At 40.9% G+C, this 72089-nt stretch overlaps 1 protein-coding gene across 1 annotated transcript; it reads right to left on the bottom strand.

The window, feature by feature from the left end:
• Positions 1 to 17741: 17741 nt before the first annotated feature.
• On the bottom strand, positions 17742 to 56097 carry SNCA (synuclein alpha). The gene is made up of 6 exons (XM_070756692.1): positions 55483 to 56097; positions 52360 to 52505; positions 50790 to 50831; positions 44529 to 44674; positions 21199 to 21273; positions 17742 to 18365 (listed from the first exon to the last, which is right to left on the bottom strand). Exons 2-6 carry the CDS (start codon positions 52478 to 52480, stop codon positions 18333 to 18335), a joined length of 417 nt encoding a protein of 138 aa, XP_070612793.1. The 5' UTR covers positions 52481 to 52505; positions 55483 to 56097; the 3' UTR covers positions 17742 to 18332.
• Between the last annotated feature and the right edge of the window lie 15992 nt (positions 56098 to 72089).

Genomic DNA, 72089 nt, shown 5'->3' with positions numbered 1-72089 from the left:
GCTCTGGTTTAGTTTCAAAGCGGGAAAAATCAGCACACAAAAGGTCAAAATCAGTAAAGCAGTCACGAAACATGAGGACCAGATAATCCTCCTCAATGGCCAAACCCACAGGCTGCTCTTTATAGCAGCCTCACTAATGACCACAGCCCCACCCAACCACAGGTGGCCTCATTTTCTTTGATAATAATATCTCAGTTGTTGTTGCCTATGTATCACTCTCCGCATGCGTGGCTGTATCATTAACTCTTGTTCTGAATCCAAGGAGGAGCTAGAGAATTGATCTCCTTCTGAGCTGTCTGCCCCACTCTCCTCCTCCCTGTCACTCATGTCTTCTTGGTCAGAGGAGCCTTCATCAGCAGATTCTACCAGGGGCAAAACAGGCCTGCAGCATGTGGATGTCTCCCCCACATCCACAGTCCTTGGGGCAGGAGCTGGGCCAGAGCTAACCACAACAAAATGTAATAAATTAAAAATTAAATTAAATTAAATTAATTAAGAACCTGGTCACGGAACAAATTAAGTTCGTAAGTAGGGGTACCACTGTATAATGTAGGAGTTATCCAATACAACCAAGTTCTGAATGTGTTTGAAATAATATGCATTATCAAGTATGGATTATCCAATACAACCATGTGCTGAATGTGTTCGAAATAATCCATAGTCTAGCTCAGTATGACCTTGAGGGCAATCCATTCAAAACACACACCCTTTTGGAGCTGCGATGATATATATACACACACACGGTCGTTTTGCTGTACAGATTTGTTTCAATCAATAGCTATCTCACAGAACTCGTGGAAATGAATGGTGCCCCGATTTTGCTTCAATGAAACATGCCCACCCCATTCTACATAGAAACATAGAAACATAGAAGACTGACGGCAGAAAAAGACCTCATGGCCCATCTAGTCTGCCCTTATACTATTTCCTGTATTTTATCTTACAATGGATCTATGTTTATCCCAGGCATGTTTAAATTCAGTTACTGTGGATTTATCAACCACGTCTGCTGGAAGTTTGTTCCAAGGATCTACTACTCTTTCGGTGAAATAATATTTTCTCACGTTGCTTTTGATCTTTCCCCCAACTAACTTCAGATTGTGTCCCCTTTGTTCTTGTGTTCACTTTCCTATTAAAAACACTTCCCTCCTGAACCTGATTTAACCCTTTCACATATTTAAATGTTTCGATCATGTCCCCCCTTTCCCTTCTGTCCTCCAGACTAGACAGATGGAGTTCATGAAATCTTTCCTGATATGTTTTATGCTTAAGACCTTCCACCATTCTTGTAGCCTGTCTTTGGTCCCGTTCAATTTCATCAATATCTTTTTGTAGGTGAGGTCTCCAGAACTGAACACAGTGATTGGAAGAATTTAAAAACTGTTTTCTACTGCAACAAGCAGAGAGATACTGACGCTAGCCCTGAGCAACAGTAAGATAGAAAACCCCCTTCCCCGTTACGTCACTTGCTTCTGAGTTATTATTGCATCTTGTATTATCATGAGGACTAGCCATATAATAAATCACTGAGCTCTGCTCAGCGCTAATACTCTATTTATTAGGCAGTTAAATTGAGACTTTCTTTGCTCATCGCATAATAGATGTACGCCTTGCTGGAGAACGAAACACCCACAATTCATTGTGGAGAATATTTCCCCTGGCGTCGGAGATAATGGCAATTCTAAAACTACATGATTTACATTACTTGAAATTAGGCTGTAATTTGCCAGGCATTAAGCGAGTTCAGGGCCTCAATATCCAGGCTTAATAGGAATCCTTTCCATTAAAAGCAGTTGGCTTCTGTGACCATGAGCAGTGCATCGCCTCTCCTGGGCTGTTCTCTAAAGGGGACATTTGCATAATTAGCTGCAGAAAATTATGGGAAAAGAATTAGTTTCCATATTGATGATTCGAGTCACAATGGAATTGGGATTCCAAGTTGTACAGTGTAAGATTTCGCAAAATCTCACCTTGTTTTTTATTTATTTGCTTATATATTTGTCAAACAATTATAGGACGGTGATTTGTACGAATGAAACATTACATAAGTAGATAAAAAGGAATGATAGAAGACAGTAGGACAGGGACGGTAGGCTAAAGTGACCAGATTTTTACATTGTTAAAAACAGGCGCTTCGGCTGGCAACGGAAGTCCGGAGGTGGGGCATCCCAGCGGCGGCGGCGGTGGGTTCGTAAAGTGAAAATAGTTCGGAAGAAGAGGCAAAAAAAAATCTTAAACCCTGGGTTCATATCTCGAAAAGATTGTATGACGAGGGGTTCGTAAGACAAGGTATCACTGTATACATTCTGTGGTTCATTTGCTTAACATAAAACCCAAAGTAGGTAAACGATTACTTTAAAAAACACACCCATTTCTTCTTTTGATAGCTGATTTTTTTCAATAATGTGTACTTTTTTATACAAAGGCAAAGAGAGATACTGCCATAATTAAGTCTCTCAAGATTTATCATACTCTTTGGAATTCTGTCTAATTAGTTATTGCGAACTATGCAGATTTGAGTTTTCGAGCCCTTTTCAGCTGGAAAGAAGACGTCTATCCCCAATTTGGCATCTGCCAGATGTTCTGGGAATATAATTCCCACATCTCCCAGCCCAATACATAGAAAGGAGACTAGTTTAGGGAAAGCTGATGTATGAAATAAACAGCAGGGCTGGGACAGAAGTGTAGCATGATGCTCTCTTGGTGTAATAGGGCTAATCATGATCTCTCCGCTTGACCTACTTCATGGTGTATTATTAGAGTGACATGGAGATAGAGAGAGAGAGGAAAAAAATTATTCCCAAGACATTATTGGAACAGAATGGAATAAAAATGTAACAAATGCAGATAATAACAATAACAACAACAACAATAACAATAATAATGAAAAATCAACAGACGATCCAAAGTGCAGACTCTGTAAAGAAACAGATGAAACAATCGATCACATACTCAGCTGCTGCAAAAAGATCGCACAGACTGACTACAAGCATAGACACGATGCTGTGGCACAGATGATCCACTGGAACTTGTGCCGGAACTACCATTTCCCAGTGGCAAAGAACTGGTGGGATCATAAGCCCGAAAAAGTGGTCGAAAATGAGCAAGCAAAACTAGTGTGGGACTTCCGACTTCGGACTGGCCGAATTCTGAAGCATAACACACCAGACATTGTGATCGTGGAGAAAAAGAAAGTATGGATCATCGACATCGCAATCCCAGGAGACAGCAGAATTGAGGAGAAGCAGCTAGAGAAATTAGTGAAATACGAAGATCTAAAAATCGAGCTGCAACGACTCTGGCATAAGCCAGTGAAAGTGGTCCCAGTGGTACTTGGCATACTGGGCGCAGAACCAAAGGATCTCAGCGGACATTTGAAAACCATCGGAATTGACAAAATCTCCATCGGTCAATTGCAAAAGGCCGCTTTACTGGGATCGGCAAACATAATTCGCCGCTACATCATGCAGTCTTAGGTGCTTAGGTTTTCCACCTCTAAAATCTAGGTGCGTCTTATACGCGTGTTTTATAATCCAGTGTGTTTTATACTCCAAAAATTATGGTAATGTAAGACTGAAATCATAATATTTTCAAACCTTTGTGGACCCCCTACAACAATGTAATGGCGCTCCAGCAGTCCATGGTTGAGAACCATTGGTTTCTGATTAAGATCTGACTATCCAAGCATCAGATTTTTAGGACTAAGGAAGAAAATAAAACCAACAAATATTTTTATATTCCATCATTAGGAAAGAGACACTTTGTACTTGGCATTCCAGAACTGACTTTGGGTATTTTACCTCTCAAAGAACATTTTTTTATGGTCCTGACACAGCTATGATTGCAAAACAGGCATATTTTTATTGACAAAATCGTCAGCTAAAAGAACCTGTGTTGAACTGGGCGATTATTTCCTGTATTCAGTTTTATAACTGCTATGGTTTGGTTTGGTTTGGTTTGATTTAAAGGAAAAAATATATACACTGCTTTTAAAAAAATAAAGGGAACACTTAAAAAACAGAATATAACTTCAAGTAAATCAAACTTCTGTGAAATCAAACTGTCCCCTTAGGAAGCAACACTGATTGACAATCGATTTTACACGCTGTTGTGCAAATGGAATAGTTGTGCAAATGAAATATTCAATGAGAATATTTTATTCATTCAGATCTAGGATGTGTTAGAGTATTCTCTGTATTTTTTGAGCAGTATATAAGTTAAGGGGCGTGCATAAGTGCACCAGTGTGCCTTCCGTCCCCTGTCCAATTGTCTCTCCTTATCTCCTTTATCTTTTCTTCCTTTCAAATATGTTCACCTATACTTTTATATCTTTTCTTCTATTCTTTTCTTTATTTATATTATTAATCTATTTTTTTCAATGTGTATTATGTATTAGACAAAATAAATAAATAAAATAAATAAAATAAATAAATAAATATATAGGTCTAAGTCATTATAGGTTTTCGCCACTTGGTGTCCTTCAAGGGTAATTTTTATTTATACAACAAAGTGTAGTTTTATTTCAGCCTAGTCCAGCTTTCTTGTTTCTTTCTGTAATCATGATTGCTCCACTATTGCAATTGAGCATTTGCACAAAAATACAGGGAAAAAAATAGCACAGGATTTTAAATTAGCGGTAGTAAATAATCTAATAATGATAACATAGCAACGGGGAATCACAGCTCACAATGAATGTCTCCCGCTTGCTATTCTGTTTGCAATCTGAGAATGTTTTCAATGTATAGACTCTTAAACCGAAAGTAGGCTGTGTTTGATGGGACATAACTCGGGTGTGTTTCATGTGGTAGGGGCAGCAATTAATATAAAGTGGTCAAAAACAGGCCATCCCCATAGTTGGTGTTTTATATACTGTATATTTTAGTGATTATGGTGACTTTGGAAGACTTTCGTTGGTATAGCTCATTGGCCTCAGGCCTCAAGTTTTCACAACCTTCCGGAAGGCCAGGAGGGTGGGGATAGTATGGATTTCCGGAGGCAGTGGGTTCCAGAGAGATGGAGCCACCACAGAAAAGGCCCTCCCACATAGCCCCACCAACTAACATGGTCTAGTCGACGGGACCCTGAGACGGCCGACACTGTGGCCCCTAATCAGAAGATGGTCAAATATTGAAGTAATATTGTAAGTGGGCTCCTATGGATATGGTCAGGTACGCAGAACCAGTAGAAAAATTTTGGTCAGGTACACAGAACTGGTAGAAAAATTTTGATTTTTTTTTCTTTTTCCCCCTTCTGGGCTCTGGGTATAATAATTAATAATAATAATAATAATAATAATTTATTAGATTTGTATGCCGCCCCTCTCCGCAGACTTGGGGCGGCTCACAACAATAATAATAACAATGTTACAATGTAAACAAATCTAATATTAAAAAAAATCTAAAAAACCCATCATTTAAAACCATGCAACACAAGCATACCATACATAAAACTATATAAGCCTGGTGATAACCCCATGCCTGGCGATACAGGTGGGTCTTAAGCTATTTATAAAAGACAAGGAGGGTGGGGGCAGTTCTGATCTCTGGTGGGAATTGATTCCAGAGGGCTGGGGCCACCACAGAGAAGGTTCTTCCCCTGGGGCCCGCCAGATGACATTGTTTAGTCGACCGGACCCGGAGAAGGCCAACTCTGTGGAACCTTATCGGCCGCTGGGATTCATGCAGCAGAATATAGCATGGTATGTTTTTCCTATTGCAGTAAATGAGGTTGAATGTGTATAATTTTAGAAGAGCTGTGCCTGCATGTGTGTGTGTGTGTATACATAAACATGTAATTTATATAGTAGATAATGTATATTTTTGTGTACCTGTGTGTAATATGTATGTACACCTATGACATATATACATAGAATTAAATAGTATATTTTGGATGCTCAGTAGTAGTAAATAGATAGGGAAATTGTATCTCTTTGAGGCGAGGAGAGGCCAGGCACCCTAACCCAAACCCTTGATGTGAGTGACATCAAGTTGGCCACCTTTAAGCCAGTCACATGACCTTTAAGCCACCTCCCAGTCACATGATCGTCAAGCCACGCCCACCCGGTCTCATGGCCACCAAGCCACACCCACAAAATAAGCCACGCCCACAGTGAGGTAGTAAAATTTTTTGTAGCCCTTCACTGTGCGTGATGTGTGCACATCGCACAGGTAGCGGCAGTAAGTAGGAACCCCTGACTGTTTATCTTCCCTGCAAGTTTGCATTGCGATGGAAGTGCGCGCATTATGTCCCTTCCTGGGAATGACCCTCTGCGCATGCATAGAAGACTTTGTGCATGTGCAGAGGGGTTTTCAGCGATCCACAGCAACCGGAGGACCAGTTCTGGAACGTGGATTTTTGGTCATTGCTGCTGGTTCACCGAGAGGCGGGAAATTTCCGCTACCAGTTCTATAGAACCGGTCCGAATTGTCAGCAATGCACCCCTGGTTCACTCCACCTTCCATCCTCCCGAGCTCCATCAAATGAGGACTCAAATTATTTGGGGCAGTATGCTGACTCAGTAAATTGCTTAGAGAGGGCTATAAAGCACTATGAAGCGGTATATAAGTACTATTGCTATTATACAGCAAACATCATGGAAATGGAGCCCCTCCCTTACGAAACCAGGTTGCAACGCCTTGGTCTCTTCAGCCTTGAAAGACAGCATTGAAGAGATGACTTGATCAAAGTGGATAAAATCATGCACGGGATAGAAAAGGTGGATAGAGAAAAATTCTTTTCTCTGTCACACAATTCTAGGACAAGGGGGCCCTCCCTAAAGCTCATAGGTAAGAAAGTGAGGACAAATCAAGGGAAATATTTCTTCACCCAGAGGGTCTTTGGTTTATGGAATTCACTTCCAGAAGAGGTCGTGACAGCTGTCAGCCTGGATACACTCAAGGCAGGATTAGACAGATTCATGGATGCCAAGTGTATCGGTGGTTATTGAAACGGATGTCCAAGTGCCGCCTCTATGTTGCTTGAGGCAGGCAGGATTCCCTTGGGTACCATTTGTTGGGGGTCAATGGAAGGGGAGGGTTATTTATTTATTTATTTATTTATTTGATTGGTTGATTGATTGATTGATTTGTATGCCGCCCCTCTCCATAGACTCGGGGCGGCTCACAACACAATAAAACAATTCATAACAAATCTAATAATTTACAATTTAAAATATTTAAAAAACCCCATTATTAAGCAGACATACATACAAACAAACATACCATACATAAATTGTATAGGCCCAGGGGAGATGTCTCAACTCCCCCATGCCTGCCAACAAAGGTGGGTTTTGAGGAGTTTACGAAAGGCAAGGAGGGTAGGGGCAGTTCTAATCTCTCCCATAGAGTCGGGGCCGCCACAGAGAAGGCTCTTCCCCTGGGGCCCGCCAACCGGCATTGTTTAGTTGACGGGACCCAGAGAAGGCCAACTCTGTTGGACCTAATCGGTCACTGGGATTCGTGCAGCAGAAGGCGGTCCCGGACATATTCTGGTCCGATGCCATGAAGGGCTTGCCTTCTCTTTCTGTTCAAGATCCCCATGGACAATTGGTGGGCCACTGTGTGACACAGAATGCTGGACTCGATGGGCTTTGGCCTGATTCAGCAGGGCTCTTCTTATGTTCTTATCACAGCTATCACTCTGTTATCAAATACAGTACTCTCCTCTTCAATGTGCAATGTATAAAAAAGGCATCTTGATTTTTATTTTCCTAATGCCTCCAGGTCTATAGCAAAAGGGACTGAATATTTTGAGATCTCTGAAAATCAAATTCTTCTTCTTTACATATCTCCACACTGGGGTGACATCACAGCACATGTTCAGATACAGAAAGCACATCTTGTTCCTTGCATGCTAGCAAAAATTAAAAAAAAAAAATCCCTGGGAGATTTTTTCTTCTTCTGTAGTTAATTACAGTCACAAACAAAGAGTCGATCCACCACAGCTTGTTTCTGCTCCTGGTCTGGTTTTTTTTTACGGCAAAAAAATAATCGTGGCAATATTTCTTTCTTTTTTTTTTTGCCACATGGTGCTTTGATTTTTTTAAAAAAATCTGGGAATCAAATTATGTCCATTGAGTTTATCCACTTTAATGCAGGATGCCCTGGTGGCAATGTTTTCTATGTAGGCTGCAACATTTTTGCAGGGGGTAACACATATCCTTTATGAGGGCAAGAGACCAAAATAGTGAAAATGCTGGGGAGGAAATGTTAAAAGCCTACTGTGCGTCATGAAGAGGAATCTAAACCCAAGGAGAATTGCCACTATGCTTTCCTTCTTTCCTTCAAATATAAACATTACCGCAGCGAGCGGACGCCAGATTTGTAACATAACACATAGAAACAAAGAAACATAGAAGATTGACGGCAGAAAAAGACCTCATGGTCCATCTAGTCTGCCCTTATACTATTTCCTGTATTTTATCTTAGGATGGATCTATGTGTTATCCCAGGCATGTTTCAATTCAGTTACTGTGGATTTATCAACCACGTCTGCTGGGAGTTTGTTCCAAGGATCTACTACTCTTTCAGTAAAATAGATCCTTGGAACAAACTTCCAGCAGTAATATATTCCAATATAGAGTTAAATGTGCATTGTTAACTAGCTTCAGAAACAGATTGCCTGTTTTATTTTCCATCTCAGCAGATGCTGTTTTCCATCTGACTCCAGACTCAGCGTGATGGAGTGACAGCATCTCCTAACGAAGTAAAATTTGAAAAATCCTTTCTCCACTGTGCAGATTAATTCAGAAATAATTCTGTCCAAAAGGAACTGTTGGCTATCCCAGTATTGCATCAAATATTTGCACTGCGATGTTGAATTTATTTTTTAAGTTAAGTTTTTTGCATTTATTATTTTTGATAATTGCTCCTTTCATTTATTACCCATTTGTTTAGGTTATTTTTTGGTTTTCTTGTAAACCTATGAGCTTTACTTTTTTCTGAATTTTCGCCAGATTTTCCTGTGTTTGGATGGCTTCTCTTCCATTGCTTGAGAAAAGGCCCTTCCGCCCTTCCCCCGGGTTAATACTGACTTTTATCTCTTCGCCTGCAGCACAGCTGATCAGGTCCTCAGCTGTGTTTCGGGCTGAATCTGTCTTCTGAGTGTTCTGTCTGGGTCACTCCGGAAGCCAAGACCAACCCAAAAAGAGAATCCAGGCACACTGGTAAAAGGCAAAGGCAGTTTATAAAATTCAAGAAAAACACAGGTAACAGAAAATGTCCTTACAAACAGGAAAACGCTGTATCTTCAGATATATCCACGAAGGCAAAAGTCCATGCAGCAATACAGGATTCTTGCTGCCAAGACGAGGCTGTAGATAGCAGACCTACACCCCCCACGGGTCTTCCAAACTGCTGGGCCACAAGCCAGGAACAGAGACATCGAGAACAAAGCAGGACACCGTAACTCCAAACTGATAACACTCCACATGGCTTCAAGGGCTTGCCTGCCTTTTAAACCCTGCTAAGGAGGACCACACCCAAGCCCAGCTGTTCCTAATTCAGTGCTGATAATACTTCTTTAATTGCTCCTTTCTTTGATCTGAACGTCTCTGTCGCATGTCAATGTCGGCTTGTGCTTCATCACCTAATGACTCCAAGCTACTGGCTGGGGAGAGCCCCCCCCCCCAGGGGCTCTCATGTTGTTCTCCTTCGTCCCATTCCTGACTTTCCTCTCCCCCGTCCGACTGTTCAGCCCCCTCCTCTTTGCTGTCATCCTCCTCCGGGCATGGAGCCAGCAGAGACACAGCCGGTCCCTGAGCAGCCTCAGGCTGAACCACAACACCGAGTATGTGTGGAAGTGAAATTGCGCAAGCGGACACGCGAGCAGAGCAAGTCGAGTTTGGAGTGGTTTACTTTGAGTTTGTATCTGTTGTGTCCTCGTGTGTTGTTGTGGTGGAAGCTGAAGTAGTCATTGGCAGGAAGGATGTTGTAGCAGATGATTTTATTGGGCTCTGCTTAGGTTGTGTTTAAGGCAACGTAGTTCTAAGCTTTCTAAGCCTAGGATTGTAAGTCTAGTTGCGTAGGGGGTTCTGTTGCGAGTGGAGGAGTGGGGGGCTCTTTTAGTAAAGGATCTCTGGATATTTTCTAGAGTGTTTATCTCCCAAATCTGGTGTGGGTTCCAGACAGATGAGCTGCTTTCAAGGATTGGTCTGGCAAAAGTTTTGTATGCTCTGGTTAGTAGTGTGAGATTGCCGGAACAGACGCTATGTGGCGATGTTGTTGCAGTGGACTTTGGTACTTAGATCATTTCATATGTGTATTCCAAGGTCTTATTTACAGAGTGAGGGTTTATTTATTTATTTGTTTGTTTGTTTATTTATTTAGTTAGTTAGTTAGCTAGTTAGTCCAATACACAATGAGGATTTTAGTGGGTGTATGTGTGTGTGTGTGTGTGTGTGTGTGTGTGTATATATATATATATATATATATATATATATATATATATATATATATATATATATAAACACACACACACACACACACACACAGTAAAATACATGATGAAGGTTATAGAGGAGATACTCATAGTAAAATATATCTAAGAAAGAATAGAAAAGAAGATATAGGAATAGAACATATCAATTGGACTGCCATTTGGCTAGGATGCTATAGGGTTCCTGCTTAGGCAGGGGGTTGGACTTGATGACCCGCATGGTCCCTTCCAACTCTAACAATAAATAAAATAAAATACAAACAAACAAACAAACCCAGCAATAGTCAATCCACAATCAACATGAAATGGTGGTGAAGATTCTAACCTTAGCAACTTTTCAAGTGTATGGACTTCAACTCCCAGAAACACACAGGCTGGCTGGGAAAAACTGGGAATTGAATTAGGCACCCATCTTTAAAAATGCTCAGTTGTTAGAAACATAGAAACATAGAAGACTGACGGCAGAAAAAGACCTCCTGGTCCATCTAGTCTGCCCTTATACTATTTCCTGCATTTTATCTTACAATGGATATATGTTTATCCCAGGCAGGTTTAAATTCAGTTACTGTGGATTTACCAACCACGTCTGCTGGAAGTTTGTTCCAAGGATCTACTACTCTTTCAGTAAAATAACATTTTCTCATGTTGCTTTTGATCTTTCCCCCAACTAACTTCAGATTGTGTCCCCTTGTTCTTGTGTTCACTTTCCTATTAAAAACACTTGCCTCCTGGACCTTATTTAACCCTTTAACATATTTAAATGTTTCGATCATGTCCCCCCTTTTCCTTCTCTCCTCCAGACTATACAGATTGAGTTCATGAAGTCTTTCCTGATACGTTTTATGCTTAAGACCTTCCACCATTCTTGTAGCCCCTCTTTGGATCCGTTCAATTTTATCCATATCTTTTTGTAGGTGAGGTCTCCAGAACTGGACACAGTATTATTCCAAATGGGGTCTCACCAGCGTTCTATATAAGGGGATCACGTAGAAACCCTGTTCTAACCTGTTGTGCTACTTTTGGGGATATATCTGGAGAGCTGTTATTTTAAAAATGTACAGTCAATCATATGAGCCCAAAGTTTGAGGTTTTCCATCTCATTGTGCTCAAGTTGTAAAGGGCAACCATTATTTTTTTTGTCTTCAGTTTAATATTTCCTTTCCACTCCCTGGCAATCTTTTTAAAGGATGGCTCTCATGTGACCTACTTTTCTGGCTCTCTCGTTTGTTCTTCCCACCTACAGTTTTTCCATCTGCTAGGCATTTTTAGATCAGAAGAGCTTCTTAAATATTTTTAAATGCCAGGTAGTTTTGCCCAAATAGCCTGGATCTACTTTTAAGTGGATGTGTTTTTCTGAATTTTAAAGAAAGGACATCATTCACAAAGAGCTTCTTTTCTCCTTAAAGAAGTGCCAATAATAATAATAATAATAATAATAATAATAATAATAATAATAATAATAATAATAATAATAATGATGATGCTGTCAAAGCCAGAATTGAAAAATCAACAGACGATCCAAAGTGCAGACTCTGTAAAGAAACAGATGAAACAATCGATCACATACTCAGCTGCTGCAAAACGATTGCACACACTGACTACAAGCATAGACACAATGCTGGGGCACAAATGATCCACTGGAACTTGTGCCGGAACTACCATCTACCAGTGGCAAAGAACTGGTGGGATCATAAGCCCGTAAAAGTGGTCTAAAATGAGCAAGCAAAACTACTGTGGGACTTCCGACTTCAGACTGACCGAATTCTGAAGCATAACACACCAGACATCCTGATTGTGGAGAAAAAGAAAGTATGGATCACCGACATCGCAATCCCAGGGGACAGCAGAATTGAGGAGAAGCAGCTAGAGAAATTAGTGAAATATGAAGATCTAAAAATTGAGCTGCAACGACTCTGGCATAAGCCCGTGAAAGTGGTCCCAGTGGTCCTTGGCACCAAGGGATCGCAGCGGACATTTGAAAACCATCGGAATACATCACAATGTACTCCCTGTTAGCAACTACTTCACCTTTAACAACAACAACACAAGAGCATGCAATAGATACAAACTAAATGTAAATCGCTCCAAACTAGACTGCAGAAAATACGATTTCAGCAATAGAGGGGTCACCGCCTGGAATTAATTACCGGACTTTGTTGTTGCTTCCCCCAACCCCAAAATCTTCAACCTTACATTATCTACAATAGACCTCTCCCCTTTTCTAAGAGGTGTGTAAGGGGCGTGCATATGTGCACCTTTGTGCCTACCATCCCTGTGCTAATGTCTTTTTATCTTTTCCATCTCTACTTTATACTTATATTATGTTAAACATGCTACAATACAATACTACAATACAAGACTGTAAAAAATGAGACTTCAACAATCGAGTTATCGAAGCGTGGAACTCACTACTGGACTCAATTGTGCCAACCCCTAACCCCCAACACTTCTCCCTTAGACTCTCCACGATTGACCTCTCCAGGTTCCTAAGAGGCCAGTAAGGGGCGTACATAAGTGCACTGGTGTGCCTTTCGTCCCCTGTCCAATTATCTTTCCTTTCCTTCACCTATCTTATATATTCTCTTCCTTTCATATATCCTTTCCTCTAAGTTCACTTTCACCCTCTTTTATATTATCACATGTCTATTTTTCTTCCTATGTATCTGTGTATTGGACAAATGAATAAATAAATAAAAATTAATAAACTATATTTGTATGACAAAATAAATAAATTTCTGCGTCTCATTCATCGCCCAGCCAACCTCATGTATTATTCTGTAGGCAGCATGGCCTGATACTCCAAGTCTATGTTGCAGAAGTGTACAGACAAGGTATCTTTTGGTTTTCATGCTCATCAGATCATTGTATGGGTTTCATTTGCTGGAGTCATATCCAGCTGGTCTTTGTAGATGTGCAGGTAATGAGAAAAAGAGACATTTCTTTTATCTGGGAAAGGAGCTTTGCCAACTCTACAAGAATTTCATTAAAATGCAGTATGCTATTCATGTGCTTCATGCACGCATCCACACACACACTTGCATAGAGGGTTACCTTGGCAACCATAAAACCTATGGGAAGCAAACTTTTCAGCCATGGGAGGGCAGGTTTTCAAGAAGGCACATGAACTCAATAGTATGGCTGCTACCTTCCATTGAGGACCTGTAGACTGCATTAGTCAAAAAGAGGGCGGGGAAAATATATACTGACCCCTCGCGTCCTGGACACAAACTGTTTCAACTCCTACCCTCAAAGCATCACTACAGAGCACTGCACACCAAGACAACTAGACACAAGAACAGTTTCCCCCCCGAACGCCGTCACTCTGCTAAACAAATAATTCCCTCAACACTGTCAGACTTTTTACTAAATCTGCCCTTCTATTTGTACTAGTTTTTTCTCATTATTCCTTTCACCCATTTCCTCCCACTTAGGACTGTGTGACTGTACCTTCTTGCTTGTATCCTAAGATTTTTATTAATATTGTTTCTTCATTGTTTATTTGACCCCTATGACAATCATTAAGTGTTGTACCACATGATTCTTGGCAAATGTCTCTTTTCTTTTATGTACGCTGAGAGCATCTGCACCAAGACAAATTCCTTGTGTGTCCAATCACACATGGCCAATAAAATTCTATTCTATTCTGTTCTGTTCTATTCTATTCTATTCTATTGATGATGACGATGATGATGATAAGATAGATAGGTAGATAGATGGATGGATGGATGGATAGATAGACAGATATATAGATAGTCAGATAGATAGATAGATAGATAAATAGATAGATAGATAGATAGATAGAGAGATAGAGAGATAGAGAGATAGAGAGATAGAGAGATAGAGAGATAGAGAGATCAGCGTTTCTCAACCGGTGTGCCGCGGCACACTAGTGTGCCGCGAGACACAGCCAGGTGTGCCGCCAAGCTCCTAGGGAAAAAGGAGAGCTTAAGGAGAGCCCTGCCCAGCTGGAGATTCCCTGGCAGCACCAGGTAGAAGCCGGCAATGCAGCACCCTTTTCCAGTGCCGCGCAAGGAGCTGGGTGTTGGAGTTTGGGGTGGGGAGCGATGACAGTGCGGAGGCCGGCGCCGCGGCTGCCCCCACCCCCCAGTGCCTCCGTTCCCCTCACGCCCCTGGCTTCTCGCCGCTGACGCCCGCCTGCCTGCCCTCCCGCTCGATCTGCCCCTTTTTCCAGCTCCTCCGGCGAGCGCTTGGAGAAAACCTTCTCACAGTGGAGGTCGGAGAAGGTTCTTTGGAACGTCGGGGGTGCGTGCGCGCGCGCGCCCGCCCTATCCCCCAGCCAGCCTACCCGGAAAAGCTTTGCCGGCCTCCGCAGAGAAGGAAGAGAGAGAACAAGAGAGAGAAAGAAAGGAAGAGAGAGAAAGAGAAAGAGATACAGAATGAGAGAGAGAAAGAGAAAGAAAGAAAGAGACAGCAAGAGGGGGGAAGGAGGGAGAGAGAAAGAGAGCCAAAGAGAGAGGAAGGAAGGAAGAGAGAAAGAAAGAGATAGCAAGAGAGACAGAATGAGAGAGAGAGAGAAAGAGAAAGAAAGAAAGAAAGAGACAGCAAGAGGGGGGAAGGAGGGAGAGAGAAAGAGCAAAAGAGAGAGGAAGGAAGAGAGAAAGAAAGAGATAGCAAGAGAGACAGAATGAGAGAGAGAAAGAAAGAAAGAAAGACAGCAAGAGGGGGGAAGGAGGGAGAGAGAAAGAGCAAAAGAGAGAGGAAGGAAGGGAGAAAGAAAGGGATGGAGAGAGAGAAAGAGGGAGGGAGAGAAAGAGGGAGGGAGAGAGAAATAGAGCGAAAGGGAGAAAGAGAGATTTTTTTTGTCCAAACTTTTTTGCGCCCCCCCCCTCAATGTTCCCCAGGATTTTGAAAATGTGAATAATGTGCCACGGCTCAAAAAAGGTTGGGAAACACTGAGATAGATAGATAGATAGATAGATAGATAGTCAGATAGATAGATAGATAGATAGATAGATAGAGCATCTGCACCAAGATGAGCTGGGGTGGCGCAGCAGGTAGAGTGCTGTACTGCAGGCCACTGAAGCTGACTTGTAGATCTGTAGGTCAGCGGTTCAAATCTCATCACCGGCTCAAGGTTAACTCAGCCTTCCATCCTTCCGAGGTGGGTAAAATGAGGACCCGGATTGTGGGGGCAATAGCCTAGCTCTGTTAAAAAAAGTGCTATTGCTAACGTGTTGTAAGCCGCCCTAAGTCTAAGGAGAAGGGCGTCATAAAAATTGAATAAATAAATAAATAAATAAATAAGACAAATTCCTTGTGTGTCCAATCACACTTGGCCAATGAAATTCTATTCTATTCTATTCTATTCTATTCTATTCTATGATCTTCTTGAACCATGAATAGTTTGGGTGACGTTTGGGGATAAAGGGAAGATTCTTGTAACAAAATAATAGCATTGCTCTCGTGTCACGGATAAATGTTTCATATTGGCTGAAAAGAAAAGGCAATAGAATGACAACTCAACAGCCCCACATAGTAAATAATTGATTGACAAGATCTTCCAACATGTCGGTGGCAAAATGCATTTTATTTTCTGCATATGCTTTGCCTAAGGGAATGTTCGCTGGCTGGTTATTAACTTCGCCAATTCTTGTGTCCAGAAAATGTGTTAAAGTAGAACGTGGCTAAGGCTGAATATACTTCTATTCTGCTTTATAAAATATTTAAATGATATTTCCTAACAATGAAACTTTTATGCTCAGTTAAGTTGCACTTGCGTAAATCATGTTAACTAAGCACACATTTAAGAAGAACCCTTGTGGATCCGCCTGATGGGTCATTAACATCATGATTTGTGATTTCTGCTCTAATCAGCCAGACGTTTCCAAACTTACGGGTTACAAACAGTGGGAAAGGCAGTAATGGTTCTCAATTCTCCACCAACTGATAGCCGTGTATATTTTCCCTTTGAAGGAGATTAATGCTACAGAGTTGGCCTTCTCCGGGTCTCGTCGACTAAGCAATGTCGTTTGGCGGGACCCAGGAGAAGAGCCTTCTCTGTGGCGGCCCCGACCCTCTGGAACCAGCTCCCTTCAGATATCAGAGTTGCCCCCACCGTCCTTGCCTTTTGTAAGCTCCTTAAAACCCACCTCTGTCATCAGGCATGGGGGAATTGAGACTTTCCCTCCCCCTAGGCTTATAGAATTTATACATGGTATGCTTGTATGTATGAGTGGTTCTTTAAATTGGGGTTTTTTAGATTATTTTTAACATTAGATTTGTTTACATTGTCTTTTTATATTGTTAAATAAATAAAAAATAAATAAATAAATAAATAAAATAAATAAAAAAATAAATAAAATTATGAACGCCCTGTTGGGCTACCAATGATTAAAAACTATTGATAAATTTATCTACCAACATTTATCTTATATTACAAAAGCTATTAAAACATCCAGTACACATTGTCATTTTACCTGCTGTCATGCTGTTTTTCAGCTAAGGGCTTTTAAAACTCTGCTAAGCCCTCAGAATACTGTTTGGAAGAGAAGTGGAGTTAAGAAGGGCTGATTGTAGACCCGAAGGCAAACTGGTGTCCTGATGTATTCCAACAGTAGTTAGGTAGGCAATCCTTGATTTACTTGGTCACTTTGAAATTCTGACATCCAGGCCTCCCCTGGGATCGTGTGACCACATTTTGGGTGGTTAGCAACCATTACTATTTACGACCCTTTCAGCATCCTATAAATTGTGCTTTATGTTTGTTTCCCCCCCCCTAGAAATTGATCTTCACTCTTAAATTCTGGGAGAAAAACACTATTAGGTCCCACAGAGTTGGCCTTCTCCGGGTCCCTTCGACTAAACAATGCCATTTGGCGGGACCCAGGGGAAGAGCCTTCTCTGTGGTGGCCCTGGCCCTCTGGAACCAACTCCCCCCAGAGATCAGAATTGCCCCCACCCTCCTTGCCTTTCGTAAACTTCTCAAAACCGACCTCTGCCGTGTACGGAGAGGGGTGGTATACAAATCCGATAGATAGATAGATAGATAGATAGATAGATAGATAGATAGATAGATAGAAATAAATAAATAAATAAATATCTTCCCCAGGCCTATATAATTTATGTATGGCGTGTTGTGTGCATGTTTTTTAAATTATGGGTTTTTAACTTCATATTATTAGATTTGTATTGTACACTGTTTCTATCACTGCTGTGAGCCGCCCCGAGTCTACCGAGAGGGGCGGCATCCAAATTTAATAAATAAATAAATAATATGTGTGGGAAGTTCCCCTAGGAAGAACACTTTGGGATGGGAAGGACGAATTATTCCGAGCCAATTTAGCAGCTCCTCTTTAAACAGTCAATGCATTTTATTTATTCCAGTTGGCCGCCTTTATTTACAGATACAGGTTAGTAAAACCTATCACAAAACAATAATATTCCACAGGTAATATTTATAGGTGCATAGTTCATGCTCAGGGTACTTTATATATATGTATATATGTATAGAAATATATTAACAACTTCCACAATGAGCCCCTTCTCAGACAGCGAAGAACGACCATAGAAAACATTTAGAAAAACTTCCATACCATAAACGATACTGAATTACCAATGACCTATCAACAAAACATTTACAGCTTTCTAAATAAGGAGTAGACACTTAGGTGTTCTTTAAATTGTTTTCGGTGTGTAGAACTTGAAGCCACAATATCCAAACAACAACAATGGCTCTTGGACCCAGGCTCCATTTCAGGCGGAGTTTGGTCACAGACATGAAAACCGAACACAGTTATAGATGCTCCATTCATTGCGGATGGAAAACTTCAAGACACTATAAAAACTATAAAAAGTAGTTTACACATTGGAACTCAGCACTTGTACAGGACAAGATGTTTTCGTTGACAGGGAGCAAGAGAGAGAGGGAGAGAGACGATTCAAGCTTCTGGTTCGTAATCCTGGTATTCTTCCTGTTGGAACAGAAAGAAGAAGGAGGAATTCAAATCTCAGCTCAGAGTAAAATGTAGTTGTCACTAAATGGTAGATTGTCTGAGGACTGTAAAAATAGACCTTTTCTTGGTAGAAACATAGAAGATTGACGGCAGAAAAAGACCTCCTGGTCCATCTAGTCTGCCCTTATACTATTTCCTGTATTTCATCTTAGGGTGGATATATGTTTATCCCAGGCATGTTTAAATTCAGTTTCTGTTGGGAGAAAGATCAAAAGCAACGTGAGAAAATATTATTTTACTGAAAGTGTAGTAGTTCCTTGGAACAAACTTCCAGCAGACGTGGTTGGTAAATCCACAGGAACTGAATTTAAACCTGCCTGGGATAAACATATATCCATTGTAAGATAAAATACAGGAAATAGTATAAGGGCAGACTAGATGGACCATGAGGTCTTTTTCTGCCGTCAGTCTTCTATGTTTCTGTGGATTTACCAACCACGTCTGCTGGAAGTTTGTTCCAAGCATCTGCTACTCTTTCAGTCAAATAAAATTTTCTCATTTTGCTTCTGATCTTTACTCCAACTAACCTCAGATTGTGCCCCCTTGTTGTTGTGTTCACTTTCCTATTAAAACACTTCCCTCCTGAACCTTATTTGACCCTTTAACATATTTAAATGTTTCGATCATGTCCCCCCTTTTCCTTCTGTCCTCCAGACTCTACAGATTGAGTTCATGAAGTCTTTCCTGATACGTTTTATGCTTAAGACCTTCCACCATTCTTGTAGCCCGTCTTTGGACCCGTTCAATTGTCAATATCTTTTTGTAGGTGAGGTCTCCAGAACTGGACACAGTATTCCATCGTGTTGTTGTGGAGTTGGGGTTTTTTGTTTTTGGAAAATGTGATCAAAGGGATTGGGGGGCATTTTGTATAAAGCATAATAAAGCTGTGACAAGATTCTCAAACTGTTATTGGATTTCAATTTCCTGCCAGCCCCAACCAGAATAGTCAATGACTCCAATGAAGGGATTGTAATTCAAGAACGTCTAAAGTATTTTGCCTACAGGCTCTACCATAGTTGTGTTTTTCACACAGCTGCATAATTTCTGTTGTCGCCAGAGTGATTGTAGCAAAGATGTCTACAAATGCTTAGCTTATATTTTTTTTCCCTTTTTTTTTTTTGGCTGAAAGCCCACTTGCATTCCTAAAATAGAAGCTTGGAATAATAATGCACTGGCAATACGCTGATGACACCCAGTTATGTATCTCCACCGCGTGTCAGTTCAGTTTAGCGGTGGATGTGATGTGCCAGTGCCTGGAGGCTGTGAGAATTTGGATGAGAGTTAACAGGCTGAAACTTAAGCCAGACACGACCGAGTGGTTGTGGATAGTGATGGGCGAACCGAACCTGCACAATTCGGGTCTGTACCGAATTTTGCGGTGTTTGGTATGCTGAACACGAACCTGAAATTTTTTCAAACTTCCGGCAAAGTTCGGGGTCGTGTTTGGCATTCGGAGCTTTGACGTCACCGGCAGGTTGCTAAGGACGCCAAGGTGATCACTTCCTGGATTCCATGGAATCCAGGAAGTGATCACCTTGGCATCCTTAGCAACCTGCCAGTGCCGTCAAAGCTCTGCCAACGGAATCTCTTCGTGGGAGGGATTCCTTGTTTGGGTTGGAGTTCGGGTTCAGTTCGGGTTCGGCCGAATTTTGCGTAAACTTCGTCCAAACTTGCCGAACCCGAACACCGTTGGGTTCGCCCATCATTAGTTGTGGATATTGCCTCTGAAAGATTATCTCGACGGTCCATCCTTGGTTCTGGGGGAGGGGGAAATTACTCCCCTCAGAATGGGCTCACAATTTGGGCATCCTCCTAGACTCACAGCTTAGATTAGACCAACCATCTTAGATTAGACCAATTCAAAGTGTTGGTCACGACCTATGAAGCCCTTCATGGCATCGGACCAGAATATCTCCGGGACCACCTTCTGCCGCACGAATCCCAGCGACCGGTTAGGTCCCACAGAGTTGGCCTTCTCCGGGTCCCATCGAGCACACAATGTCGTCTGGCAGGACCTAGGGGAAGAGCCTTCTCTGTGGCGGCCCCGACCCTCTGGAACCAGCTCCCCCTAGAGATTAGGATTGCCCCGACCCTCCTTGCCTTTCCTAAACTCCTTAAAACCCACCTCTGCCGTCAGGCATGTGGGAATTGAGGCATGTCCCCTGGCCTATGTAGTTTTATGTATGGTATGTTTGTGTGTATGCTTTTTAAATAATGGGGCTTTTAGACTTTTAATATTAGATTTGTTACTGTATATTGTTTTATCACTGCTGTGAGCCGCCGCAAGTCTGTGGAGAGGGGCGGCATACAAATCTAATAAATAATAATAATAATAATAATAATAATAATAATAATAATAATCTGGTGGGACCCAGGGGAAGAGTCTTCTCTGTGGCGGCCCCAGCCATCTGGAATCAACTTCCCCCAGAGATCAGGACTGCCCCCACCCTCCTCGCCTTTCGCAAATTCCTTAAAACCCACCTCTGCTGTCAGGCATGGGGGAACTGAGACGTCTCTCCTGGCCTATATAGTTTATGCAAGGTATGTTTGTGTGTATGTCTGTGATTAATTAACAACTGTGTTACTAATTTAACAACTGCAATGATTCATTGAACTGTGGCAAGAAAGGTGGTAAAACGGAACAAAATTCATGTCTTACTTAGCAACAAAACCTTTGGCCATACGTGGAGGACCACCTGTATTTCAAACAGAAATGGATGGGGCCACATCCTCTAGTTAGGCAACAGTTACTGGACTACTATGTGTGGGAAGATGTGAGGAACAGATTTACCTCGGGTGGCATTTCATAGGCCTCGTTTTCTGGATCACCTGGATCTTTTCCTTCCTGTGTAAGACCTTCTTCATTCTATAATTAAAATAAAACAGATGTATGTGAAAACACATACAGTATTTCTTCCAGCTGCCCCATTTTCAGTATAATGTTTTGCCATTTAGCATAACAAATGGTACACCGAATATAAGAGTTAGGTATTTGTCACATAGAATAGGAAAAGCCCTTCATGGCATCGGACCAGAATATCTCAGGGACCGCCTTCTGCTGCATGAATCCCAGCGACCAGTTAGGTCCCACAGAGTGGGCCTTCTTCGGGTCCCGTCAACCAAACAATGTTGCTTGGCGAGACCCAGGGGAAGAGCCTTCTCTGTGGCAGCCCCGACCCTCTGGAACCAACTCCCCCCAGAGATTAGAATTGCCCCCACCCTCCTTGCCTTTCGTAAGCTGCTTAAAACCCACCTCTTCCGCCAGGCATGGGGGAACTGAGATATACTTTCCCCCTAGGCCTTTACAATTTTATGCATGGTATGTGTGTATGTATGTTTGGTTTTTATATAATGGGTTTTAACTGTTTTTAGTATTGGATTATACTGTTTTGTTACTGTTGTTAGCCTCCCCAAGTCTGCGGAGAGGGGCGGCATACAAATCCAATTAAATAAATAAATAAATAAATAAATAAATATATATATCCTCTCCTCTAAGTTCACTTTTACCCTTATATATATTACCACATGTCTATTTTCTTCCTATGTATTTGTGTATTGGATGAATGAATGAATGAATGAATACATACATACATACATACATACATACATACATACATACATAAACAAACAAACAAACAAACAAACAAACAAACACAAAACATCCCAGAATAGAACAGAATAGAATTCTGAAAAGAATAGACCTTCTTCACTCCATAATTAAAATAAAACATATGTACCGTATGTAAAAAAACATATTTCTTCGCGCTGCCCCATTTTCAGTATAATGTTTTGCCATTTAGCATGACAAATGGTACACCAAACATAAGAGTTATGTATTTGTCACATAGAATAGGAAACACAAAACATCCCAGAATAGAGTAGAGTAGAGTAGAGTAAAGTAGAATAGAATAGAATAGAATAGAATTCTTTATTGGCCAAGCGTGATTGGACACACAAGGAATTTGTCTTTGGTGCAGATGCTCTCAGCGTACATAAAAGAAAAAGAGACATTTATTTATATATTTGTTTATTTATTTATTGGATTTATATGCCGCCCCTCTCCGAAGACTCGGGGCGGCTAACAGCAATCATAAGACAGCGTACAATAATAATCCAATACTAAAAATGATTAAAAAACCCCTTAAAATAAAAAACCAAACATACATACAAACATACCATGCATAAAATTGTAAAGGCCTAGGGGGAAAGAATATCTCAGTTCCCCCATGCCTGGTGGCAGAGGTGGGTTTTAAGTAGCTTACGAAAGGCAAGGAGGGTGGGGGCAATTCTAATCTCTGGGGGGAGTTGGTTCCAGAGGGCCGGGGCTGCCACAGAGAAGGCTCTTCCCCTGGGTCCTGCCAAGCGGCATTGTTTAGTTGACGGGACCCGAAGAAGACCCACTCTGTGGGACCTAACTGGTCGCTGGGATTCGTGCAGCAGAAGGTGGTCCCTGAGGTAATCTGGTCCGGTGCCATGAAGGGCTTTATAGGTCATAACCAACACTTTGAATTGTGATCGGAAACTGATCGGCAACCAATGCACACTGCGGAGTGTTGGTGTGACATGGGCATATTTGGGAAAGCCCATGATTGCTCTCGCAGCTGCATTCTGCACGATCTGAAGTTTCCGAACACTTTTCAAATGTAGCCCCATGTAGAGAGCGTTGCAGTAGTCGAACCTCGAGGTGATGAGGGCATGAGTGACTGTGAGCAGTGAGTCCCAGTCCAGATAGGGCCGCAACTGGTGCACCAGGCAAACCTGGGCAAACGCCCCCCTCGCCACAGCTGAAAGATGGTTCTCTAATGTGAGCTGTGGATCAAGGAGGACGCCCAAGTTGCGGACCCTCTCCGAGGGGGTCAATAATTCCCCCCCCAGGGTGATGGACGGACAGATGGAATTGTCCTTGGGAGGCAAAACCCACAGCCACTCCGTCTTATCCGAGTTGAGTTTGAGTCTGTTGAATAGAAGAAAGGTATAGGAGATATAGGAGAGCAATAGGACAGGGGATGGAAGGCACTCTTGTGCACTTGTACTCGCCCCTTACTGACCTCTTAGGAATCTGGATAGGTCAACCGTAGATAATCTAAGGGCAAAGTGTTGGGGGTTTGGGGATGACACAATGGAGTCCGGTAATGAGTTCCACGCTTCGACAACTTAGTTACTGAAGTCATATTTTTTACAGTCAAGTTTGGAGCGGTTAATATTAAGTTTAAATCTGTTGTGTGCTCTTGTGTTGTTGTGGTTGAAGCTGAAGTAGTCGCTGACAGGCAGGACGTTGCAGCATATGATCTTGTGGGCAATACTTAGATCTTGTTTAAGGCGTCTTAGTTCTAAACTTTCTAGGCCCAGGATTGAAAGTCTAGTCTCGTAGGGAATTCTGTTTCGAGTGGAGGAGTGAAGGGCTCTTCTGGTGAAGCATCTTTGGACATTTTCAAGGGTGTTAATGTCTGAGATGCGATATGGGTTCCAAACAGATGAGCTGTATTCGAGGATGGGTCTGGCGAAAGTTTTGTAAGCTCTGGTAAGTAGTGTGAGATTGCCAGAGCAGAAGCTATGTAGGATTAGTTGGTGATTTTCTTGCAAATGTTTCATTATTAAGTACTAATGATATTACCTAGTTTGGTAACGAAGTCAGCCAGAAAAAACACTCAGTGGAGAGAGTACTAAGGACTCCAAAGATTGATATATTTTTTTTGAGGAGCTTTTGAAAGATGACACATACAAGAAACCCGGATGTAGATATTGGGGACAAAGAGCCGTGCAATTTATAATTTATTGTAGATGATTAAAGACATGATCCAAAGGAGAACATCGTTAAAAGCCTACATGAGGTTTTTTCCTACACAGCATTTAGTCACACAATTAGTCAAATCAATATGATTCAGAAATATTACGCATGTTCAATGGTGAGCAATCCAATTTTTTTAAAAAATTGTAAGAAAACTGAAAATGGCTTTAAATCAGAAGTCTGGAAGGACCATTTCTGATTTACATACATTAGCATAAACGTTACTGAGGTGTTATCACAAAAACCAAAATAAGGCCAAAATAGATCTATCCTAGCCTCCCTTAATTTTCAAATTCAGCAAAAAAACATATATATATGTTTTCGTAGATTTTCATGGGTACAGGTATGACGGTCTTGGTATATTCGGGTTTCTTCCCATGTAGGATTTGGAAATTTCTGGTGACGTTTCGACGAGGTCCCACTCGTCATCTTCAGGCTGGTGTTTCTGTCCTTGTTCTAAGGCGAACACTGAAGAAACCCGAATATACCAAGACCGTCATACATGTACCCGTGAAAATCTACGAAAACAAATATATATAACACAGTGTTTGACACATACAGAATATAGTTGTCGGTTATGAATAAAATTAACTGCCTTGAAATGGTTCTGGGTTGGGCCTAGAGGCAAAAAGGAGCTGCGACGTTCCTTCAATATACCAGGGTGATCCGACATAAAAAAACATATATAGCCCCTCCCTGGTACAGAGCTGGAGGGATCAGGTCTGGTGGCTCAGCTGTTAATTCTCTGCCTTACAAGGCAGAAGCTGCCAGATCGAATCCCAGTAAGGAAAGGGTGTGGCTAGCTGATGAGGCCAGAACAAGGCCGAAATGGGACCATCCTAGTCTCCCTTAATTTTAAAAATTCCAGCTAAAAACATTTAATACATACATACATACATACATACATACATACATACATACATACATACATACATTTCCTTTGGATATAGAGGTGAAACATAAAAAATTAGAGTATTGTGCAAAAGTTCATTTATTTCGGTAATGCACCTTAAAAAGTGGAAATGTAATATATGAGAAAGACTCATTACATGCAAGGCAAGATAGTTCAAGCTGTGATTTGTCATAATTGTGATGATTATGGGGTGCAGCTCATGAAAACCACAAATTCACCATCTCAGAAAATTAGGAATCAATGGAAAAGCGATTAATGTGTGCAAGCCCAAAATTCGCCCCTTTTGCCAGCTGAAGCGCCCGTTTTTGCGCTGCTGGGATTTCCCTGAGGCTCCCCTCCATGGGAAACCCCACCTCCGGTCTTCCGTGTTTTTGTGATGCTGTGATTTCGCTGAGGCTCCCCTCGCTGGGAAACCCCACTTCCAGACTTCCGTTGCCAGCAAAGCACCCATTTTTGCACTGCTGGGATTCCCCTGCAGCATCGCAAAAACACGGAAGTCCAGAGGTGGGGTTTCCCATGGAGGGGAGCCTCAGGGGAATCCCAGCAGCGCAAAAACGGGCGCTTCGCTGGCAATAGAAGTCCGGGGGCGGGGCATCCTAGTGGCGGTGGCTTGGGTTTGTAAGGTGAAAATAGTTTGGAAGAAGAGGCAAAAAAATCTTAAACCCCAGGTTTGTATCTCGAAAAGTTTGTATGACGAGGGGTTTGTGAGACTGTATCTGAGCATTGACATGCCAACAGTAAAAGCCTCCTAAAATGTCTAAAACATGCAACTCTTGTTCCAAACGTACAAGGTTGTGAAAACCACATTTCGGTTTCAGGTTTTCTTATCCTTCTATCCAACTTGCTTTCAAATTTCATTTAGTGATGATTTGGCTTCGTGGTTGTGGTGTTAAAGAGTGGGTGTTTTCAATTAGACATTTCTTTTTCACACTGCAGGCTTCCGAGTTCACCCAGTCTTTCTGATCTGTAAAATCCCAATGGGAGGTCTTCCTCCACACTTTTCAGATTTAAATGGAAACATACGACATTATGTTGCAGGGTTGGTGAAATAGAAAAACACAGTCTAGCCCAGAGCCGGAACGCTAAATTGGGCTCGCCACCGTGGCTTGTGAGTGTTTGTAGGGCCAGAGAAACATCTTTCAGCTGTGGCGAGGGGGGCATTTGCCCAGGTTCGCTTGGTGCGCCAGTTGTGGCCCTATTTGGACCGGGAGTCATTGCTCACAGTCACTCATGCTCTCATCACCTCGAGGCTCGACTACTGCAACACTCTCTACATGGGGCTACCTTTGAAAAGTGTTCGGAAACTTCAGATCGTGCAGAATGCAGCTGCGAGAGCAATCATGGGCCTTTCTAAATATGCCCATGTCACACCAACACTCCGCAGTCTGCATTGGTTGCCGATCAGTTTCCGGTCACAATTCAAAGTGTTGGTTATGACCTATAAAGCCCTTCATGGCACCGGACCAGAATATCTCCGGGACCGCCTTCTGCTGCACGAATCCCAGCGACCAGTTAGGTCCCACAGAGTTGGCCTTCTCCGGGTCCCGTTGACTAAACAATGTCGTCTGGCGGGACCCAGGGGAAGAGCCTTCTCTGTGGCGGCTCTGACCATCTGGAACCAGCTCCCCCCTGAGATTAGGACTGCCCCTCCCTCCTTGCCTTTCGCAAACTCCTTAAAGCCCACCTCTGCAGTCAGGCATGGGGAAACTGAAACATCTCCCCCTTGCCCATATTGTTCTGGTGTTAGATTGATTGTGTGCTTGCTTTTTAATATTCTGGGGTTGTTTTTTATGAATTTTTTAGCTTAACATTGTAATTGGATTGGTGGGTATTGGATTTGTTATTATGTATTGTTTTTACCTTGTTGTGAGCCGCCCCGAGTTTGCGGAGAGGGGCAGCATATAAATCCAATAAATCTAATCTCATCTAATCAGTGTGATTTTGCTTCTGGATCTGTGAAGATAGCAAAATCGTGCTTGGAGCCACAGGTGTGACCATGTTTCGGCATGCGCGGAAGCAAAAACAACTCGCCAAAACACGGGCGCACCTGACGCTCCATGCACGATTTTGCTACCTCCCCAGGTGCAGCAGCAAACTCGTGCTGGCCCTGCAAGCACTTATGAGCCACCGCTGCGAGCCCAATTTAGCGTTCTGGCAAGAAGCCCACTACTGGCCTAGTTACACAGATATTCCCTTTCATTACACTGTATGCCTGGTCAATGCATTTGGCATCCTACCAATGAAAGTCCCCAAAAGTGCTTCTTCAAGAGGCTTACATTAGAGAACCATCTTTCAGCTGTGGCGAGGGGGGCGTTTGCCCAGGTTTGCCTAGTGCACCAGTTGCGGCCCTACCTGGACTGGGACTCACTGCTCACAGTCACTCACGCCCTCATCACCTCGAGGTTCGACTACTGTAACGCTCTCTACATGGGGCTACCTTTGAAAAGCGTTCGGAAACTTCAGATCGTGCAGAATGCAGCTGCGAGAGCAGTCATGGGCTTCCCTAAATATGCCCATGTCACACCAACACTCCGCAGTCTGCACTGGTTGACAATCAGTTTCTGGTCACAATTCAAAGTGTTGGTTATGACCTATAAAGCCCTTCATGGCATCAGACCAGAATATCTCCGAGACTGCCTTCTGCCGCACGAATCCCAGCGACCGGTTAAGTCCCACAGAGTTGGCCTTCTCCGGGTCCTGTCAACGAAACAATGTCGTCTGGTGGGACCCAGGGGAAGAGCCTTCTCTGTGGTGGCCCCGGCCCTCTGGAATCAACTCCCCCCCAGAGATTAGGATTGCCCCCATCCTTTTTGTCATTCCCAAATTACTCAAGACCCACCTACATCGCCAGGCATGGGGGAACTGAGATACCTCACCCAGGCTTTTACATTTTATGTTTGGTATGTATGTGTTGTTTGGTTTTAAATGATGGGATTTATGGGATTCCAGCATATAGACAGGAAACATGAGTAATCATTCAGTCACATAAGACAAATAGATGAAAATGTATAAAATAGTGTTTTCTTTAGAAACGGCACAGTCAAGTTAAACAGTCCGGTCATTCACATTCAAATCAGTTGATATCTCTCAATATAATAATAATATTACAAGCCTGTCTTTATCTTACATATCAGACATACATTACAGCTTACAAATGCATTAAACTACCATTGAACATACAGAGTTTAGTACATCAGTCACAGTGAATTGGCAGAAAAATTAGAGCGAACAGAGAAAGAAAATCATGCTTTCTGGCGCCCTCTTATGGCAATTTGCAACACTACCTCTTAAAGCTATAGTACTTCAATACAAACAAACATTTATTGTTAGCTCGTTTATATATTGCCAACCCAAATGTTTGTACATAGTTACTAACAACTACCCCCTCAATTTTTTTCTATATTCTTCCAAAATGAAAGCATCCCTGAACTTTCAGCTCTTTTAAGATTTCAGATGGTGGGATGTTCTAAAACAAGACGTGTCTGAGAAATTCCAGACATGGGATAATCCTTTTTATTACATCCTCACAATGGTGCCGTCTTTCTTACAAAATCTATGGCAGCAAAAAGCTAATACAAAATGGGTTTAAATAAGAAGTTACACAGGGAAAGAGAAGATGTCATTTCTTCAGTCATGAGATCATAAGAACTGTTCTGTCGGGCTCTCCGGTAGACTCCTCCCAAAAATTCACAGGTACAAATTTCAGACACACACACGTTTGAAAATTCAAAGCAATGTTCTTTATAATGAAAATTCACTGAAACCAAGCCCTCTTTTGGTATAGCCAAGAGCCCTCGTCTCCAAACAAACTGGTAATTTGTACAAGTCCCTTATCAGTTCTGTGATACTTAGCTTGCAGCTGTGAGGCAATTCACAGTCCTTCTTCTTTCACAAAGTGAAACACACTTTGCCCTGGTTTAGTTTCAAAGCAGGGAAAAATCAGCACACAAAAAGTCAAAGTCAGTAAAGCAGTCACGAAACACCACGATCAGATAATCCTCCACAATGGCCAAACCCACAGGCTGCTCTTTATAGCAGCCTCACTAATGACCACAGCCCCACCCAACCACAGGTGGCCTCATTTTCTTTGAATAATAATCTCTCAGTTGTTGTTGCCTATGCATCGCTCTCCACATGCGTGGCTGCATCATTAACTCTTGTTCTGAATCCAAGGAGGAGCTAGAGAATTGATCTCCTTCTGAGCTGTCTGCCACACTCTCCTCCTCCCTGTCACTCATGTCTTCTTGGTCAGAGGAGCCTTCATCAGCAAATTCCACCAGGGGGTAAAACAGGCCTGCAGCATGTGGATGTCTCCCCCACATCCACAGTCCTTGGGGCAGGAGCTGGGCCAGAGCTAACCACAACAAGAACTAGCATCATTTCTTTTGAGAACTTTGTCGAAAGCTTTTTTTTTCCCCTTGCAGAGTTTATAATAATGTCCTATCTCCAATGGTGGCTTCCTGGCATGCACTGAAATATTTAACACCTTGATGCAGCGACAAGTTCAGACCTTACTTAATGAGGCCATTTCATTATATCTTCCACTAGGGATAAATTAGATGATCAGTTGTGCTTTGAGTGTCACACATCAGATTCTAACAGCCTCATATTCTAATTTAACTTCCAGCCCAGGTCTAGTTTTAAGAGAGAGAGAGACAGAGAGAGAGATCTGTAAGGCTTATATCCCAGAATCGGCAACACCAAAATGTCTAAAAATGTCCAACACCTTTATCATGTGCTTTCTCTACTGAAATAAATAGGTGAAAATGCCACGGAGCACAAAAAACCATTAAAACTGCATCGCCTGTCACTAGAACAAAACCAAAGAATTTGGAATGGACAGTGTTTATTTTAAACTTTGCTCATTATACAGTGGCACCTCTACCTACAAACGCCTCTACTTACAAACTTTTCTAGATAAGAACCGGGTGTTGAAGATTTTTTTGCTTCTTCTCAAGAACCATTTTCTACTTACAAACCCGAGCCTCCAAAACTAACTGGAAAAGGTAGGGAGAAGCCTCCGTGGGGCCTCTCTAGGTATCTCCTGGGAGGAAACAGGGTTGGAAAAGGCAGGTAGAAGCCTTTGTGTGGCCTCTCTAGGAAACTCCTGGGAGGAAACAGAGTTGGAAAAGGCAGGTAGAAGCCTTTGTGGGGCCTCTCTAGGAATCTCCTGGGAGGAAACAGGGTTGGAAAAGGCAGGTAGAAGCCTTTGTAGGGCCTCTCTAGGAATCTCTTGGGAGGAAACAGGGTTGGAAAAGACAGGTAGAAGCCTCTGTGGGGCCTCTCTAGGAATCTCTTGGGAGGAAACAGGGTTGGAAAAGACAGGTAGAAGCCTCTGTGGGGCCTCTCTAGGAATCTCCTGGGAGGAAACAGGGCCTCCACCCTCCCTGTGGTTTCCCCAGTCGCACGCCTTATTTGCTTTTACATTGATTCCTATGGGAAAAATGGCTTCCTCTTACAAACTTTTCCACTTAAGAACCTGGTCATGGAACGAATTAAGTTCATACGTAGAGGGACCACTGTAAATGTCTATAGAATGTTCAAATTATTAAACTTGTTTTTTAAAGACTGCTTTATTATTGTTCTAGACAACTTAACAAAATGAAGACGCTTTTTAAAATAAATGTTTGCTCTGTAGAGGCCCAGTGCTATTGTATCTTCTTTTAAATAGCAGAAGAATAATGTATATTTCCAGAAAGCCACATCGATTTTCACAGCATCTGTACAAGTATAATCTAAAATGTAACAGTGTCCTGTTTTAGTATTAAGATAAGGCAGTTGAGTTAAACCCTGACTTAGTCATGTTTGGAGTAGATCTGTTTAAATAATTGGGAGGAGTTAGTGTGACTACATTTAAGAAATTTTTCTGGTATTAATTTACTGTCATCATGTACATTTCTCCAATTATTTGCTATTTCAATGGGCCAGGCACACTTGCATAGAAATACACAGTGTATATCATCTGTGCTGTTTGCTGGGAGGCAGAGGCAGAATTTTTTCCGCAAACTAGGAGGTGTATCAGGCGGTAGGGAAAGCAAGTAGGATGCTTGGCTGCATAGCTAGAGGTATAACAAGCAGGAAGAGGGAGATTGTGATCCCGCTATATAGAGCACTGGTGAGACCACATTTGGAATACTGTGTTCGGTTCTGGAGACCTCACCTACAAAAAGATATTGATAAAATTGAACGGCTCCGAAGATTGGCTACAAGAATGGTGGAAGGTCTTAAGCATAAAACGTATCAGGAAAGACTTCATGAACTCAATCTGTAGAGTCTGGAGGACAGAAGGGAAAGGGGGGACATGATCGAAACATTTAAATATGTTAAAGGGTTCAATAAAGTTCAGGAGGGAAGTGTTTTTAATTAGAAAGTGAACACAAGAACAAGGGGACACAATCTGAGGTTAGTTGGGGGAAAGATCAAAAGCAACGTGAGAAAATATTATTTTACTGAAAGAGTAGTAGATGCTTGGAACAAACTTCCAGCACACGTGGTTGGCTAATCCACAGTAACTGAATCGAAATATGCCTGGGATAAACATAGATCCATTCTAAGATAAAATACAGAAAATAGTATAAGGGCAGACTAGATGGACCATGAGGTCTTTTTCTGCCATCAATCTTCTATGTTTCTATGTTTCTATCTTATATTCAGGTGCATCTTATACTCCGAAAAATACGGCAATAATTGACTGCTTTTCTACATCATGTTAAATAGTAAACTACCATTTATAAAATACATACAACACACTAAATCAAGTGCTCAGAGATCAGATTATATTTTAGGGCACAAAATATAATTAGCCTCTGGAATAACCCTGATAAATATTGAATTCAAAATATAAATATAAACTTCTGATCTTTTCTCAGCAGTGTGTGGGAGGCAGGAAGGTGGGAGGAAAACCTACTATACCTGGTGTGAACTAACTTTCACACATGACTGAATTATTACCATAACCTAGAATATACCAGCAGTTTTTCTGTCTGTAATCTCGGACCAAGATCACCGGGCAGTGAAGGGCTACAGAATTTTTTACTACCACACTGTGGGCATGGCTTATTTTGTGAGAGTGGCTAGACGATTATGAGACTGTGGGTGACTTAAAGGTCATGTGACTGGCTTAAAGGTGGCCAACTTGACGTCACTCACATCAAGGGTTTGGGTTAGGGTGCCTGGCCTCTCCTCGCCTCCAAGAGATACAATTTCCCTGTCTATTTACTATTACTGAACATCCAAAATATACTCTTTAATTCTATGTATATATGCCATATGTGTACATACATATTACACACAGGCACACAAAATATACATTACCTACTATATAAACTCTATGTGTATGTATACCGACACCCACAGCTCTTCTAAAATTATACACATTCAACCTCATTTACTGAGATACCATTTACTGGCATACAAATCCAATAAATAAATAAATAAATAATAAATAAATAAATAAAAACATACCCAGAGCCCAGAAGGGAAAAAACAAATCAAATAAAAACCTTCTCTTCTCAGACATAAATAAATAAATAAACTTCTGGGTGAATTGTACAGAATCTATCAGATCCTCAAATTTTTCTCTGACAGCAGAAAACACAACAACTGTGTTCACAACAACTCCTCTAGCATGTACAATTTCCCGACAAGAAGCCGCAACCAACATGAAAATACAATTATTAGCAATGACTTTCAGATAATTTAGAAGAGGGCTTCTATAGCTTTAAATAACCAAACATCCTTCCCTGGGCCCCTATTAATAATGTAACAGCATTACTGAACCAAAAGGACTATTTCACGTTTCATCAATCAAAACTACAGACATGACGGAAGAGTATATCAAACTCTCCAGATCGTAAGTATGATCGGGGCAACCTAAGGATAATAACCGTAGCTTTCTCTCCACCAAGTAACATCTGCGTCTCAGTTAATGAATACTGACAATCTGTCCAGAATTATGCCAGAACACTAGATAATTGGAGCTATTATAGAACTGAAATTAGCTATGTTGCTCCACATATAAAGGAGATTTATCAGCAGCCCGCTATTTATGATTGGTATAAGTACCCTGAAATGTTCAAATTGTTTGAACAAGGATTGGATATGTTTAGTATGGCCTTGTGTGTGTTTACACAAAGGTTTTTGCAAACCTCTTTTGCTAGTCCAGTAAACTCTTCGGAGCAGTTAGGCTTCGTAAGACTAAAAAATAAAAATAACAAAATTGCCATAACGCCTATTTTGGATCACTTATCTTGGCTCGCCTATCTTACCAGTTCTAACCAGTTCTTTAGAACAGTTAGTAAACTGGTAGTGATGTCCCAGAGCCGGTTCTGTCAGCGCCAGTCTGTGGGTGCCGCACATCTTGTTTTGGGCTTCTGCGCATATGTACATGCGTAAAGTGTGCCTGTGCCCATGCGCAGCATTGTCATGCTGGTGCAGAAGTTTGGGGAAAATACATCAGCTCACCACACTATCATGAGAAGGCCTGTTGACTATGAGAATCTTGGAGGGGTGACTTCAGGAAGGAGCAGATGAATCCACAACACATTCTTTCGAGACATTCAAGGTCATCTTTTGTCCAACACCTGCCCGGAAGCTAGGAGGAGGAACTGCCACGTTGGCAAAACCTCAGGGGGGAATGTGACAATTTAGGGGTTGGGATCTATCTATCTACTTATCTATCTATCTACTTATCTATCTATATCTATCTATCTATCTATCTATCTATCTATCTATCTATCTATCTATCTATCTATCTATCATCTATCTATCTATCTATCTATCTATCTATCTATCTATCTATCTATCTATCTAATCTATCTATCTACCTACCTACCTACCTACCTATCTACTTATCTATCTACCTACCTACCTGCCTGCCTGCCTGCCTGCCTGCCTGCCTGCCTATCTATCTATCTATCTATCTATCTATCTATCTATCTATCTATCTATCTATCTATCTATCTATCTATCTATCTATCATCTATCTATCTATCATCTATCTGTCATCTCTCTCTCTTTATCATCCACATCTGTCTGTCTGTCTGTCTTTCTATCTGTCTGTCTTTCTATCTGTCTGTCTGTCTTTCTGTCTGTCTGTCTATCTCTATCTATCTATTTATCATCTCTCTCACTCTCTCTCTCTCTGTTTATTTGACTTCTATGCCAGCCAATCCTGAAGGACTCAGGGCGGTTTACAATACTATAAAAAAAGTACAGTTAATAATAAAAATAATAAAACCTAATAAATAAATAAATAAATAAATAAATAAATAAATAAATAAATAAATAAATAAATAAATAAATAAATAAATAAATAAATAAATAAATAAATAAATAAATAAATAAATAAATAAATAAATAAATAAATAAATAAATAAATAAATAAATAAATAAATAAATAAATAAATAAATAAATAAATAAATAAATAAATAAATAAATAAATAAATAAATAAATAAATAAATAAATAAATAAATAAATAAATAAATAAATAAATAAATGAATGAATGAATGAACCTCTGTATATTAATGGACTTACAGAGGCTCTGTCTAAATGTCAATTTTACCTCCTGTGCTAAATCACGTTTTAACCATTCTTTCTTTGAACTCAGATAGTTTTTGTCATTCCATTCAGGTATCAGGAAAATTAATTTGAGGCCAAGGGACTGAAAATTAAATAACTCCAAAATGAAACTGGTTAAAAAACATAGGCAGCATGAGAGAGAAATTAATGGTTTTCAAACCAAGCAGGTACAGATGTCCAAATACTTAGCTGGTCCCATCCATTCCTCTATTCTCTGGACGCATCAAAATTATGAGATCACAGATTGGGTTCAGAAGGCTGTAAATGCAATTATTACATTTTTGCCATTACACCCTGCAATGGGAACGTTTCGATTTCTGCTGCAATCAAGCCATTTAAAGGAAAAAGTTCTGAGCCTCTTGTTCTTCAGGGCTTAATTTTGCATTGTTTTACTTTGAGCTAGTTAATTCTACTTAGAGCCCTAGTGCAAATCCCATATACTCTTCTTTAAGGTAGAATTAGGGTCCTTCTCTGCTGTAGCCCAAAGGAAAATCTGCCACCTAAAATATTGGCTGACCCAATCCTCTTTCGGTGGTATTGTTATCTATGCGTGGGGGAAAAAAAACCTGATAGCAAAGAACTTTCATAACTTTTCTAGCCTATCCTCCATGTTGCTTGGTCTAGCTATGGATGAAATATAGATATAGGTATAGAACATTCCTTCCTTCCTTCCTTCCTTCCTTCCTTCCTTCCTTCCTTCCTTCCTTCCTTCCTTCCTTCCTTCCTTCCTTCCTTCCTTCCTTTATTAGATTTGTATGACGCCCCTCTCCGCAGACTCGGAGCGGCTCACAACAAAAACAGTACAAATCCAATACCTAAAAACACTTTAAAACCCTTAATGTAAAAACAATCATGCATCTCATACAGACCATACACAAAGCGGAAGCGGCCCAGGAGAATCAATTCCCCCATGCCTGGCGGCAGAGGTGGGTTTTAAGTTGTTTACGAAAGGCAAGGAGGGTGGGGGCCGTTCTAATCTCTGGGGGGAGTTGATTCCAGAGGGTCGGGGCCGACACAGAGAAGGCTCTTCTCCTGGGTCCCGCCAGACGGCATTGTTTCGTCGACGGGACCCGGAGAAGGCCGACTTTGTGGGACCTAACTGGTCGCTGGGATTTGTGCGGCAGAAGGCGGTCTCGGAGATATTCTGGTCTGATGCCATGAAGGGCTTTATAGGTCATAACCAACAGTCTGAATTGTGACCGGAAACCGATCGGCAACCAATGCAGACTGCGGAGTGTTGGTGAAACATGGGTATACCTAGGGAAGCCCATGATTGCTCTCGCAGCTGCATTCTGCATGATCTGAAGTTTCCGAACACTCTTCAAAGGTAGCCCCATGTAGAGAGCGTTACAGTAGTCGAACCTCGAGGTGATGAGGGCATGAGTGACCGTGAGCAGTGACTCCCGGTCCAAGTAGGGCCGCAACTGGTGCACTAGGCAAACCTGAGCAAACATAGTTATATTTCACTCCTTTATTTTCTCCTCCATTCCCCCTTTAATACATTCTACCTGATTATATCCTCTGTAACCCTCATTGTGTATTATTGGGTATTGGACAAAACAAACAAACAAATAAATAAAAATAAACGCCCCACTGGACCTTCTTTTCCTTAAACTAGACATGCCCAGTTTTGTAGTTTAGCAGGGGGAGAAATCAACATATTCTCCTCTTTCTACTAGAAGAAGTGGCTTCTATTCATGACTACTTCAGCTTCAACCACAACAACACAAGAGCGCACAACAGATTTAAACTTAACATTAACCGCTCCAAACTTGACTGTAAAAAATATGACTTCAGTAACTGAACTGTCGAAGCGTGGAACTCATTACCGGACTCCATAGTGTCATCCCCAAACCCCCAACACTTTAGCCTTAGATTATCCACGGTTGACCTCTCCAGACTCCTAAGAGGTCAGTAAGGGGCGAGTACAAGTGCACTAGAGTGCCTTCCATCCCCTGTCCTATTGCTCTCCTATATCTCCTATTCCTTTCTTCTATTCCTATATCTCTTCTTCTATTCTTTCATTGATATGTTCTATTAATATATCTTATTTTCTATTATTTCTTAGATATATTTTACTATGAGTATCTCCTCTATAACCTTCATCATGTATTTTATTATGTATATATAGATATATACCCACTAAAACCCTCATTGTGTATTGGACAAAATAAATAAATAAAATAAATAAATAAATAAATAAATAAATAGAAATGTTTGAATCCAACATATAATAGTTTAATATCTTTTTCTTTGGATCTTCATGGATAGAGGAGAGGGCACAAACCCGAAAAACTTCTTTCTTGACCAACAACCCTTTCTAAAATCGTCCTTTGTGAAGACAAAGTTACAAAATAACTAAATTCTCCAAAGTGAAAAGCTTCTTACATTTTTTTAAAAAATCAATCTTTCCATTGAAATGACAATAATGCGATTGACTCCAGATTTCGAGATCTGGACAATGCTGCATTTAGAAATAGTTCGGTGTTTTTCAGCAACAAACCAGTTCATGTTGTATGAACAAAAGGGACCTTCGCAATGAACTCGCATGGCCTCTAGTCTCTTTTTCTAACAAAGCGATTATATGTGAGACTGCGAATGTGGTTATTTACGGAATTCGACTGTGTAGGATGTAGCATGTAATTTTCTTTTTTTTTTGCAGTGCTGTTCTATACCGAGTAATTTACCAAGTGGTCTTTCAATAGCCTCACTGGAAAACATTACTATTTTAATCATTACAGCCACTTTTAAGAAACTTGACAGCTTTGGAAGTTAAAAGTTTACCTCTTATAACTCTGTTTTACACGAAGGATCACCCATGTTCCCATGAGATGGAGACGTTACAGATTTAATTAAAGCTTGTAGAACACAAAGCCGTAATTCACAAATAGCAGGAATCACTTGCACGGTACTTTCTAGTCTGGTCTCAAACAAGCTAGCCAGTGACTATTTTTGAGTATTCAACCTATTCTCCAAAGAACCTGAGGGCAGGACAAGAAGCAATGGGTGGAAACTAAACAAGGAAAGAAACAACTTAGAACTAAGAAGAAATTTCTTGACAGTCAAAGTGGTTGATCAGTAGTGTTGGGCGAACCGAACCTGCAAAGTTCAGGCTCATACTGAACTTTGCGCGGTTCGGTATACCGAACCCGAATTTTTTCAAATGTTCGGCAAAAGTTTGGGTTCGGGAGAGCGCCAGGGAGCTGTCGGCCAGTCGGGAGGCAAAAAAGGAGGTGGGGAATCCCACAAGGAGATTCCAGGGGTGGAGCTTTGACATCACTGAGACTTACTTCCTGGCTGGCTGAAACAGGGACTCCAGGAAGGACGTCTCAGTGACATCAAAGCTCCGCCCCTGGAATCCCCTGGTGGGATTCCCCACCTCCTTTTGTGCTTCCCGACCGGCCGACAGTTCCCCGGCTGTTCTGGAAAGTGTCGCCACCCAGCTGTCACCTTCAGAAACAGCCGGGGCGCTTCTCGGCGGTCTCCTGAACGCCGAACCCGGAAGTTCGGCAAAAGTTTGGGTTCAGGTTTGGGAGAGTGCCGGGAAGCGCCCCGGCTGTTCCAGAAGGTGACAGCTGGGCGGCAGCACTACCTGGTGCTTTCCAGAGCCCCGAACTTGAAAGTTCGGCAAAAGTTCGGGTTCAGGTTCCGAACCCGAACTTTTTTAAAAAATTGGGTGCCAAACCCGAACCCGAACTTTGTTGGGTTTGCCCAACACTATTTATCAGTGGAACTGCTTGCCTCCAGAAGTTGTGAATGCTCCAACACTGGACGTTTTTAAGCAGAGGTTGCATAACCATCTGTCTGAAGTAGTGTAGGGTTTCCTGCCTAAGCAGGGGGTTGGACTAGAAGACCTCCAAGGCCCCTCCTCCTCCTCCTCCTCGTCGTCATCATTATTATTATTATCTCAAAAGGTCCCAAATTCTAGGTAGCAATCTGAGAGATGTTATGGAAAACCTTCTGGCCCATTGGATTTTTCTTCACATATATTTCATGCTCATATACCTGGGCTTAAAGTTTCCATTTATTCTGCTCTAGAGTCTTTGATTTTGTCTATTACCACCCACCACCTATCTATTACTGCAGTGGTCTAATGAGACATTCCCTTTGCCCAAGCATAATGAATATCACTGAAAGTTAATGGTAGGAGGGAAAAAGGAGTGTGAATACTACTGAAACTCACAGAATTTCTGGATAGTTAAGTTAATAGACCTTTGTGCTGTTCGAAAACACAATAGGAAGACACACACATTTGAATGGCATTTGAAGCTGAAAGGAGAGGTCTTTCAAAATGGTACCAGGAAATGTACTGCATTGTGAAAATTAATGGATTGACTTCCTGGCTTTGATATCTACCAGTAATCCCATTCCCTTGAGCCCACTTCATCATTTTCGTCAAACAAAGAAACAACCGTTCTGAAACGGAGCCATTCGAAGGGCTCAGCAACACACCAAGAATTCAACAGACACCCTGATGAAAGCAACCTTGGTAGGAAATCATGAAGTGACGGCATCTATTAACAGCTCTCATCAACTACGGAGAGGAAATAAGGAGGACAATAAAAGTTCACCAAACAGGAAGACAGGGGTCGGGCATTAAGAATGGTAAACCTAGTCTTTCGTAGCTTCTTCTCTAGAAACACTGATTTATTAACCAGAGCATACAAAACATTCGTCATTCTTCTTCTATTCTTTCATGATATACTCTATTCCTATATATATATGTGTATGTATATGTATGTGCATATGTATGTATGTATGTATATGTATATGTATGTGTATATGTATGTATATATATATTCTATTCCTATATATTCTATTCCTATACCTTCTTTTCTATTCTTTCTTAGATATATTTTACTATGAGTATCTCCTCTATAACCTTCATCATGTATTTTACTATGTGTATATTGATATATACTCACTAAAACCCTCATTGTGTATTGGACAAAATAAATAAATAAATAAATAAAAATAAACTATTCTAGAATACAGCTGACCTGTATGGAATTCACACATACAAATTTTCAAAATTGGTAGCGCCATCTCCACCCCCGCCCCTGTCATAAGCGGTGTTCCCCAGGGAAGCGTACTAGGTCCTACTCTCTTCATTCTCTACATCAATGACCTCTGTGACCATATCGAAAGCAACTGTGTTCTTTTTGCCGACGATGTGAAACTTTTCAACACCACTGAAAACACACTCACTCTCCAAAAAGACCTGGACTTTGTCTCAGACGGGTCTAACACTGGCAACTTCAAATATCAACCAACAAATGCTCTACCCTCCACATTGGCAAAAAGAATCCTAACCGCACATACGAACTGAATAAACAATCTCTCACTGCCAACCCACATTCTGTAAAGGACCTTGGAATACTAATATCGAATGACCTAAGTGCTAAAGCCCACTGCAACAATATCACCAAAAAAGCCTCTAGAGTTGTTAACCTGATCCTACGCAGCTTCTGCTCAGGCAACCTCACTCTACTCACAAGAGCCTACAAAACTTTTGCCAAACCCATCCTAGACTACTGCTCATCTGTCTGGAACCCATACCACATCTCGGACATCAACACCCTTGAAAATGTCCAAAGATATTTCACCAGAAGAGCCCTTCACTCCTCCCCTCGAAACAGAATACCCTACGAAAATAGACTAACATGCATTTTTGAATAAGATACATTAAAGACAATGGGACTGTTTGTGTGCAAAATCTTAAGGCTGGGGTCCAAATGCTTCATCTTCAAATATAAATTAAGACACAGATAGACTGTGGGTTGTAATATCATGTGTTATTTCTTGGAAGTGAGTTTATTCTGAAATGAATGTTCAGAATTACAAATGTGATTCAGTCTTGTAGAGACTTACAATAGTCTTTGTAAGGCTATTTCCATAACAACAACCAACATAATTTCAAAAGAGAAAACATCAGATTTTGATCGGGTGAAAATAAACTAAATTGGCAATAATTTTGTTGTATCCACTAAAAATTAAAAAAACAGCGCAGAGCGTTTTAAGAACTGGAGTCATGATACAGAAATAGGGCTATTCATGGAAGCCATGATTTTATCAAGTTATAGATCGAGACAATGTTGAAATATAGAATAACTGAGCGGTATCAAATACAGAGTCCTATTAAAGTCCAAGTTTTGACTTTTAATAGTTGGATTTTCCTTCCCCCACCCATATAGTGTCTCAACCGCCCGTAATTACAGGGTAATTAGTCCATAAAGACACACACCACATGATAGAAGGAAAACCCAAAAGTCTTTATCAACAGAAAAACAGAAGCAGCTCCCTTTTTAAATGTCAAAGGGATTTTCTGGTACACACAAGGCACAGGTTAAATGGAGTCCAATTGCTCACCCAATAACTGGGAAATTGAGTCCAATTCTAAAGTCTAGAGAGTCCACACACAATCCTGAACAGCACAAAAACCACGATCTTGACGAAACAATGAATCAGATAAACTGCCATGACGCTAAAACACCAGGCTGCTCTTTTATCTGTAGCACTAATTACTGGAGCCCCACCCAACCACAGGTGGCCTCATTTTCTCTTGTAATAATCCTTCAGTTGTTGTCTCCTATGCATCACTCTACACATGCGTGGATGTGTCACTAATTCTTGTTCAGAATCCAAGGATGATACAGATGATTGATCTCCTTCTGGGCTGTCTGCCAAACTCCCCTCTTCCCTGTCACTCACGCTTCCTTGATCAGAGGAGGCTTCGTCAACAGATTCCATCGGGAGCAAAACAGGCCTGCGGCACGTGGATGTTTCCCCCACCTCCACCTCCACATTCCTTGGGGCAGGAGCTGGGCCAGAGCTAACCATAACATATAGGGGGCAGTTATTTTTGTGTTTCTTCTGCCTGCAAGTTTCAGAAAGCTTTCGCTGCGACTTGACCTCCCATTTTTAAAACGAAAGGTTTTTCTGTAAAGTCGATGTGCAGCATCCTTGAAAAATTTCATCAATCATTTTCGCTTCAGCCCAGAGCAAATCACATGTCCGACAAATAAACTGCACAACAATCTCCTCAGAGAACACTAGCAACCTGAAGAGCTCATTGTGTAGGAGGTGGAAGGAAAAGTGCTAAATATGCATTAAATCTTGTGAATGCTCTTCGCACAACTTGCCCTAAAAATATATGCTAATTTGATTGAATTTGCTGAATGTTGCCTTACTGAAGGGCATGTGACTCTCTATATTTACTTACTGATGTCCAACTGAAATTAGTAGGGCTTACTTTTGAGTAGACAGACAAGGGGTGTCAATCTCGTGGCATCATGTTGTTGTCACGTGATGTATCATGACTTTTTTCCGTTTCGCTAAATTGGCGGTGGCCAGTGTGTGAAACACTTTGTAGGTTTGCAGCCGGCGCCTTTCCTTCACTGTGGTGACTCCTCGGTTTGGCTGAAACCGAGTTGATCCAGCCGGGGCTAAGCGCCCACTTTTGCCTTTCCACAACCAGATGCTCCAGGATACAACCTCACGCCGGGTGTATGGGAGGCAGCGCGAGGGAGTCACCACAGTGACCAGAGAAAGGGATACACTCCATTCACTTTGGGCTTCCCAGAGCAAAGGGAGCATTTCACCGAAACATAGAAACATAGAAGACTGACGGCAGAAAAAGACCTCCTGGTCCATCTAGTCTGCCCTTATACTATTTCCTGTATTTTATCTTAGGGTGGATCTGTGTTTATCCCAGGCATGTTTAAATTCAGTTACTGTGGAAGTTTGTTCCAAGGATCTACTACTCTTTCGGTAAAATAATATTTTCTCACGTTGCTTCTGATCTTTCCCCCAACTAACCTCAGATTGTGTCCCCTTGTTCTTGTGTTCACTTTCCTATTGAAAACACTTCCCTCCTGAACCTTATTTAACCCTTTAACATATTTAAATGTTTCGCTCGTGTCCCCCCTTTTCCTTCTGTCCTCCAGACTATACATTAAGTCTTTCCTGATACGTTTTATGCTTAAGACCTTCCACCATTCTGGTAGCCCGTCTTTGGACCCCTTCAATTTTGTCAATATCTTTTTGTAGGTGAGGTCTCCAGAACTGGACACAGTATTCCAGATGGGATCTCACCAACACTCTATATAAGGGGATCACAATCTCCCTCTTCCTGCTTGTTATACCTCTAGCTATGCAGCCAAGCATCCTACTTGCTTTTCCTACCGCCCGACCACTCCTACCGCCCGACTTTTCTCTGGCCGCTGGCAGAGGTTTATTTTCTCTCCAAGCACCCAGAGAAAGGTATAAAATAAAAATGGAAAAGCATGGAAATGGAATTAAAGGGTCAAGTCACTTAAAAGATCTGTGGTGTGAAGTGGTAAAAATCCCAATATCAATTTCCATCAATAGTAAGAACTAAGCCCCAGAAACAAGCAGTGCACAAGTTTGACAGTATTGTGTTTTTCTCTATTTTTGCTAAGCGGCTAATGTGCTTTCAAAAACCTTTGGAGGACAAGTGAATAAATCCTCCTGTCTGATGGATACAGAAAGAGATCTCCAAGCAATAAAACATGGTGGTTTCTGCCTAACAGCTTTTCATCACAATCTCCAGCGATTTGCGACATGTTAGTTGTAAATGCTTCTAAGTGGTTTATATACCAAAGCACCTTTTTCCATGTAGTCTTTAATCAATATTTGCTTTAAAAAAAACCAACAACATGACAGGGAAGTGCAAAAGCAACCCTCTTAAGACAAATGATTTACTATAAAATTCTTCTTTAAATAAAATAGTATATATTTACTGTAGGTTAAAACAGAAACACTGCTTTTTAATTATCAACCCTGCTTTTCCACTTTCATTGTAAACCCTAGACTTTCAATTTAATTGTAAACCAAGGTTGAGAAACACTGTACTAGGCTAAGGCGGTGTCCTCAACACGTGGTTTGTGGACCCCTGGGGGCCACAAGAGTCTAGAGGAAGGCTTGTGGAAATGTTATGATTTGAATCTTGAGTTAAGTCTTGGGAGCATGTGGCCACAATGCTGGGGGTCCATGGTAAAGAAAAAATTGAGAACCACTGGGCTAGGTTTGGAAACTTCCGTTAGTCCAGAATACACCTGTGCGAGCTGTTATGGGTTTGGTCTCCAAACACAATTTAAAGTGTTGGTTATTACCTATAAAGCCCAACATGGCATAGGACTAGACTACTTACGAGACTGTATTCTGCCTCTGTGTCCCAGCAGCCGGTCACATCCCACAAGTTCGGCCTCCTCCAGGTCCTGTTGGCTAAGCAGTGCCGGCTGGCGGGACCACGGGGAAGGGCCTTCTCTGCGGTGGCCCCGGCCCTCTGGAATCAACTCCCCCCGGAGATTATATTTGGATCCATAGGCCAAATGTTAGTTGAAAACAAGAATTGTTGTTCCCCAGTGTATTGGTTTGATGCATCTACTGTGTCATCCTGAGGTTTTGCATTGTGCTTATCCCTCCAGTGAGTAATGAGTAACTGAGTCAAGTAGGATGAAATGGTAGGAAATTAGCAAGTAACCAATATAAACAGTGATTGTCGGCAGTGGGTTTACCTACACCAGTGTTTCCCAACCTTGGCAACTTGATGATATCTGGACTTCAACTCCCAGAATTCCCCAGCCAGCGAATGCCCTGTCTCCATAGCGAATGCTGGCTGGGGAATTCTGGGAGTTGAAGTCCAGATGTCTTCAAGAGGCCAAGGTTGGGAAACACTGACCTACAATATAGTTAGCACAGAAAAATAGGTAAGCATTTAGGCAAAGCCTTTCCGAAACCAACACCAACCCTTACACAAAGAGAAAATACGCCATTTGGAATCCACATTTTTGCAAATATCTATAGCTCCACCCACCTGTTTGGCCAACTGATCCTTCTTGACAAAGCCGGTGGCTGCCGCAATATTTCCAGCCCCTTCCACCGTCTTGTGGGCTACGGCTGTCACTCCGGTGACAACGGCTCCTCCTACATTTGATACTTGCTCTTTGGTTTTCTCAGCCACTGTAGGGGAGGAAAAGGTCAAAGGTGAGAGAGGGGAGGAAATTTCCCAAGTGTCTTTTTCCAAAATCAACAATTCAGCGATGGGGTGTTTCCGGTTTGGCCCGGTTCTGCGAACTGGTAGTGCTCGGAGGCTCCGCCCACCTGCCTGGGATGCTTCTGAGCATGTGCAGAAGCGTTGTGTGCGCGAGTGCATATGTGAACCAGTAGCAAAGGGTCTTGGAAGCCACTACTGGCCAACATGACGATTCACCAATTTTTAATTTTTTTTAATATATTTTATTTTATTTTATTTTATTTTATTTTATTTTATTTTATTTTATTTTATTTTATTTTATTTTATTTTATTTTATTTTATTTTATTATTTTATTTCTATGTTGCCCAATACCTAGGTACTCAGGGCGGTTTATAACAAGTAAAATACAATATAACAGCAATAATAAGAACTCAATATAAATAACAAATTATAAAAAAAAAACCATTGTAAAACCATTATAAAACCCCATTATAAACCCACTATAAATCCTATCACACACACGCACACCAGTCAACCTATTAGGGCCGTGGCTGATATTAATGTTCATAGATGGCATAAGATGCCATTTTATTAGGCATGCAAATGACAGAAAGAAAAAAAATTGCAAAAGCATATCTCAGTGAAATCCAACTTGCTCTACAGGCATACTTTTGCCGGTAGTATACAATTAAACATACAATTTAAAATTTTAATTAAATTTTTTTTTTAAAACAAATATATTTATTTAAGCTACAGTGGAAATTCCAAAATAGCCTTCCATCTGGAGCTTCTGGCAGGACAAAGCTTGCTTAAATATGCAAAGGATGGTCAGCCTGTCTGAGCATTGTAAAACCAATCCAATGTCCTTTCAACATTGTAGTAGCTGTAGTAGATTATAAAAGTGTTCAGGATCCATTTAAAGCCTTATCTGGTTCGTTCCCAAAGCCATCAGTAGATTGTTTGTTTGTTTGTTTGTTTGTTTGTTTGTTTGTTTGTTTGTTTATTTATTTATTTATTTATTTATTTATTTATTTAATTTATTTTATTGTTTGTTTGTTTGTTTGTTTATTTATTTATTTATTTATTTATTTATTTATTTATTTATTTATTTATTTATTTATTTATTTATTTATTTATTTATTTATTTATTTATTTATTTATTTATTTATTTATTTATTTATTTATTTATTTATTTATTTATTTATTTATTTATTTATTTATTTATTTATTTATTTATTTATTTATTTATTTATTTATTTATTTATTTATTTATTTATTTATTTATTTATTTATTTATTTATTTATTTATTTATTTATTTATTTATTTATTTATTTATTTATTTATTTATTTATTTATTTATTTATTTATTTATTTATTTATTTATTTATTTATTTATTTATTTATTTATTTATTTATTTATTTATTTATTTATTTATTTATTTATTTATTTATTTATTTATTTATTTATTTATTTATTTATTTATTTATTTATTTATTGGATTTGTATGCCGCCCCTCTCCGTAGACTCGGGCCGGTTAACAACAATGATAAAAACAACATGTAACAATCCAATCCAATACTAAAATAACTAAAAAAACACCTTATTATAAAAACCAAACATGCATACAGACATACCATGCATAAATTGTAAAGGCCTAGGGGGAAATAATATCTAAGTTCCCCCATGCCTGACGGCAGAGGTGGGTTTTAAGAAGTTTACGAAAGATGAGGAGGGTGGGGGCAATTCTAATCTCTGGGGGGAGTTGGTTCCAAAGGGCTGGGGCCGCCACAGAGAAGGCTCTTCCCCTGGGTCCCGCCAAACGACATTGTTTAGTTCAAAAGAGCATGAGCATGTCCAAAAGCCAATTAGTCTCTTTAAACAAAATTTTTGGGGAAAAAAACAACCTGTGATGCTTTGAGTTATTTCAATAATGAAACTAAGGGGAGATACTTAGTAATTTTGCTTTCTCTTCCTCATCCTAAATATCCCCAGAGGGACTAAAATACTCTTACATATCACATTGTCATTTGATGGTATTCTAATTTCTTTAGAAGTCAAACTGACTTAAATTGTGGCCTCCAATGTTTGTGCATAGAATCATTGAGGACATATGCGCCAATGACAAATTCCTTGTGCATCCTATCACACTTGAGCAATAAAGAATTCTGTTCTGTTTTGTTCTGTTCTATTCTATTCTATTCTGAAAGAATGAAATACTGTATTTTGGGAAATATTAAAAAGATAGCTCAAGAGATATCAGCTGTGAACGCCTGCACTAGCTATTATTGCATATAACAATAATTTTGGAACAAAGGAAAGAGAAACATAGAAACATAGAAGATTGACGGCAGAAAAAAGACCTCATGGTCCATCCAGTCTGCCCTTATACTATTTCCTTTTTTATGCCGCCCTTCTCCTTAGACTCAGGACGGCTTACAACATGAATACCCTACATGACTAGACTTTCAATCCTGGGCCTAGAAAGCCTAGAACTAAGACCCCTTAAACAAGATCTAAATATTGCCCACAAGATATGCTGCAACGTCCTGCCTGTTGGCGACTACTTCAGCTTCAACCACAACAACACAAGAGCACACAACAGATTTAAACTTAATATTAACCGCTCCAAACTTGACTGTAAAAAATATGACTTCAGTAACCGAGTTGTCGAAGCATGGAACTCATTACCGGACTCCATAGTGTCATCCCCAAACCCCCAACACTTTACCCTTAGATTATCCACGGTTGACATCTCCAGATTCCTAAGAGGTCAGTAAGGAGCGAGTACAAGTGCACTAGAGTGTCTTCCGTCCCCTGTCCTATTGCTCTCCTATATCTCCTATACCTTTCTTCTATTCCTATATCTCTTCTTCTATTCTTTCATTGATATGTTCTATTACTATACCTTCTTTTCTATTATTTCTTAGATATATTTTACTATGAGTATCTCCTCTATAACCTTCATCATGTATTTGACTATGTGTATATAGATATATACCCACTAAAACCCTCATTGTGTATTGGACAAAATAAATAAATAAATAAAAATGTTAGCAAATGGCACTTCTTAACAGAGCCAGCCTATTGCCCCCACAATCTGGGTCCTCATTTTACCCACCTCGGAAGGATGGAAGGCTGAGTCAACCTTGAGCTGGTGATGAGATTTGAACTGCTGACCTACAGATCTACACTCAGCTTTAGTGGCCTGCAGTACAGCACTCTACCTGCTGCGCCACTCCGGCTCTTACGTTGAGGACTACCGGCACTTTATTGTAAAGGAAGTTGCCAAGGAAGAAAATCTGAATTTGCTCTTGTGCCAGCTGTCACTTGCTACTCAAGCAAGGTCAAAAATGTCTTCTGAGATGCGGAAATGAATTTCAGCTGCAGCTTTGACAACCATTATTATTATTACTATTATTACTATTATTACTATTATTATTATTATTATTATTATTATTATTATTATTAATTAGATTTGTATGCCGCCCCTCTCTGAAGACTCGGGGCAGCTAACAACAATATAAAAAGACAATATAAACAAATCTAATATTAAAAACAATCTAAAAACCCCAATTTAAAGAACCACTCATACATACAAGCATACCATGTATAAATTCTATAAGCCTAGGGGGAAGGGAAATTTCAATTCCCCCATGCCTGACGACAGAGGTGGGTTTTAAGGAGCTTGCGAAAGGCAAGGAGGGTGGGGGCAACTCTGATATCTGGGGGGAGCTGGTTCCAGAGGGTCGGGGCCGCCACAGAGAAGACTGCTCCCCTGGGTCCCGCCAAATGACATTGTTTAGTCGACGGGACCCGGAGAAGGCCAACTCTGTGGGACCTAACCGGTCGCTGGGATTCGTGCGGCAGAAGGCGGTCCCGGAGATATTCTGGTCCGAAGCCATGAAGGGCTTTATAGGTCATAACCAACACTTTGAATTGTGACCGGAAATTGATCAGCAACTAATGCAGACTGCGGAGTGTTGGTGTAACATGGGCATGCCATACAAATCATTTTATAAGAAAAGAGTTCCTGGAAATATAGACGGTACATCGGTCATCTGCTGCTGTTGGGGGCCCTCAGCTAATAATTGCACTGAAATGCTAAGACCCTACTTAATATTCCTGAGCCATCCTTGACCGTGGACGATTGTGTTTGTACAGTCTGGAGAAGAGACTTCCTGTTGTTTTGCCAGCAACTGTGATTGGCGGCATCCGAGGCAAAATGCTTTGCTATGCTGCTCACAGGTAACTGAGCAAGGACTAACTGACTATTTTGCCATCAGGAAATCTGTTCTCTCGACCATGTTCACTAAACCTTGAAGCTCAACAAATATCAGCTGTGAACGCCTGCACCAGCTATTACTGTATATAACTATAATTTTGGAACAATTGCCAGTGTATCAAAGGAATTCTAGGCGTGAAAGACTCATTTATAGCGCCAGGCATCGGGGAGTTGAGATAGCTCTTCCCCCTAGGCCATTACAAGTTATGCATGGTATGTCTGTGTGTATGTTTGGTTTTATAATAGGGGTTTTTAGTTGTTTTTTTATTATTGTATTGTACATGTTGTGTTTATTATTGTTGTTAGCCGCCCCGAGTCTACGGAGAGGGGCGGCATGCAAATCCAATAAATTATTATTATTATTGTGAAAGCTTCTCCCAATGTAAGGAAGATACCAGGTGCCATCAATTAGCAATACCAATAGCACTTAGAATTAGAATAGAATAGAATAATAATAATAATTATTATTATGTCAGTACAACACAGCAAACGAGATCACTATGCTGGATTTCGTATTTCATCACCAGCCGGGCGCTTCCCAAGCACCTAAGACTGCATGAATTATGTTTGCCGATCACAGTAAAGCGGCCTTTTGCAATTGACAGAATAGAATAGAATAGAATTATTATTATTATTAATTAAATTTTATATGCTGCCCCTCTCTGGAGACTCGGAGCGGCTCACAACAGGACTATAAAATAGAATAGAATAGAATTCTTTATTGGCCAAGTGTGATTGGACACACAAGGAATTTGCCTTTGGTGCAGATGCTCTCAGTGTACATAAAATAAAATATGGATTTGTTAAGAAACATGTGGTACAACACTTAATGATTGTCATAGAGGTCAAATAAGCAGCCACGCATGTGGAGAGCGATGCATAGGCAACAACAACTGAGAGATTATTATCAAAGAAAATGAGGCCACCTGTGGTTGGGTGGGGCTGTGGTCATTAGTGAGGCTGCTATAAAGAGCAGCCTGTGGGTTTGGCCATTGTGGAGGATTATCTGATCGTTGTGTTTCGTGACTGCTTTGCTGACTTTGACCTTTTGTGTGCTGATTTTTCCCTGCTTTGAAACTAAACCAGAGCAAAGTGTGTTTCACTTTGTGAAAGAAGAAGGACTGTGAATTGCCTCACAGCTGCAATCTAAGTATCACAGAACTGATAAGGGACTTGCACAAATTACCAGTTTGTTTGGAGACGAGTGCTCTTTGCTATACCAAAAGAGGGCTTAGGTTAAGTGAATTTTCATTATAAAGAACATTGTTTTGAATTTTCAAACGTGTGTGTGTGTGTGTCTGAAATTTGTACCTGTGAATTTTTGGGAGGAGTCTACCAGAGAGCCCGACAGAATACCTCGGAAGGATGGAAGACTGAATTAACCTTGAGCCTGGTGGGATTTCAACTGTCAAACTGCAGGCAGCAGAATACGTCAGCCGAATTAGCCTGCAGTACTCCACTCTAACCACTGCGCCACCGAAGCTCATCCATTATATGTTGCAGTGATAATAATCACTCAGCCGGCAGGCCCGCTGGTTATTGCCCAAAACCAGATATGGAATCTGGGCCAAACTTTTGCTGGCTTTGCATTCTCTACAGATGGTGTGTCATGTGTTTGAATCATCAGAAACTGGAATTGTACTACAGATTAATATCTCCAAATGTCCCCTCTGCAGGAATATTCCTCTCCCAATAAGACCAATAATGCTGTTTGGATCATATTGCAGACATTTCCTTCTTAGACCAGAGTTACTTTTTAAAGAACAGACAAGAGATATATTGATGACTTAGATCTAGACATGCAAATATGTACTTACCTGTTGTGACACCGTGAACCACGCCCTCTTTGGTCTTCGACCCTGTTTATCCAAGAAAAATAAAAATCAGTTTCAATAACGGGTCCAAAGATGGGCTACAAAAACCGTGGAAGGTCTTAATCATAAAACGTATCAGGAAAGACTTCATGAACTCAATCTGTATAGTCTGGAGGACAGAAGGAAAAGGGGGGACATGATTGAAACATTTAAATATGTTATAGGGTTAAATAAGGTTCAGGAGGGAAGTGTTTTTAATAGGAAAGTGAACACAAGAACAAGCGGTCACAATCTGAGGTTAGTTGGGGGAAAGATGAGAAGCAACGTGAGAAAGTGTTATTTTACTGAAAGAGTAGTAGATGCTTGGAACAAACTTCCAGCAGACGTTGTTGGCTAATCCACAGTAATTGAATTTTAAACATGCCTGGGATAAACATATATCCATCCTAAGATAAAACACAGGAAATAGTATAAGGGCAGACTAGATGGACCATGAGGCCTTTTTCTTCCGTCAATCTTCTATGTTTCTTTGTTTCAATGGAAACTGAACGGAATGAGATTTAGGAAGCACACGGATACAGTTCAAGACTTCACACAACATGTTGATCCTAAGTTCAACACAGATGGTTGTGTTATTATAAAATAGTGGCCCTCACAATAAACTGCAAATGATAGCTTAACATTATGACTTGGTTAAACTGACTGGTCTATAATTTCCTGGATCACCTCTGGATCCTTTCTTGAAGATCGTGGTTACATTTGCCTCCCTCCAATCCTCAGGCACAGTGCCTGATCTTAGAGAAAGATTATATATTTTAGCAATTTCACACTTGAGTCCCTTGAGAACTCGAGGGTGGATGCCATCTGGACCTGGCAATTTGTTGACATTTAATAATAATAATAATAATAATAATAATAATAATAATAATAATAATAATTTATTGGATTTGTATGCCGCCCCTCTCCGTAGACTCAGGGCGGCTAACAACAATAATAAACACAACATGTACAATCCAATAATAAAAAACAACTAAAACCCCTATTATAAAACCAAACATATACACAAACAAAGCATGCATAACTTGTAATGGCCTAGGGGGAAGGGCTATCTCAACTCCCCCATGCCTGGTGGTATAAATGAGTCTTGAGTAGTTTACGAAAGACAGGGAGGGTGGGGGTAGTTCTGATCTCTGGGGGGAGTTGGTTCCAGAGGGCCGGGGCCGCCACAGAGAAGGCTCTTCCCCTGGCGCCCGCCAAATGACATTGTTTAGTCGACGGGACCTGGAGAAGGCCAACTCTGTGGGACCTTATCGGTTGCTGGGATTTAGTTTTAGAAAGGCATGCAAGAACATCTTCCTTATTTATCTCTATCTGGTTTAATTCTTCTAATTCCCTCCCTGAGAAAACTAATTCAATGGCAGGCAAATGCTCTCTATCCTCAGTGAAAACGGAGGCAAAGAAGTCCATTTAGCCATTTATTTTCTTTTTGTCTTGGTTCCACCCAGTTCTTGACATGTGCCAAAATAAAACAAACAAAAATAACACAATCCAGATTTAGGGTCTCACCACTTACCCATATAGAGGACTCCTTCTTTTGTTTTCCCTGCTGCTTCTGCGACACCTTGCTTGGTTTTCTCTGCGGCTGCTACCACGCCCTCCTTAGCTTTATTAAATCCTTTCATGAATACGTCCATGGTTGAAATACGTCAGTGTCCAGCACTGAAAAGGTAGGCAATTTTTATTTAGAAGTAGAAGTAGAATTCTTTATTGGCCAAGTGTGATTGGACACACAAGGAATTTGTCTTGGTGCAGATGCTCTCGTACATAAAATAAAATATACATTTGTCAACAATCAGGAGGTACAACACTTAATGATTGTCATAGGGGTCAAATAAGCAATGAAGAAGCAATATTAATAAAAATCTTAGGATACAAGCAACAAGTTACAGTCATATAGTCATAAGTGGGAAGAAATGGGTGATAGGAATGATGAGAAAAAACTAGTAGTAATAGTAGTGCAGACTTAGTAAATAGTTTGACAGGGTTGAGGGAATTATTTGTTTAGCAGAGTGATGGCATTCAAGAAAAAACTGTTCTTGTGTCTAGCTGTCTTGGTGTGCAGTGCTCTGTAGCGACGTTTTGAGTGTAGGAGTTGGAACAGTTTGTGTCCAGGATGCGAGGGGTCAGTCAATATTTTCACCGCCCTCTTTTTGACTCCTGCAGTATCCAGGTCCTCAATGGAAGGCAGGTTGGCAGCCATTGTTTTTTCTGCAGTTCTGATTCCCCTCTGAAGTCTGTGTTGGTCTTGTTGGGTTGGAGAACCAAACCAGACAGTGATAGAGGTGCAGATGACAGACTCAGTGATTCCTCTGCAGAACTGGTCGTTATGTCATTTAAGAAAGAATAGCATCACGTTCTTTAGAAGGGAATAGCACATCTATCCATGCATCCATAACCATCTTGGTCTAAAACTATCCAGATGGCTAGATATTATTATTATTATTATTTTATTATTATTTATTGGATTTGTATGCCGCCCCTCTCCACAGACTCGGGGCGGCTAACCACAGTGGTAAAACAACATGAACAATCCAATTAATAAAAACAACTAAAAAACCCTTATTATAAAAAACCAAACATACACACAAACATACCATGCATAACTTGTAGTAGCCTAGGGGGAAAGGATAACTTAACTCCCCCATGCCTGGCGACAAAGGTGGGTCTTAAGTAATTTGCGAAAGACAAGGAGGGTGGGGGCCGTTCTAATCTCTGGGGGGAGTTGATTCCAGAGGGCCGGGGCCGCCACAGAGAAGGCTCTTCCCCTGGGGCCCGCCAAACGACATTGTACTCCAAGTTCTTTGACTGAGTGAGGGTCTTCTGTGAGTTCAGTTTGTCCAAGTGTGTATTTAGTATTCGGATTCTTCTTACCAATGTGTAGGACAGACCACTCTGTCACCAGCACCTCAATATCTTTTTAAAAATGATTGTGGGCTTTGTAGCTCATTTGCCTTTCAAATAGATTTTTAAATAAACCAGGGCTCCCGATTCTGCTCAGACAGCAAGAATAGAAATGTAAAGCCATTATCTGGTATCACAGCAAGTTCTCATGAACCACAAGCTTGTGAGTAATTCTTTTAAAATAGGAGTGTGAACTCGAAGTGGAATGAGGTGATGGGAGGAGCCTGAGTCTGTCTCAAAGGGAGGATTCTAACATTAGCTGAGATCATGTTCAAACCCACAATGTGGGTTGTTTTTAAACAATGCAAAATATCTGAGAAGCAACCAAAGACCCTTTCGTCTCCTGAAAAAGTAGATTGCTTGCTTAGTCCCTTTGATTCATTTCCAATCATCAGTGCAAATTTAAAAGACAAAACAAAATGCAATAATCGTCTAAACTCATAGAAAACAGTCATTGTTTCACTTCTTTCTTAAATTACTGGAGAAATTATTAATTTTGGCACCAGCCTAGCTTCCATGGAACCCAAACAGCTCTGAAATAAATATTTGCCAAATTAATTGGGGGTAAGGGAAGAAGAAAGTAATGGATGGACATGTTTTTATGTGTGTGTGTGTGTGTGTGTGTGTGTGTGTGTGAAATGAGATTAAGAGTTTCCCCCCCCTTTGAACACCAAATAATTGAGAAGGCAAATCTTCAGATTTGCTTGATTATCTTGATTCACCAAAAGGTTCCTCTACTTTTCTAAAAATGGAAACTTGATTTTTCCTCCTGAAAAGGGGACAATATAAATCACAGGCACTTGCTAATTCCTATTTTTCCTCCTTCTCACCCACACAAGTCTCTTACACAAGAGAGAGAAGTGGTAAGATATGATCCTTATTTAACTGAGACTGAAGACTGAGATGTTTTGCACCCCAGATGAAGGCTACAAGGCTTATTTCAACCATCTGTTGAAGAGCTGCTGTGACAAATACCAATTACAAATCACCCCAGCCCTTCTGATGCTGTCCAAAACAATTTCTATCACTCCAACCAGCTAGGTTGACCAAGATAGCAGAAACCCTTGGTTCTATACCTTGGAGATGACCATGCTATAGAAGGCAGTGTGTGCATGTTAGCATGGCTTATTTTTCTCAGAATTCCAAGGAAACAAGGCAATTAAAACCAGAAGGAAGATTGCAAGAATATTCTTGCTTATTGCAGACATAATGTTTCAACTAGATATCTCAATTCTTCTCTGCCGCTAAAGATGCAGTTTAAGGCTGGTTCAAGCATCAACCAGGAGATTATTCCCCAGTTCTTTAGCTCTGGCCAATTCTCGAGATGTTAACTAAGACATCTGTTATTATCAGCCTCAATTTTTCTTTCTCCCGGCAGCCAAATCCGTCTGCCGGTTATTTCTTTGCCTCTGTGCCGAAGCTTATTTAAGGATCTCAAGATACTTCTTCCAAAGTCTCACCCATGTGGAGGGAATGACTGCTTCCAAAAGTGGAGGCTGCATCTTTGCACGCTTACATAATAATAGCCTGATACCCAAATAACACAGGGCATAAATATCACACCCAACAAGGGCCATGTAAGCCAAATTGCAGCTCCGTTCTCCGTCCTTTGCCCAAATCCACCCCACTTTACTCGCCTTTATCCCCGGGCTAAGCACCCAAAGACCCCTCTCTCTTAGTCTTAGCATCCTCCAGCGACCCCCCTCTTCCCTAGAGATGCCCATAAGTTACTCACCCGTTATGGTTTAATTTGCTTTCCGCCTCGCCCTGCCGGAGCGATCAACAGTTAGTCTTTTTACAACTGTTTGATTTTGAGAGTGAGAGAGAGAGAAAGAAAGAGAGGAGGCTCTGAAGATGAAGAAGGAGAATAGGAATGGAGCCAAGAGTTGCCCAGCAGGCGCCTTGGGCTCAGTACATCCCTGCCGAGGTCCGCCTTAAAGGCTCAATCGGTGGTACCCAAGCTCCGGTCCTTCTTCCCAGGCGAGGCAAGGATGTCGCTGGGAGAGAAAAAAAAGGCAGGCAGGCAGGCAGGCAGGATGGAAGGCAGGCTTCCCTCGCGGACCGGAGAGAAAACTGCGCCCCGCTTCGCAGCTCCAACGCGGGGCGGGCGAGGATTTTGCGCGCGTGTGCGTGTGCGCCCGCGTGTGCGTGCGTGAAAGCAAGCGCGCCTCTTTCCTCCTCGGTTCTTTGTGCCCGTGTGTCAGGTAGACAAAGGCGGCGCCCAAGGAAACACCCCCCCTCGCCCTCCTCCCATCTTCCCGCGACCCCTCCCGGTGCCAAGTATCCCCCCTCCAAAAAAAGATAACGGAGCTCTGGACTCTTTTTTGCCATCTTTGCCCACCGTTGGAGCGGAGGAAAAGGATGCGCTACCTTGGTTGGCTCCCGTGCAAGAAGAGGGCGATTGGGGGTGGTGGGGGTGGAGGGGGGGGGGTGCAGAGAAGTATTTAGTGGGGTCCTGTGGCTTTTAGGGTGGGAGCTCCTCCCCTTGGCCGCTAGCCACGCCCTTGGGTTTCTCTCTTTTCCTCCGTTTCCCACCTGTTAAAGCAACAGGCTCGTGATCGAAGGAGGCGCTCTGGAAAGGACGCAAATGTCCTTTTCTGGACTATGGAGGGAGGCGGAAACCCAAGGATGGAAAATTGTAAGGAAGACATCGTTTGGGGGGTGGGGAGGATCCGAGAAGAGAAGAAAATCAGTTAATCCGGGGAACGGCTTATCTCCAGAAGTTGTGAATGGTCCCAACACTGGAAGTTTTTAAGAAGATGTGGGATGATTATTGTTGTTGTTTTGTTGTCGTTGTTATTATTATTGTTATTATTATTGTTATTATTATTATTGTTATTATTATTATTATTATTATTATTATGTCAATACAACACAGCAAACGAGATCACTATACTGGATTTCGTATTATTATTGTTGTTGTTCTGTTGTTGTCGTTGTCGTTGTTGTTGTTATTATTATTATTATTATTATTATTATTATTATTATTATTATTGGTAGTAGTAGTAGTAGTAGTATATAGAATTAAACAGGAACAAAGAGAGATTTAACCTGGAAATAAGGAGGAACTTCTGATGGTAATTAATATTAACCGCTCCAAACTTGACTGTAAAAAATATGACTTCAGCAACCGAGTTGTTGAAGCGTGCAACTCATTACCTGACTCAACCCCTAACCCCCAACATTTTTCCCTTAGGCTATCCACGATTGACCTCTCCAGGTTCCTTAGAGGTCAGTAAGGGGTGTGCATAAGTGCACCAGTGTGCCTTCCGTCTCCTGTCCAATTGTCTCTCCTTATCTCATTTATCTTTTCTTCCTTTCAAATATGTTCACCTATACTTTTATATCTTATCTTCTATTCTTTTCTTTACTTATATTTTTACATATCTTTCTCTTCAATGTGTATTATATATTGGACAAAATAAATAAATAAAATAAAATAAATGGTGAGAGTGATCAACCAGTGGATAGATAGCTTGCCTGTGGAGGCTGTAAGCCCTTCAACCCTTGGGACTTTCAAGGGGAGACTGGACTGCCATTTGTATGAAGTGGTGTAGAGTCCCCTGCTTGGGCAGGGGGTTGGACTAGATGACCTGCAAGGTCCCTTCCAATTCTAATATGGGGAGGGAGGGAGGGAGCAGCTAGTCAGCTAGAAAACTCATCTATGTGGCCAGGCATGGAGGAATTGATATATCCTTAGCTGCCTTGGCTTTATGTATGGTGTGTTTGGGTTGTATGATTGTTTTTACTAAGGGTTTTTAAAAGTGTTTTAACATTGGATTTGGATATGATGTTTTTACTTGTGTGAGCCGCTCCAAGTCCTCAGAGAGGGACGGCATACAAATCTAATAAATTATTATTATTATTATTAGTCCCTCTCTCAGCCCAACCCACCTGATGGAGTTGGAAAAACACCATCAATAAATAGGAGGAGGAAATTGCCGTTGTTGCTGTTGTTATAGAAGAGGGGAGAGGAGAGGAGAAGAGAAAATAAAACCTGGAGGTCTTTTAATCCAATCCCCTGAATAGGCAGAAAACCTTATACCATTACAGACAAATTGTTGTCCAACCTCGTCTTTAAAATATCTTCTTCTTTGCCTTCTAATAAGGCATGCCTATAATTAGTGAACTTAGGACTGAGTGATCAACACCTGGAATGCACTACCTGACTCTGTGGTTCCTTCCCCAAATCCCAAAAACTTTAACCTTAGACTGTCTACACTCAACCTTACCCCATACCTAAGAGGTCTGCAACAGGTGTACATCATGCCTTCCACCCCTGTCCTACTGTCCCATTATCCAAATTTACTTATACCTACTTAAACTTACCTATATCTACTTGCTTTTGTTTATGTTTATACCATACCTATTATCTTCGGAGTCTACGGAGAGGGGCGGCATACAAATCTAATAAATAATAATAATAATAATAATAATAATAATATCTTGTACACATTTTGACAAATAAATAAAAATAAATCTGAGTTCAAACAGTGATGGTGAGCCACAGACTAGCCAATCATGTTTTGCCTATTGGGTTTGAGTTGGACCAGATTGGTTAATCCTTCTATTTCCAGCAGCATTATTCTGGAAAGTTCATGAGCTGGAAGGCATCATCTCTCCCTAAAATATAGTCTCTCAGAGATAGTAGCACATTTGGCATGAGTGTCTAACCCTGGCAAGTTTAAGACTTGTGGACTTCAACTCCGCATTTTGGGAGTTGAGGTTCACAAGTCTTAAACTTGCCAAAGATTGCACATCCCTGTGAAAAACAATATAATTAGAGTTGTAAAAATGACAGAAATGGACAATGTAAGCAGAGCCTTAAAAACCTTCCCCATTAGAAATAGCTGGGACATTGGGGACTTTTAGTTGGAGATAAAAGTCCAAGGGGATTTGTGTGAAAAATATAAACTATTAACATAGAAACGTAGAAACGTAGAAGTCTGATGGCAGAAAAAGACCTCATGGTCCATCTAGTCTCCCCTTATACTATTTCCTGTATTTTATCTTACAATGGATATATGTTTATCCCAGGCATGTTTAAATTCAGTTACTGTGGATTTATCTACCATGTCTGCTGGAAGTTTGTTCCAAGGATCTACTACTCTTTCAGTGAAATAATATTTCCTCACGTTGCTTTTGATCTTTCCCCCAACTAACTTCAGATTGTGTCCCCTTGTTCTTGTGTTCACTTTGCTATTAAAAACACTTCCCTCCTGGACCTTATTTAAACCTTTAACATATTTAAATGTTTCAATCATGTCCCCCCTTTTCCTTCTGTCCTCCAGACTATACAGATTGAGTCCATGAAGTCTTTCCTGATACGTTTTATGCTTAAGACCTTCCACCATTCTTGTAGCCCGTCTTTGGACCCCTTCAATTTTGTCAATATCTTTTTGTAGGTGAGGTCTCCAGGACTGAACACAGGATTCCAAATGGGGTCTCACCAGCGCTCTATACAAGGGGATCACAATCTCCCCCTTCCTGCTTGTTATACCTCTAGCTATGCAGCCAAGCATCCTACTTGCTTCTCCTACCGCCCGACCACACTGCTCACCCATTTTGAGACTGTCAGAAATCACGACCCCTAAATCCTTCTCTTCTGAAGTTTTTGCTAACACAGAACTGCCAATGCAATATTGCATGTAGGATGAGGGAGAAAACTTTTAAAACCCTCGAAGAGGGGTGTCAAACTCTATTTCATTGAGGGTTGGGTTAGGGTTGGGTTAGGGTTAATGCCCTGCAAAAACACCATCAACCACTGCAAAAGAAAAGGAGAAAATGTTATAGCTAATTTCAAACTCTGCTGATAACACTTTTTTAGCCTATTTTTTCCCTTTAAATTTAGATTTACACTTTCCCTTTGGTAAATATGGTGTTTATTTCTGTCTACTTCATTTAATGGCGGGGGGATGGTAATTCAACAATGAGAAAAAGAAATAAATGCATTGTGCGACCTCATTGCCCAAATTAGACGAACAGGAAACTAAGAGACATTAAGTTAGAGAGAGAGAGGGTTAGGAAGTGTGCTTTGATTCTGCCTAAAAGCAAACATTGGGGTTCTTATTCGTTCTATTTCCATAGCGTGGGAAGAAGATAAATCTTTCACCAAAACTCCTCTCAGAAGAAATGCAGTTTATGAAAGACAATTGCTTTTTCAAAAACACACAAATGAATCTTAGGAAGGCTGACTTGCAAAATGATTTGTCGCTTTAGCGAAGGCCTCCTGGGAAATAAGAGAAATATATTCAACAAACCATGGTCAAAGGCACCATGGCTTCAGGAACTCATTACCGGATTCCGTAGTGTCATCCCCTAATCCCCAACACTTTACCCTTAGACTCTCCATGGTTGACCTTTCCAGATTCCTAAAAGGTCAGTAAGGGGCGAGTACATTAGCGCACTATAAGATGCACCTTTTTCCTTCCTAAAAGAGGTTGATAATTTGGGTATATCTTATACACTGAATGTAGCTTTTTTTTCTTTCCAGCCCTAACCAGGTGCTAATGATTTTATTTATTCATTTATTTATTTATTTATTTATTTATTTATTTATTTATTCATTCATTCATTCATTCATTCATTCATGCATTCATTCATTCATTCATGCATTCATTCATACATTCATGCATTCATTCATGCATTCATACATTCATGCATTCATTCATGCATGCATTCATGCATTCATGCATTCATTCATTTATTTATTCCAATACACAATGAGGGTTTTAGTGGGTATATATCTTATATACACATAGTAAAATACATGATGAAGGTTATAGAGGAGATACTCATAGTAAAATACATCTAAGAAAGAATAGAGGAGAAGATATAGTAATAGAACATATCAACGAAAGAACAGAAGAAGAGATATAGGAATAGAAGAAAGGTATAGGAGATATAGGAGAGCAATAGGACTGGGGACGGAAGGCACTCTAGGGCACTTGTACTCGCCCCTTACTGACCTCTTAGAAATCTGCATAGGTCAATTGTAGATAATCTAAGGGTAAAGTGTTGGGGGTTTGGGGATGACACTATGGAGTCCGGTAATGAGTTCCACGCTTCGACAACTCGGTTACTGAAGTTATATTTTTTACAGTCAAGTTTGGAGCGGTTAATATTAAGTTTAAATCTGTTCCCAGTTGTTACTGGCTTGCAAGCCCTTTCATTCTTACTCTCTGCGAGGAATGTTTTCCAAGCCCTAAGTCTTTGCAGGGTTTTTTTCCATTGCTCTACTTGCTCCGAATGTTTCTTTCCAGGTGCTAATGAGGTTCCCAGCTTTTACCGGCTTGCAAGCTCTTTCCTTGCTACTCTCTCCGAATAAAGTTTTTTTAAAAGCCCTAACCAGGGGATAAAATAATATTTTGGCTAAGGATGCTAGCCAGAGGAATACCTGGTAAGCAGATTCTTTTCCCTATTTTCCACCCCAAAAACTAAGGTGCGTCTACGGCAAATATTTCCTTCTGGATTTGAGACTTATCACCACTTTGAAAAGGATAGCCAAGCTTTACCCTTCACAATATTTGAAAATTTTCTCCCTGTCTATGCTAATCTATAATAGTGGGAAAACTATTTTTCTACTACCTAGAGACTTAATGACAATTTTCAGAAATTTGCAGGCTCTCCTTCTGCGTTACTCGACTACTGTAACTCTCTCTACATGGGGCTGCCTTTGAAAAGTGTTCGGAAACTTCAGATCGTGCAGAATGCAGCTGCGAGAGCAATCATGGGCTTTCCCAAATATGCCCATGTAACACCAACACTCCACAGTCTGCATTGGTTGCCGATCAGTTTCCGGTCACAATTCAAAGTGTTGGTTATGACCTATAACCGGCACCGGACCAGATTCTCTCAGGGACCGCCTTCTGCTGCACGAATCCCAGCGACCAGTTAGGTCCCACAGAGTGGGTCTTCTCCGGGTACCATCAACTAAACAATGTCGCTTGGCGGGACCCAGGGGAAGAGCCTTCTCTGTGGCGGCCCCGGCCCTCTGGAACCAATTCCCCTAGAGATTAGAATTGCCCCCACCCTCCTTGCCTTTCGTAAGCTTCTTAAAACCCAACTCTGCCGCCAGGCATGGGAGAACTGAGATACTCTTTCCCCCTAGGCCTTTACAATTTTATGCATGGTATGTCTGTATGTATGCTTGGTTTTATAATAAGGTTTTTTAACTGTTTTAATATTGGATTGTTATATGCTGTTTTTATTACTGTTGTTAGCCGCCCCGAGTCTACGGAGAGGGGCGGCATACAAATCCAATAAATAAATAATAAATAAATAAAATAAAATAAATAAATTACCTATTCAACTCTAAAATAAATACACTATGCCTCTGCTAAGGTCAAAGCAGACATTTAGAGTTCCATGGGTCACATATGTCAGACCTTAGTCTTCAAGTAATATTTCACCGCTGCCACGTTTCCTGTGGACCCCGGAGGCCTTAGTAAATAAATGTATAGTACCTTAATTGAACAGAAAGAAAATTATCCCCCATTCCTTGGAGACACAGCAGCACATCCAATATAACAATGGGAGTAATTGTCACACTAGGAATTTCTCATATTCCTGAAAATAAATTTTATAGAATGCACCATTTTTTTTTAAAAAAATCTTTATTAAGTTTCTACATATAAAAATAGAAAGAAAAGAAAAAAAGTTAAACAAACAAAATGTACAGAGGGAAAAAAAGAAAGAAAAAAACAAGAAAAACAGACAAATTAACAAATAAACTTGAACAACGTATAAAACATATTCAGTTTCAGTAGAGTTCTTTATTTGCACATAAATATGACAATCATTAAGTGTTGTGCCACATGATTCTTGGCAAATGTCTCTTTTTCTTTTATGTACGTTGAGAGCATCTGCACCAAAGACAAATTCCTTGTGTGTCCAATCACACTTGGCCAATAAAATTCTATTCTATATAATTATTTGTTTATCATCAATTAATATTTTCTTTCACTAGATACATATATTTATTTGTTATGTAGAAGACATAATTTGTCAACCGTACTGTTGACTATCACTATCAAGCGACCTAATATTAAGTATTTGCATCTAGTATGTGGAATTGTAGGTTTGTTTTCTTTAGTTCTGTATATTATGTTGTATTCATTTGTGAGGAAGATACGGATTCGTTTTTAGGGGTTTCGTTTGCACCATTCTAAGAGACTGTGGATGGAAGGGAACAGAAGGTCAATCTTCTTCCTTGAATCATAAACTTGTCCAGGGAAATAGTTTGGAAAGACAAGGAAAGTGTTTTTCATCTTGATTTTATTCTTGGGCAAGGAATTCAATTTCAATTTATTAGATTTGTATGCCGCCCCTCTCCGAAGACTCGGGGCAGCTCACAACAGTAATAAAAACAGAATAACAATGGAACAAATCTAATAATAAAATATATAAAAACCCCAACAATTAAAAACCATACAGCACATACACATCAAACATGAAATATAATAAGCCTGGGGGAGATGTCTTAGTTACCCCATGCCTGGCGATATAGGTAGGTCTTAAGTAACTTGCGAAAGACAAGGAGGCTGGGGGCAGTTCTAATCTCCGGGGGGAGTTGATTCCAGAGGGCCGGGGCCGCCACAGAGAAGGTTCTTCCCCTGGGGCCCGCTAAACAACATTGTTTAGTCAATGGGACACGGAGAAGGCCAACTCTGTGGGACCTTATCGGCCACTGGGATTCGTGCGGTAGAAGGCGGTTCCGGAGGTACTCTGGTCCAAATGTCCAATGCCATGTAGGGCTTTAAAGGTCATTACCAACACATTGAATTGTGACCGGAAACTGATTGGCAGCCAGTGCAACCCACGGAGTGTTGCAGAAACGTGGGCGAATCTAGGAAGCCCCACGATGGCTCTCCCGGCCGCATTCTGCACGATCTGAAGTTCCCAAACACTTTTCAAAGGTCGCCCCATGTAGAGAGCGTTGCAGTAATCGAACCTCGAGGTGATGAGGGCATGAGCGACTGTGAGCAATGACCCCCTGTCCAAATAGGGCCGCAACTGGTGCACCAGGCGAACCTGGGCAAACGCCCCGCTCGCCATAGCCGAGAGATGGTGTTGAGAAGAGCTCCGTTTGGGTATCTGCGCCAGCTTTCTAAAATCTAATTTAGATTTCCCACCTGAAATTTGAAAATTTAAATAGTGTTCCTATGAGAATGACCGACATTCAAATTAAGAATAAAGGAATACCCCACAGGAAATAAGATTTGTGAACAGCAAGGTTGCTATCTATTTTGCAATTCCATACGGCTGCAACAAAACCTGTTTGGGTCTTTAGGAAAGAAAGTCTAATATTCTAAGAAACTTGTATTTTTTGAAAGAAGGAAATTTCCTCAATGATCAAAAGGCAGGATAGGCAGAATGAGTAAAATCCAGTTACTCCATAGTGTCATCCCCAAACCCCCAACACTTTACCCTTGGATTATCTATGGCTGACCTATCCAGATTCCTAAGAGGTCAGTAAGGGACGAGTACAAGTGCACTAGAGTGCCTTCCGTCCCCTGTCCCATTGCTCTCCTATATCTCCTATTCCTTTCCTCTATTCCTATATCTCTTCTTCTATTCTTTCATTGATATGTTCTATTCCTATATCTTTTTTTCTATTATTTCTTAGATATATTTTACTATGAGTATCTCCTCTATAACCTTCATCATGTATTTTACTATGTGTATATAGATATATACCCACTAAAACCCTCATTGTGTATTGGACAAAATAAATAAATAAATAAAAATAATAAATACATTAATACAGATTTTACTTAGATGTGTGTTTGCATGTACCACAATACATTTCCCTCCTTCTCTGCCGTTTTGAGTTCACTGCCTTTTTTTAGGTGAGAGCAGAAATTTTGTCTGTCTCATTAGTGGGCAGTAGCTGTGTTTTCAAGGACACCGAAAGCACGACTAACATTTTTATTCTCAATTCTGACTTTTTAAAGCTTTGTGCCGTTCTTCACTGTCGAGCTGCTCAAAGATAAAGCCATTGTTCTGTTGGTAGAGTATCACCCTTGGCATCTTAGAATTCAGGGTTGCTAATCATTACAATCCAAAGAGAAATCTATAGCTTGTGCCCTTAAGCAATGTCTACAATTTGACGAATGCTGCCAGAAGAGCAGAAACATTAATGGGCAGCGTTCAGAAGCTCTCTATAATGATGAGGTGGGTCTTGCCCTAGTTTCAGTATCTTCCTTTATGGTTTTGGCGAGCTGGAATGCCCAGGTGGGTTCTTCCTGGTTTGGACTGGCTCACACAAACTGGTAGCAACCTGCTGGTGATGCCACCTCTGTCAAGGCTGGTCTTAATAATATCATCATCATCATCATCAGCAACAACAACAGAGTTGGAATGGACCTTGGAGGTCTGTCTGTCTGTCTGTCGTTCTTTCTTTCCTTCCTTCCTTCCTTCCTTCCTTCTTTCTTTCTTTCTTTCTTTCTTTCTTTCTTTCTTTCTTTCTTTCTTTCATAGAAACATAGAAGACTGATGGCAGAAAAAGACCTCATGGTCCATCTAGTTTGCCCTTATACTATTTTCTGCATTTTATCTTAGGATAGTATAAAGGCAGACTAGATGGACCATGAGGTCTTTTTCTGCTGTCAGTCTTCTATGTTTCTATGAAAGAAACAAAGAAAGAAAGACAGACAGACAGACAGACAGACCTCCAAGGTCCCTTCCCTTCTCTTTCTTTCTTTCTTTCCTTCCTTCCTTCCTTCCTTCCTTCCTTCCTTCCTTACTTACTTACTTACTTACTTACTTACTTACTTACTTCTTTACTTACTTACTTACTTACTTACTTATTTACTTACTTACTTATTTACTTCCTTCCTTCCTTCCTTCCTTCCTTACCTACCTACCTACCTACCTAGATTTGTATGCTACCCCTCTCCGAAGACTCGGAGCGGCTCACAACAGGAATAAAAAAATCCAAATCCAAAAGCAAAACAGTTTTAAAACCCTTGATTAAAAACACTCATACAACTCAAACAAACTATAGATAAAACGGAGCAGCCGAGGGGAATCAATTTCCCCATTCCTGGCGACAAAAGTGGGTTTTTAGGAGTTTGCGAAATGTAAGGAGGGTGGGGGTAGTCCTAATCTCCGGGGGGGGGGGGAGTTTATTCCAGAGGGCCGGGGCCGCCACAGAGAAGGCTCTTCCCCTGGGTCCCACCAGACAGCATTGTTTTGTTGACGGGACCCGGAGAAGGCCAACTCTGTGGGACCTAATTGGTCACTGGGATTTGTGTGGTAGAAGGCGGTTCCGGAGATATTCTGGTCTGATGCCATGAAGGGCACTACTTCAGAAGGATGGTTATCCAATATCTTCTTAAAAACTTCCAGTGTTGGAGCATTCCCAACTTTTGGAGGTAAGCTGTCCCACTGATTATTTGTTCTAACTTGTCAGGAAATTGTCAGGACAGTTCTAATTGTCAGGAAATTTCTCCTAGTTGCTTCTCTCCTTGTTTAGTTTCCGTCTGTTGCTTCTTGTTCTACCCTCAAGTGCTTTGGAGAATAGGTTGACTCCTTCTTCTTTGTGGCAACCCCTGAGATATTGGGACACTGCTATCATGTCTCCCCTGGTCCTTCTTTTCATTCAACTAACCATGCCCAAGTCTTAGAACCGTTCTTCATATGTTTTAGCCTCCAGACCCCTGATCATCTTTGTCGCTCTTCTCTGCACTTTTACTAGAGTCTCAACATCCTTTTTGCATCGTGGTGACCAAAATTGAATGTCGTATTCCAAGTGTGGCCTTACCAAGGCCTTATAAAGTGGTATTAACACTTTGTGTGATCTTGATTCTGTCTCTCTGTTAATGCAGCCTAGAACTGTGTTGGTTTTTTGGGCAGCTGCTGCACACGGCTGGCTCCTATTTGAGTGGTTGTCCACTAGGACTCCAAGATCCTTCTCAGAGTTGAACAGTGTTCTTCATAGACTAAACAATAACTTGCAAGGGCAATATTATAGGGTCATAGAGAAAGTAAAGTTGAGCGAAGAAATGCATCTTTACCCTTAGATTATCTACGGTTGACCTATCCAGATTCCTAAGAGGTCAGTAAGGGGCGAGTACAAGTGCACTAGATTGGAGAAAGAAACTGAAAACTTGGAGGCTGCTTGGAAAGATGGTTTAAAGAAACTGGTAGGATGTCACATGTAGTTCCAGCTGAGAAACATTATAGAATGACTGTTTCATGCAAAGGGTGGGTTTTAAAAGTCCAAATACTTATTAAATACATAAAAAACATCTTTCCCCTACTTCACGGAAATTCGTTTCTCACGGGTGGTCTTGGAACGCATCCCCTGCGAAAAAAGAGGGATCCTGGGCCTAGAAAGTTTAGAACTAAGACGCCTCAAACAAGATCTAAGTATTGCCCACAAGATCATATGCTGCAACGTCCTGCCTGTCGGCGACTACTTCAGCTTCAACCACAACAACACAAGAGCACACAACAGATTCAAGCTTAATATTAACCGCTCCAAACTTGACTGTAAAAAATACAACTTCAGTAACCGAGTGGTCGAAGCGTGGAACTCATTACTGGACTCCATAGTGTCATCCCCAAACCCCCAACACTTTAGCCTTAGATTATCTACGGTTGACCTATCCAGATTCCTAAGAGGTCAGTAAGGGGCGAGTCCAAGTGCACTAGAGTGCCTTCCGTCCCTTGTCCTATCGCTCTCCTATATCTCCTATACAAATCCCAGCGACCGATTAGGTCCCACAGAGTTGGCCTTCTCCGGGTCCCGTCAACTAAACAGTGTCGGTTGGCGGGCCCCAGGGGAAGAGCCTTCTCTGTGGCGGCACCGGCTCTCTGGAACCAACTCCCCCCGGAGATTAGAACTGCCCCTACTCTTCCTGCCTTCCGTAAACTCCTTAAAACCCACCTGTGCCGTCAGGCACGGGGGAACTGAGACATCTCCCCCTGGGCATGTTTAATTTGTGCATGGTATGCTTGTGTGTGTGTCTGTTAGTATATGGGGTTTTCTTTTAAATTTTAAATGTTTTAAACTTACTCGGATTATTTATGATTTGTTTTTCTCTGTTGTGAGCCGCCCTGAGTCCTCAGAGAGGGGCGGCATACAAATCTAAATAATAAATAAACAAACAAACAAACAAACAAACAAACAAACAAATAAATACCTTTCTTCTATTCCTATATCTCTTCTTCTATTCTTTCATTGATATGTTCTATTACTATACCTTCTTTTCTATTCTTTCTTAGATATATTTTGCTATGAGTATCTCCTCTATAACCTTCATCATGTATTTTACTATGTGTATATAGATATATACCCACTAAAACCCTCATTGTGTATTGGACAAAATAAATAAATAAAATAAAATAATCTTTTTAAAGAAAAAAACTTTTTAAAGAAAAAAATGATTATCTTAATCATTTCAAAACCATTTTTCTGTTTTCTTAAATTCAAATGAGATTTGGTAACGAGAAAGGCAAGAGAATATTTATGCCCACTGCTAATAATTATGCCCCTTCCACATGACAGGCATAAAAACCAGGTCTCTATGCAAATGTTTTGCCTCCAATGGTTATAACAGAGCGATATGCCACAAAGCTTGCTCGCAATATAAGGGAATTGCGAATTGTAATGCGCTCTGGGGACGTTATAAAAGCAACATATCTGAAGCAGTTAATGTTTTTACAGTAAACAACGCGATATTAAAAAGTTAAAAAATGTCTGAAGCAATTCAAAATGCTTTGGAGTTTTGTTTTTGTATTGCTTTCCTGGCTGAGAATTATGTGCTGGAGAGCTGAAAGAAATTTGACCTCGGAGATTTTTCACTAAAAATTCCCATATTGCATTTTTGGTACGCATTGGAAAGGGTTTTGTCAAATGGATTTCAATTTTGATTATTGCAATTGCGCTAATGAATTTTCCAAATAAAGTTGCTACTAACACCTGGGAGGAATGCTGTTATTATTATTTTTATTAAGCCTATATTTCCTTCAGTTCCCCAACTGTATGTATGAAAATACAGGGGAGCCATATAAATCACACTTGGCGGGACCCAGGGGAAGAGCCTTCTCTGTGGCGGCCCCGGCCCTCTGGAACCAACTCCCCCCAGAGATTAGAATTGCCCCCACCCTCCTTGCCTTTCGTAAGCTGCTTAAAACCCACCTCTGCCGCCAGGCATGGGGGAACTGAGATATTCTTTCCCCCTAGGCCTTTACAATTTTATGCATGGTATGTCTGTATGTATGATTGGTTTTTATATAATGGGTTTTTAACTGTTTTTAGTATTGGATTATTGTTATATACTGTTTTATTACTTTGTTAGCCGCCCCGAGTCTGCGGAGAGGGGCGGCATACAAATCCAATAAATAAATAAATAAAATAAAGAAAGAAACTGGTTATTTCTTTTGGGGGGAAAATGGAAAAACATGGTTTATGAAATATTAGCATTTTCTTTTAAAATGATAAGATAAATGTTTAATAGAAGCATTTATGAATTTCTGCCCAAAGACTTTACATTCTCATTTTAGAATTAGAACTACTAGAGTAACAAAGTTGGAAGGGACCTTCTAGTCTGGGGTCCCCAAACTTGGCAACTTTAAGACTCGTGGACGCCCCGAGTCTCCGGAGAGGGGCAGCATACAAGTCCAACTAATAAATAATAATAAATAAATGGATCCCACAGAGTTGCTCTTCTGCAGGTCCCATCAGCTAAACAGTGTCAACTGGCGGGCCCGTGGGAAAGGGCCTTCTCTGTGGCTTCCCCGGTTCTCTGGAACCAACTACCACCTGAAATCTGGACTGCCCCCACTCTATTGGCCTTTTGGAAAGCATTGAAGACCTGGTTTTTCTGGCAGGCTTGGGGTTATTGGTCTCGTAATTGTGCAGTCTGGCTTGAATGACATTTATGTATGTTATTTTTAACTCTTTTAAAATATTTTATGATGTTTTAAAATGTATTTTCTATATGCTGTTGTAAACGACCCAGAGTCCTTCGGGAGTTGGGTTGTACAGAAATACAATAAATTAAATTAAAATTAAATTAATTCCAGCAACCGTTCTTTATATGTTTTCTTTATATGTTATGTCTTTATATGTTTAAGCCTCCAGTCCCCTTAGTCTGGTCAGCTTCACCACATTATTTTATTCCCTAGTTAGGGTTTAAAAAAATGTTATTCGAAGAGAGTAACAATGAAAGTGCCTGCAAACTGGTAAGAGCTGGGAACATTGGTAGCATCTTGTTAGGGCTGGAAAGAAACTTATTCGGAGCAAGTAGACCAATGAAAAAAGCCTGCAAAGTCTTAGGGCTTTCAGCTGTGGCGAGGGGGCCGTTTGCCCAGGTTCACCTGGTGCATCAGTTGCAGCCCTACCTGGACCGGGAGTCACTGCTCACAGTCACTCATGCCTCAATCACCTCGAGGTTCGACTACTGTAACGCTCTCTACATGGGGCTACCTTTGAACAGTGTTCGGAAACTTCAGATCGTGCAGAATGCAGCTGCGAGAGCAATCATGGGCTTCCCCAAATATGCCCATGTCACACCAACACTCCGCAGTCTGCATTGGTTGCCGATCAGTTTCCGGTCACAATTCAAAGTGTTGGTTATGACCTATAAAGCCCTTCATGGCATCGGACCAGAATATCTCCGAGACCGCCTTCTGCCGCACGAATCCCAGCGACCGATAAGGTCCCGTCGACTAAACGATGTCGTCTGGTGGGACCCAGGGGGAGAGCCTTCTCTGTGGTGGCCCTGACCCTCTGGAACCAACTCTCCCCGGAGGTTAGGACTGACCCCACTCTCCTTGCCTTTCGTAAACTCCTTAAAACCTACCTCTGTCGTCAGGCATGGGGGAATTGATTCCCCTGGGCCGTTTCCATTATTATGTATGGTTTGTCTGAGATGTATGACTGTTTTTTATATTAAGGGGTTTTAAATTGTTTTAAACTATTGGATTTGTACTTTTTTCTTGTTGTGAACCACCCCGAGTCTTCGGAGAGGGGTGGCATACAAATCTAAATAATAATAATAATAATAATAATAATAATAATAATAATAATAATAATAATTCATTGGAGAGAGTAACAATGAAAATGTCTGCAAGTAACAATTGGGAAGATCCTTAGCATCTAGTTAGGACTGAAAAAAAGCTTCGAAAAAAGCTATATTCTGAGTATAAGATGCACCCAAATTTTCCACCTCTTTTAGGAAGGAATAAGGTGCATCTTATACTCTGAAAAATACTGTATTTATAGCATTTATGGCATTATTGCAAAATGCCCGGAGTCATTTCATAGCATGTGAAATAAGCAAGAAAGCCAACCAACCAGCCAACAGATAATTATATATATATCTGCTTTGCTGCAGACATCATGCTAGCTAAATTGTTATATTAACAAACGCTTAAAGTTCGTTTGCCTTTGTATTAATTTTCATTAGCATGGAATATTAAAATTAGTTTTAATGAAAACTTAAGTTGTCTCAAGATCCTCTGGCATTTCATAGAATGATGAGACGCCAGGCAGTCTGCAAACTTTAGCATGAAAGATGTGAGAATGTTCACAGACAGACAGCATGGGATTCCAAAAATACCACGTTCAAACAATGAAGATTTCACTTATTTGTTTTCTCCTGCAGAAGGGGAAAAAAAACATTTTAAAGTAAATTCTGTTCCTTCAGAATGAATGAGAATGGGTAGAAAAATAATGTTTTCCCTCCTGCTAATAATATTCCTGAATGAAATAAGTATCTTTCCATTCCAAACATGGTGATACATTATCTGATGGAAAATAGGCACATTTATGAAAATCACACTCTAGAGAAAAATAAGGAATGTCAATGAATACAGGAGGAAGCATTATTTTAACAATGTATACTTTTCAAGTAAACGCTATATGACAAGCATGCATTCTTAAGGCATGTAATAACGCACAATGTTAAACATTTAAACATATGAAAACGGTCTACCGCACGAATCCCAGCGGCCGATAAGGTCCCACAGAGTTGGCCTTCTCCGGGTCCCATCGACCAAACAATGTCGTTTGGCGGGACCTAGGGGAAGAGCCTTCTCTGTGGCGGCCCCGGCCCTCTGGAATCAACTCCCCCGAGAAATTAGAATGGCCCCCACCCTCCTTGTCTTTCGCAAATTACTCAAGACCCACCTTTGTCACCAGGCATGGTGGAATTAGGATATTCCTTCCCCTAGGCCATTACAAGTTATGTATGGTATGTTTGTGTGTATGTTTGGTTTTTATAATAAGGGTTTTTAGTTGTTTTATTAAATTGGATTGTTACATGTTGTTTTTTGTCATTGTTGTTAGCTTCCCCGAGTCTGCGGAGAGGGGCGGCATACAAATCCAAT

This window comes from Erythrolamprus reginae, chromosome 7, assembly GCF_031021105.1.
Source record: "Erythrolamprus reginae isolate rEryReg1 chromosome 7, rEryReg1.hap1, whole genome shotgun sequence".
In the NCBI taxonomy this organism is placed as follows: Eukaryota; Metazoa; Chordata; class Lepidosauria; order Squamata; family Dipsadidae; genus Erythrolamprus; species Erythrolamprus reginae.
The sequence above is the reverse complement of the archived record's forward strand: the minus strand, read 5'-3'. Positions and strand labels throughout refer to the sequence as shown.

Bases quoted from the DNA above. Each gene is read 5' to 3' on its own strand.
- SNCA (XM_070756692.1), bottom strand. From the start codon at position 52,480: ATGGACGTATTCATGAAAGGATTTAATAAAGCTAAGGAGGGCGTGGTA. The intron at 50,832-52,359 runs GTAAGTGGTGAG...TTGGATAAACAG, and splicing joins AGAAGGAGTCCTCTATATGG to GGTCGAAGACCAAAGAGGGC. The intron at 18,366-21,198 runs GTAAATCTGTTC...CTGTTCCAACAG, and splicing joins CCTATGAAATGCCACCCGAG to GAAGAATACCAGGATTACGA.